The sequence below is a fragment of the Ricinus communis genome, chromosome 9 (assembly GCF_019578655.1).
Source record: "Ricinus communis isolate WT05 ecotype wild-type chromosome 9, ASM1957865v1, whole genome shotgun sequence".
Taxonomy (NCBI): domain Eukaryota; kingdom Viridiplantae; phylum Streptophyta; class Magnoliopsida; order Malpighiales; family Euphorbiaceae; genus Ricinus; species Ricinus communis.
The window spans coordinates 17,825,475-17,892,512 of record NC_063264.1 but is presented as its reverse complement, the minus strand read 5'-3'; the positions used below and the strand labels follow the sequence as shown (position 1 = coordinate 17,892,512).

At 32.2% G+C, this 67,038-nt stretch overlaps 4 protein-coding genes and 1 non-coding gene across 11 annotated transcripts; 3 read left to right on the top strand and 2 right to left on the bottom strand.

Annotated features, from left to right (window-relative positions):
• Positions 1-16,900: 16,900 nt before the first annotated feature.
• On the bottom strand, positions 16,901-18,668 carry LOC112536737 (protein EPIDERMAL PATTERNING FACTOR 1). The gene is made up of 2 exons (XM_025159593.2): positions 18,367-18,668; positions 16,901-17,435 (listed from the first exon to the last, which is right to left on the bottom strand). The coding sequence occupies exons 1-2, from the start codon at positions 18,464-18,466 to the stop codon at positions 17,128-17,130; spliced, it is 408 nt and encodes a 135-aa protein (XP_025015361.1). The 5' UTR covers positions 18,467-18,668; the 3' UTR covers positions 16,901-17,127.
• Positions 18,669-29,509: 10,841 nt separating this feature from the next.
• LOC8275967 (COP1-interacting protein 7) lies at positions 29,510-36,825 on the top strand. Of its 6 annotated transcripts, none has more exons than XM_048379061.1 (10): positions 29,510-29,731; positions 29,847-29,906; positions 30,028-30,207; positions 30,513-30,631; positions 30,925-30,959; positions 31,064-31,116; positions 31,222-31,374; positions 31,907-32,148; positions 33,407-35,127; positions 35,455-36,825. In XM_048379061.1, coding segments are annotated over exons 1-10 (3,513 nt in total). In that variant the 5' UTR covers positions 29,510-29,729; the 3' UTR covers positions 36,403-36,825. The 6 variants fall into 6 exon arrangements, with proteins under 6 accessions (XP_048235018.1, XP_048235021.1, XP_048235020.1 ...); XM_048379064.1 differs by having other exon boundaries at positions 29,825-29,906; XM_048379063.1 differs by having other exon boundaries at positions 29,821-29,906.
• A 5,999-nt stretch (positions 36,826-42,824) lies between these two features.
• On the bottom strand, positions 42,825-42,932 carry LOC112536740. Its single transcript, XR_003080700.2, has one exon. It is a non-coding gene; the product is annotated as a small nucleolar RNA R71 (small nucleolar RNA).
• Positions 42,933-50,449: 7,517 nt separating this feature from the next.
• LOC8275968 lies at positions 50,450-52,786 on the top strand. 2 transcript variants are annotated; one of them, XM_048379674.1, is made up of 4 exons: positions 50,609-50,707; positions 50,837-51,041; positions 51,914-52,119; positions 52,291-52,786. In XM_048379674.1, exons 2-4 carry the CDS (start codon positions 50,952-50,954, stop codon positions 52,547-52,549), a joined length of 555 nt encoding a protein of 184 aa, XP_048235631.1. In that variant the 5' UTR covers positions 50,609-50,707; positions 50,837-50,951; the 3' UTR covers positions 52,550-52,786. The 2 variants fall into 2 exon arrangements, with proteins under 2 accessions (XP_002532022.1, XP_048235631.1); XM_002531976.4 differs by having other exon boundaries at positions 50,450-51,041.
• Positions 52,787-52,919: 133 nt separating this feature from the next.
• On the top strand, positions 52,920-54,094 carry LOC112536738. The gene is made up of 2 exons (XM_025159594.2): positions 52,920-53,526; positions 53,867-54,094. Exons 1-2 carry the CDS (start codon positions 53,368-53,370, stop codon positions 54,038-54,040), a joined length of 333 nt encoding a protein of 110 aa, XP_025015362.2. The 5' UTR covers positions 52,920-53,367; the 3' UTR covers positions 54,041-54,094.
• Positions 54,095-67,038: the final 12,944 nt, after the last annotated feature.

The window sequence follows — 67,038 nt, the reverse complement described above, 5'->3', positions numbered from 1 at the left end:
AGCATACAAGCGTCGTAGAATATATACTACAGGTAGATAGGTCAATATGTAGGTTGTTAAGAATCCAGACACAAGGTTATTAACATATAAACATATGATTATACTTAAATATCATTTAACAAGTATTACAAACATCTTCTTATGCCTTATAAGGCATACTTCCATATATATCACATAACTGCATACAAAAATGCATCAGGAGGAGACTTCACAAACCGGCCCAACTTGACAGAATCGCTAAAAGCTAGACTTCGCATACAACCAACGGATGCACTACTATTTACAAACCTGAAAAGAAAAATTTTGGAGAGGGTGAGCCTCCATTTCGGTAAATAAATAATCAACATAATCTATATCACATACACTTAATACAATTTCCACCCAATCACATAACTTTCCATGATATTCATAGTTTAGGTATAAAGTCATACCATTCTACTCAATTCATTACAACCATCATAGAAGAAATACAATTCAACAATTATGGTTAGTTCTCACGGCTTGTGGATCCCCTTTAATGTGCTGCTCCGCCTCATCCTCACATATCACACACGTAAGCTGCTCCGCCTCATCTCACATTATACACTTTTATAGCCTCTCTAGCCTTTAGCCTCCCAAGGCTTTATATATATATCCTTTTTTTTCATAGGGGAATCCACCATTCACATGCACATATGCACTTAACATCACAATTCAATCATTTCACTTATATCATATTTCAGCAATAACAATTGTTCCACTCAACACCAATCATTTCCATCTCAGTCATTCAAACATAAACAATATTAAGCAAACGCAATCATTTGCGGAACATTTGATTAAATATATGAATATAGCAAATATTAACTATTTACTTACTCAAAATATACTTATTCCTTTAGCATATAAGAACCTCCTTTCTCCACAACTTTCTTTCCAGGCCTTTGAGTACCTGTCAACACATTCATCAATTCACATTTCATGCATATTACAAATATTCATGTAAATGCGAGTTCTAATGCATTACAAGATCATCCCCTCTCTAATTCATAGGTCTAACTCTTCCTCTAAGACTCTCAATTACTGTTTTAATATCCTATAAACATTTCCCATCTAGTTAAATACCAATTTAACTCAAATTAACATCAATAAATTGCATAAAACTAATCTCCAACATTTCATTTTCTAGATGAATTTAGTACCAAGGTATATTTATTGCTGGGCAAAATTGGCTTAATACAAAAATCTCATATTAAATAAAAATATCCATTTATGCGTCTAGTTTCATCTCCAAGAAGAATTACTCAATTCCGACTTCTATAGATTTAATTATTTTCAAATTCGAGCAAGGGTCATACATTTAGTTGTGCAGAAACTGTTGCTCAATTTAAGCAACCAAAGCAAAAATAGCAAAATCACAAAACTACAAAGTTATAGAGGACTTTTTAAAATTTCCATAGACACCAATTAAGCTTAATTTGGACTTATATAACCCATGTTATGCCTAAAATACAGAACATCAAGGTTGCTAGAATTTTGACAGTTTTCTATCTTAACATACTTAAACTTAAATCAAGCTTAATCTTTATGCAATCATTCAATACTCTACTAATTCATGATAATCAGACCTTTAATTAATCAATGAGAGCATCAAATGAAGTTTTTCCAATTTGTAATCAAGAACCCTAATGACAAATTAATAACACTCAAGTAACAACTTACCAATTTCAGCTTTTGGGTTGCTAATATGCTTAAATCCTTTAGCTTTAGCTTGGCTCCTTCAATAGTTGGCAAAATCCTATCTTAATCTTAAGTTTTTCTAGGTATTCCACTCCTCTCTCTTATTCCAAATTTTGTGTTTTGGCCATGTACGAATTTTAGAGAAATGAAGAGGTAAAATGAGCTTGCTCATGGTTCCAATTTCCAATATTCCTCTCTTAATGCCACCACCTACTAAACTATTTTTATCACCCTAAATTAATTCTTACTAACCATATATAGATACTAACTTTTAATTGTATCTTTTAAGTCCAATCTATTTATCCAACCTTCAACTATTGGTTCAATTAAGTCTTAAGGCTTAATACACATAACCCAAGTACTTAATCAACTTATCTAAATTAATAATCTAATATCATGCTTCTTATTCTCTACTTATAATTAATATATATCTGTTCTCATAAAATAAAAATATCATTGATATACCATCATATGCCCAATGATTAAATGTAAATGTACATAACATGGATGATGAGAAAATGCAGGCGTTACAAAAGGACCAATTTCTTTCAATTGTTTTCCAAACATTACAATTTCATTAAATGATAAAAATATTTTAAAGAGCATTGTTCTTCAAATAAAGACACATAATTACAAAATGCTTGAAGGATCTATTCCGATAGCATTGATTTTCAAAATACATTACAAAGCCATGATTTCTGCCTTTGGTTCAAAACACAAGCTCCATTCACCAAAAGGAGAAACCTTATTTCTACAAACAGATCTCTCCAAATCCAACGCAACTATTCCAAAAACCATTCAATGGAAAGACATTACTCTTCCAGAAGAATGGATCCTCGAAGGTGCAACCCAACCTGAATCCCCAAAGCAAACAGAACCAAATACAAATCTCAAAAATATAACCCAATTCCCAGATGGAAAAGTAAAGCTTACATTCAACAGAAAATCAACCTCTTCTAGATTTTCTGATGATGATTCTTCATCGTCAACCATAGATATTGGAAGAGTATCAAAAATACCTTCTATTATTTATGCTCCTTACAAAGAACCAACTCCATCTCAAACACAACCCCGATTTTCAACATATGATTTACCAAATACAAACAATATACTTCAGAATGTTGATTATCAAAGCAATATCCCCAGACCAGTCTACAATGAACCAAAGAAAGATGATGAGGATATAGAAATCGTCTCTACCCCCTCTTCACCATCACCATCTGCCATAACACAAAATCTAGAAACAGAAATCAACATGATTTCAAAAGATTTTCAAATATGCTCACTAGGCAACAAGAAGCTCTTCTTGAAGCCGTGAAACATATTAATGATCCTCAAATCCAAAAACAGGTTTTGAAAGAGATTTTAAAAACTAAATCCCTTGTCCCTTCTTCTAGTAAGAATACTTATGATCTTACTATGATTTTAAATAAAGGAAAAAAGCTGAAAAACCCTCTCCCTACCGTTCAAGAACTTCAAAAAGAAATCAAAGCCATCAAAACAGAGCTCAAAGATTTGAAAGAAAAACAACAAAATGATTTTGTTTTGCTTCAAAGTCTAATCCTCAAACAGAATAGTGATTCTGATTCTGAAGAGCAAAATGATTTTCAAAATCTTGAAGTTTCTGAAAATGTTCCAGAAAACTTCATTAATGTTTTAAAAGAAATTACTTTAAGAAAATATTTGATCCAAATAAAGCTTGTTTTCCCTAGTGATTTCCAGATAGAAACCATCGCTTTGTTTGATACAGGAGCAGACCTCAACTGTATCAACTGTGAGCTGGTTCCTAAAAGGTATCATCAAGATACTAAAGAAAGGCTAACTTCAACCAATAGTTCAAAGATTAAGATTGTGGGTAAAACTGAAGCCGTAATTCTTAATAATAATATTGCTTTAAAAAATGTTTTCATTCTTACAAAAGATCTTCAGCAAACGGTTATTTTGGAAACTCTCTTTATCAATCTTATTACTCCTTTCAAAGTAACTACTGCTGGTATTATTTTTAAAGCCAAAGATTCCAAGATTGTTTTTCCTTTTATAGAAAAACTCAAAAAGAGAAATCTCAATCTCATTAAAGCCCATTCGATTTACAATTTTGAGATAAATGCTTTGATCAAAGGAAAACAAAGCCAGCTTTCCCATTTGAAATAAGATATGGGTTTAAAAAGAATCCAAGATCAAATGCAAAATGATTTTGTCCAAAGAAAAATCTCTGATTTGCAAAAGAAGATTGAAAATGAAGTTTGTTCTGATCTACCCAATGCTTTTTGGAATCGAAAACATCATATGGTAGATTTACCATATGAAAACAATTTTTCTGATAAGCAAATTCCTAACAAAGCAAGACCCATCCAAATGAATGAGTCTTTAGAAAGCCATTGTAGATTAGAAATAAAAGACCTAGAGCAGAAAGGTTTGATTTCCAAGTCTAGATCCCCCTGGTCATGTGCAGCTTTCTATGTCAACAAGAATAGTGAGATAGAAAGAGGAACACCTAGGTTGGTGATCAATTACAAGCCTTTGAATAAAGCCCTAAAGTGGATTAGGTATCCAATTCCAAACAAAAAAGATCTTATTCAAAAGCTTCATTCTGCATTCATTTTTTCAAAGTTTGATATGAAATCAGGATTTTGGCAAATCCAGATTCATCCAAAAGACAGATACAAAACTGCTTTTACAGTTCCATTTGGCCAGTACGAATGGAATGTGATGCCATTCGGATTGAAAAATGCTCCTTCTGAATTTCAAAAAATCATGAATGACATTTTTAATCCTTATTCAAAGTTTTGCATTGTCTACATTGATGATGTGTTAATCTTTTCAAATTCCATTAAACAACATTTCAAACACTTAGAAACATTTTTCTATGTTGTTAAAAAGAGTGGTTTAGTGGTTTCAAAATCCAAGATATCTCTATTTCAAACAAAAATTAGATTTCTTGGACACTATATCTCCCGGGGAACTATCACCCCAATTGAAAGATCTTTAGCATTCACTTCAAAGTTTCCAGACAAAATTTTGGAAAAAATACAATTACAAAGATTTCTTGGAAGTTTAAATTATGTCATGGATTTCTATCCAAATTTAAACTGTCTTGCAAAACCCCTTCATGATAGGTTAAGGAAAAATCCCCCTACATAGACCGATGAGCATACAAAAGTTGTCCAAAGCATAAAAAAGCAAGTTTTAGAAATTCCATGTTTACACCTAGCTGATCCATCTGCATTCGAAATTGTTGAAACTGATGCATCAAATTTAGGTTATGGTGGGATTCTTAAACAAGTCCAAAATAACAAAGAATGTATTGTCCAGTTTACTTCTGCACACTGGAATGATACACAAAAGAATTACTCAACTATCAAAAAAGAAATTCTTTCGATAGTTTTGTGTATTTCAAAATTTCAAAGTGATCTTTTAAATCAAAAATTTCTTTTAAGGATTGATTGCAAATCTGCAAAAGAAGTTTTACAAAAAGATGTTCAAAACATAGCTTGCAAACAAATTTTTGCCAGATAGCAAGCTATTCTTTCTGTTTTTGACTTTGAAATCGAATACATAAGAGGAGATTCGAATTCAATTCCAGACTTTCTAACCAGAGAGTTTCTTCAAAAACAGGAGTGAAAAATGCCGAAAAAATAAAAAACAAAAGAAGAAAAATCGACAGCAAGTTCAAAGCCTGTCCAAAGCCCAAAGAAGGAAATTTTGCCTTCTTCTTCAAAGCCCATCAGAACCTGGACCGAAATCATCCAAGAAGAAATTGATCAAAGCAAAGCTGATCCGGCCCAACAACAAATCCAAATCTAGGAATGGCTTGCACAGTAAGACCCTGAATTCCTTAAAAGGGTTGGAGAATATTTAAAGTAAATGGTACAATTTCAACCAGAAGCATCTCCAAAGTCATCCTCCTCCTCCAACAAGGGTAAAGGTATACTCTCTATCCCTTTTTCAAAAACTAAAATAGAAATTTTTCCTCAAAACCTATCTCAGAATTCTAAAAGTATTTCAAAGCCCAACTCTCAAGAAATAGTTTTGTCACAAACAAAATGTTTTAAATCCAACGAATATATAGAAAAATAAAATTTTCAAAATATTTTAACTGTTGAGGAAGGATTCTGTACAGAAAGCCCCTCAAAACTGATTTCAAATATTTTCCCCCCAGGATGGTATTTCAAGCCCTGGAATATTTCAAAGCCTCAATCCTATTACCAGTCTATCCTTGAGATAACTGGTTCTACAAAATTCAAACATTTGAAAAAATACAAAGACCATAAATACCCTGCATATTCTACATGCACCATACAAAGAATCCTTCACCCTACAGATTGGGGAATGGATTTACACTCTTCAAGATCTTTCCCAACTTCCCTTCAAAGAACCTACCCTTCAAACCTCAATACTTCCTTCAACTATTGGGATTACCAACAAGCTTGGTTCAATACCTTTCTTCTCCAAAATGAAGGACAAAGCCATTCTTGGCTTTTCTACTTCGATACAAGCTCTATTCAAACTTCAAAGATCCCCTACTGGTTCAAACAATGGTGGAATTATTATGGCAATGTCCCTGAAACTATAATTCTAGAAGTCCTACCTTTGTTTAACCTTTTAAAAGCCCACTACAAGCTAAACAAAATAGAACGACGTTTTTCCCCGTTACTTCTATTTTGTTCAAATTTCTTTCTCCCCTGGGTATATGTTTGGTATTTCCATTTGAATCAAGCACAAGATGGAGAAATCATTCTTACCCGTAGATTCAAAGTTAAATGGTGGGATAAATTTAACCACCAAGATAAATTATCCCTCAAATCTGTCCAAAGCTTCCTTTCAAAACATAGCTTCTTGCCACCCCCAAAAGAACAAACCACTTTTCTGGCACAAAAGTCCTTTATAATTCCAAAGCTAGCAGCAGCTCAAACAGAAGAGGATTTCTTACAGTTGATCAAACAATTGTCAGAAACCGCTTCTTCCAAAGGAAAATCAAAAGCCTCATCTTCCTCTTCCAGCACCAGCTCGGCGGCAATTGACCTGGATGGTGACTCAAACGAGGATGATTGTTTTGGGATTTTCAAGCCCACTAATTGACATCCTTGTAAGCCCATATGTTGAAAACCAGAAATGGCAGCCCAAGATATTTTTATAATGGGCCAAAAGCCCAATAATAAAAAAAAAAAAGAGAAAAAGAAAAAGAAAAGAAAAGAAAAAGAAAAAGAAAAAGAAAAGAAAAAGACAAATGAAAAGCAAAAGATTCTTTTCAAAGAATGGCCAACAACTTTCTAAAAAGGCGTGAAGCATCATTACAAAACTCCAAAACAAGTGGAATCATCTTTATTCCACTAAGAAGAGTATCTAAAGCTCGAAAGTTAGCATCCAAAGCTTGAAGACCTTTATATAAAGAGGAGTTCTCCTTAGAAGAAGGCAGACTGAAAAATACGAAGAAGAACCTCTTGTATTCTTCAAGTCGCACAAAGAAGAAGAAATATAGTGAGAAAAGAGAGAAAATAGAGTGAGAGAGATAGTGAGAAGAAACACTTTCCCTCTTGTATTCTTTTCTTCCTCTTGTAAGTTATATTTCTCTAGTTTAAAGCTTTCAAAGTTACATTCAAAGTTTGTATATTTGTTTCAAAGTTTATGTTCAAAGTTTGTGATTATCAATAAAGTTTATCTTCTTTATCCCCCTTTTAAGATTTAACAAGCGTATGCTCTGTGCTTGCCTCGTCTGAGGATCCTGCACACCAGAAACTTGTTGATCTGTTGAGCATACAAAAATTGTCCAAAGCATAAAAAAGCAAGTTTTATAAATTCCATGTTTACACCTAGCTGATCCATCTGCATTCAAAATTGTTGAAACTGATGCATCAAATTTAGGTTATAGTGGGATTCTTAAACAAGTCCAAAATAACAAAGAATGTATTGTCCAGTTTACTTCTGCACACTGAAATGATACACAAAAGAATTACTCAACTATCAAAAAAGAAATTCTTTCGATAGTTTTGTGTATTTCAAAATTTCAAAGCGATCTTTTAAATCAAAAATTTCTTTTAAGGATTGATTGCAAATCTGCAAAAGAAGTTTTACAAAAAGATGTTTAAAACATAGCTTCCAAACAAATTTTTGCCAGATATATATATATATATATATATATTGGAATTATTTTTCTATTTATTATATTGGACTAATAAATTCTTCAACATGTCACAAGTCTCTTTTAATTTTATGATAAAAATTAAAATTCTTATTCTTTACCATTTTATTATTATTTTTATCTTTATGTATATGAATATAAATATATATTTTATTAGAAAGACAATAAAATTTATTATTAATATATAGTAGCTATAATAATTATCATACTTATTATAATTATTTTAAGAATATAAATAGTCTTATACTTAAGTAAGTCATAAATATCATATTCATTGATATTATTTAAATCACTGATCGCCTAAATCTTAACCTACAAGTGCACATGGCAATTGTAGTATAAGATTGTTAATCAAGATCGATCCCACGAGGATAAAGATAATATTTAAGTTTAAGAAATGTGTAGATAAAATTGTAGATTTATAATGAAAGATAAAAAAAGATTACGAAAGCAATTAAAATGAGTAGATTAATCAGATTTTAGAGTACTAGAGATCTGAATTTTATCTATTGGGATTAAGTATAGATATCAACTCTATAATTTATTCTTGAATGCAATTATTCTAAAAATATATCAATTCTCTGTCAAACTATTAACCTGTGTCTAATCAAGCAATTATTGATTCTCAAAAATACTAATTTTTTTCTTTTTTATACATGTGCCACCAAAATAAAAATTTATATTTTGTATCAATAGAAAGCTCAGTAATTATAAAATTATTTTAGAGCATAACTTTTATGACAATCGCTTATTGAATTTTAGATTTAAATAACTTTGAATGCATTAGTTTTATACTAGTCTCATAATTTTTATTTACTATAAATTTAATAAATTAATATTTTTATTATATAATAATTGCTTAATCCACTAAATATATTAATCATAAGAGTTTACTGTATTTTAATATTAGCAAAAATTTCCTTTTTTTTCCTGATTCATCTTGTGATATATTTGATTTAATAAAAAATGATAGAAATCATATTTTAGATTTCTTAATTATTATTAAATCTATTAAATTGTAAGAAGAAGATAAAGTTAGAAGACAGTTAAAAGAGTGGGTTAATTATGGATAAGGATCAATTTATTCCCAAAAACTTATGTGCAACATCTAATTTAAATTTTTCAGTAAATAGCATCCTGAATTTATTTCTAAAGATCAAATACATCTAATTAAAAATTTTTTTTCAATTAAATTATAAAAATTAAGAATAATATTCATTTTATTAATTTACTTATACAAAATCTAGTGATGCGCTATACAATAACATATTTAAAAAATTTATATTTTAGATTTAATTGACCCAAAAATGACAAGTACTAAAATAAGTTAAAATTTCAACTTTCTAAAAATTAGATAAGTAAAATTTTTACTTTTTAAGAATTAAATAAGTTAAATTTTAATTTTCTTAGTAAATGGGTCAATAATTTATCATTTTTTAGCAAAATAAATTCAAAATTTAAATTTTATCAAATACGCTTTTGTATAGTGCACCACTATATATTGTATCAGTAAATTAATGAAATAATTATTATTTTTAATTTTTATAATTAAATTAAAATCTAAAAATATAATATTATTTTACTTTTAAAAAAGATTAAATTGGGTATATGTGACAATTAAACACAAGTTCAGAGGCTATTTAGTAAAAAAAATTTAATTTGGATGTATTTGATCCTTAACATAAATTCAGGAGCTATTTGCCAAAAAATTTAAATTAAGTGTATTTGACCTTAGGCGTAAATTCAGCAGGAAAATTCACCTTTTGTCTGTTTAATTAGTATATCAACTTAGAAAAAAAGGTGCACTTTTGCCTCTTATGTTTAGCATGAAGTGCACATTTGTCCTTGATTTATTTTTAGGAGCAGTTATGCACAAATTTAGCTAAAAGGTTCAATTCATGCCCCTCTTTCAACTGAAAATGCTGATGTGGCAACAAAGATGGCCGTGACAATAAAAAGAAAACACTCTTTTCTTTTTTCTTTTTCTTTCGAGAGAGCTTTGTTCTTTCTCTTTCTCACCGCTGGTTTTTCTTATCGCTCCTTCCATTACCACCACCAACTCTTCCCTATACTCAATTCACACACCTAAAATCATTCATCTTGTAAGTTTATCCCCATTCTTACTCATTATTTCTTGTGTTTCTCTTATTTATTTTCTCCTTTTTTCTTTTAATCAAATCTGTAATTTTCTGCAAATAAGATCCTTGCTATCTTGAACTGCTATTATAAAATAACTTATTCAGATATTTGTGTAATGGAATCATCTTGTACATATATCTGTGTAAATAAATAGAGAATCATTATTCATAAAAAAAACTTCTATCAAAAGCAACGTGGGTTTAAATCAAAATCAAGAAACTGCAGCTACAAACCCATTTAATTTGAAGGTTGTAACTGTTGATATTCAGGAATTTGTATCTCCCATATTGCTAAGTTATTAATTTGAGGAGTATTTCTCCCACATTACTAAGTTAATAATTTTAAGGTACCTTCCAAGCCTATATAATAGAGGCTCCACTTTGTTATTTTTTTTATTCCAAAAATAAGAGAAAAATATTAGAGAGTTAAACAATTATTTTTCTCCTATTATAAAAAGAGAATTTTAATATTTTGTCCTTTATAAATAGAGAGATTGTAACTCCTATTATTTTCTTATAGTGAAATTCTTCTATCCTTGCTCGTGGTTTTTACCATAATTTGTTTAGGGATTTTTCACATAAATCTGTGTGTTCTATTGTGTATTTTTTTTTTCTTTATTTTCTCAAATTATTAGCTGTGATTTTGCTCTATCAGGTTCATATTTTTCTACAATTAGTATAAGAGCTTGGTTGGCAAGAAATTCCTTAAAATTCTGTGGTTACAGCTCAGTCTGATCTTTCACATTAGAAAAGGGTTTTGAGGTTTCTTTGGTGCAAAAGAACTTGTGTGGAGTAGTAAGAACACTTACAATTTAGAGAAGGTTCTGTCTAAGGAGATTGGTACTTAAGAGGTCCGCTTGTGACCCTCCAGCCTTTCTTGGAAACTTACCTAGTGAGTTGTGTTCATTACTACGGTTTATTTTACAAGCTAAAAAGCACCGTTTGTGATAGAAGTAATGGCGGCAAAATTTGAGATTGAAAAGTTCAACGGGAGTAATTTCTCACTGTGGAAATTAAAGATAAAGACTGTATTGAGAAAAGACAATTTTCTTGCGGCTATCAATGAACGACCGACAACACTCACAGATGATAATAAGTGGAACGAGATGGATGGGAATGCTAACCTTCATCTAGCACTTGCAAATGGGATCTTATCCAGTATAGAAGAAAAGAAAACGACAAAGGAGATTTGAGACCACCTCACTAGACTGTACGAGGCCAAGTCATTACACAACAAAATTTTTCTTAAGAGAAAACTTTACACCTTAAGAATATCAGAATTTACTTCAGTAACAAAGCACCTTAATGTCTTGAATACTCTATTTTCTCAACTCACATCTTTGGGCTATAAAATAGAGTCACAAGAATGTGCAGAACTTCTACTCCAAAGTCTACCTGATTTGTATGATCAACTCATCATCAGTTTGATAAATAATGTTGTTACCGAAATTCTAGTCTTGATGATATAGCAGCCGCTATTCTTGAAGAAGAGAATCGGCGAAGGAATAAGGAAGACAAGCAGGCAAGTTCACAACAAGTGGAAGCCTTGATGGTAATGAGAGGGAGATCAACAGAACGTGGCCCAAATAGGAGTCACAATCATGGTAGATCAAAATCAAAAAGTAAGAAGAATTATAAATGCTACCATTGTGGTAAGAAAAGTCACCTAAAGAAGGATTATTGGAGTCTGAAGAATTCTGATCCTCAAGGAAATGTGGCATGCACTTCGGATGATTGAAATGTATTATACTGTGAAGCAGCAATATCAACTGAAAGCAGGAAGAGATTTGCTGATGTATGGCTTCTTGACTCAGGAGCAACTTATTACATGACCTCTCGAAGAGAATGGTTCCATCATTATGAACCTATCTTAGGAGGATCTGTGTATAATTTTGAAAATAATGCCTTAAAGATCATAGACATTGGAACCATCAGGTTGAAGATGCATGACGGTACAGTCCGCACTATTCAAAGAGTGCGACATGTGGAAGGTCTGAAGAAGAATTTGTTATCTCTGGAACAGCTGGATGATCTTAATTGCAGCATCAAAGTTCAGAAAGAAATCATGAAGATTAGCCGAGGAGCGCTTGTAATTATGAAAGGAGAAAAAATTGATGCTAATTTGTATATGTTTTTAGAAGAGACTGTGCATGAAACAGAAGCATCTGTTGCTTCAAGTAGTTCGAGCGAGAGATCTGCAATGGTGTGGCATCAGAAGCTTGGACATATGTCTGAACAAGGCATGAAGGTTCTTGTTGAGAAAAATCTACTTCCTGGTCTCACAAATGTGTCATTACCCTTTTGTGAGCATTGCATAACAAGCAAGCATCATCGACTACAGTTCAATATATCCAATTCTAGAAGCAAGGATGTTATAGAATTAGTTCACTCTGATGTATAGCAAGCACCAGTTTCATCACTAGGAGGAGTTAAGTACTTTGTGTCCTTCATCGATGATTACTCTAAGAGATGTTGGGTGTATCCTATCAAGAGCAAGGGAGATGTATTTACAGTTTTCAAAACTTATAAAGCGCCGGTTGAACTTGATTCAAGTAATAAGATCAAGTGTTTGAGGATAGATAATGGAAGAGAATACATAGGTAATGAATTTGATAGCTTTTGCAAGTAATAAGGCATCAAAAGGCAGTTCACTACGGCATACACTCCTTAACAAAATAGAGTGGCAGAGCGGATGAACAAAACTCTGTTAGAAAGAACTAAAGCAATGTTGGGAGCTGCAGGCCTGAATAAGCATTCTGGGCTGAGGCAATTAACATCGCTTGTTATGTAATTAATCGGTCTCCATCTACAACAATTGATCAAAAGACACCGATGGGGATATGGACTGGGAAGCCAGTTGATTATTCAAACCTCCATATATTTGGAAGTCCTGTGTATGTGATGTATAATACCCAAGAAACTACAAAGCTGGATCCAAAATTTAAGAAGTGTTTGTTCTTGGGATATGCTGATGTTGTGAAGGGGTATCGCCTGTGGTATCCCACTGCCCACAAGGTTATAATCAGCAGGGATGTAATCTTCCTAGAAGATAAATTAAAGGGAGAAGATGATAACACTTCAAAAAAAAATTCAGAGACTACAACTATACAGGTGGAAAGAAAGTCTACAGAAGAAGATTCTTCTAAAGCAGCACCAGAGCGTGAAGAAGAAGAACCAGTCGAGTTTGAAGAGCCAGCCGAATCTAAAGAGTCAAAACTTGGAAAGGAAAAACATACAAAATTTACACCAACTTGGCAGAAAGATTATGATATAAGCAGCAATATCGCATACTGTCTTCTAACTAACGAAGGGGAGCCATCAACTCTCCAAGAAGCAATAAGCAGTTCAGATGCATCTCAGTGGATGGCAGCAATGCAAGAAGAGATGGAAGCTCTGCATAAGAATAAGACCTAGGAGCTTGTGCCACTACCACAAGGAAGAAAGGCCATTGGCAATAAATGGGTCTTTAAGATCAAAAGAAATAGTGATGATCAAGTGGAGCAGTTTTGTGCAAGAATGGTGGTGAAAGGATATGCTCAGAAGGAGGGGATTGACTTCAACAAAATATTTTCCCCTGTGGTTCGATTAACAACTGTTCGAGTAGTCTTGGCAATGTGTGCTACATTTGACTTACATCTAGAGCAGCTAGATGTAAAAACAGCTTTTCTTCATGGAGATCTTGAGGAAGAAATTTATATGCTCCAGCCAGAAGGTTTTGAAGAAAAAGGAAAGCGGAACTTGGTTTGTAGGTTGAACAAATCTCTATACGGTCTAAAGCAGGCGCTGAGGTGTTGGTATAAGAGATTTGATTCCTTCATCATGAGCCTTGGATACAACTGACTTAATGCAGACCCTTGTGCATATTTCAAGAGGTTTGGTAAAAGTGATTTTATTATCTTACTATTGTATGTAGATGACATGTTGGTAGCAGGCCCCAACAAATATCATATTGAAGAACTAAAGGCACAGTTGGCTAGAAAATTTGAAGTGAAGGACTTAGGACTAGCAAACAAGATTCTAGGAATGCAAATTTACCGAGACAGAAACAATAAGAAGATTTGGCTTTCTCAAAAAAATTATTTGAAGAAGGTCTTGCGACGCTTCAATATGCAAGATTATAAGTCAATTTCTATCCCACTTCCTGTTAGTTTCAAATTATCCTCCAGTATGAGTCCTAGCAGTGAAGAAGGAAGGATGGAAATGTCTCGAGTACCGTATGCATCAGTAGTGGAGAGTTTAATGTTCGCGATGATTTGTACACGACCAGACATTGCACATGCAGTGGGAGTAGTAAGTCGGTACATGGCGAATCCTAGCAAAGAGCATTGGAATGCTGTAAAGAGGATCCTAAGATATGTTAGGGGAACCTCAAATGTTGTATTGTGTTATGGAGGATCAGACTTTATTATCAGAGGATATGTTGACTCAGATTATGTAGGTGATCTTGATAAAAGCAAATCTACTACAGGGTATGTGTTCACACTTGGTCGATTGTGGCGACATTAATAACATAAGCAGAATATGTAGCAGCTACACAAGCTAGTAAGGAAGCAGTATGATTGAAAATGATGATGGAAGGACTCGGGCATGAACAAGAGCATATTCCTCTGTTCTGTGATAGTCAGAGTGCCTTGCATCTCGTAAGGAATCCAGCTTTTCATTTAAAGTCAAAGCACATACGAGTCTAGTATCACTTTGTTCGTGAAAAAGTGGAAGAGGGCACTGTGGATATGCACAAAATTCATACTAAAGACAACCTAGCAGATTTTTTGACGAAGGCAGTTAACACTGATAAATTTATATGTTGTCAATCCTCTAGTGGCCTGACAAAAGCATAAGCAGCATGCAAAGGCAAGGAAGAAAGAACGGTGTGAAGATCTGACTGATCCTCAATCAAATCTTCAAGTGGGAGATTGTTGATATTTAGGGATTTGTATCTCTCCCACATAGGGATGGCAATGGATCCTGGACCCGACCTGGATCCATGGATCCAAATCCGTTTTTAAGGATATGGATCTTAAAATTCTGGACCCGACGGATCCGGGTCGGATCCGGATCCTGCTTTGAAAAAACGAATCTGGATCCGGATCCAAATATTGGACCCGGATCCGGATTCGTTTACCCGTTTAATTTATAATTTCAATATTTTTTTATATTGAATCTGATTGTCTGAGGCTCTAATAACAACTCTAACTTAAGCCCAACATCTCAAAGGCCCCAAACCCTAAATTCCCTAATTCTAACTTCCCTCTCTAGTACTCTGTAGAGTGTAGTGTAGACTCTGGAATTCTGTATTGCTTCATGAGAATCTACCGCTTATGCCTTCTCCTCCATTGAAGCCAACAGTTCAGTCTCTCTCCTCTATTGAAGCCAACAATTCAGTCTCTCTCCTCCATTCTCTCCTCCATTGAAGTCAGTTCATGAGTTCTGTTCGTGAGTTCAGTTCGTGAAACAATTTACGGTTTTTTTATGTGAATTCTTTAACTTTTGAAAAAAAAATAGGTAAAACCAGCAAGATCCGTTTAGGATCCGTTTTGGACCCGGATCCGTAGGATCCAACGGATCTGGATCTGGATCCCAACCTTTCAGACCCGACGGATCCGGATCGGATCTGGATCCAAGGTCCAAAAACGGATATGGATCTGGATCCAGTCGGATCCGGTCCAGATCCGACCCGTTGCCATCTCTACTCCCACATTGCTAAGTTATTAATTTTAAGGAGTATTTCTCCCACATTGCTAAGTTAACAATCTTGAGATACCTTCCAAACCTATATAATAGAGGCCTCATTTTATTATTTTTTTATTCTAAAAATAAGAGAAAAATATTAGAGAGTTAAGCAATTATTTTTTTTCTATTATAAAAAGAGAATTTTAATGTTTTCTCCTTTATAAATAGAGAGATTGTAACTCCTATTATTTTCTTATAGTGAGATTCTTCTATACTTGCCCGTGGTTTTTATCCTAATATGTTTAGGGATTTTCTACGTAAATCTGTGTGTTCTATTGTATATTTTATTTTTTTCTTTATCTTTATTTTCTCAAATTATTAGCTGTGATTTTGCTCTACCAGATTCATATTTTTGTAGAGTGACTTTTTTCTTCTAATTTAAAACTTGTGACCGAAGCTTGGCGACCACTTTTTTTTTTTATTTGAATCTCGTGATGGTGGTGGAGACTGTCGATGGAGATGCTGGGATTGGTAGAGATGGCGATGGTGGTGGTGCTTTGGTTGCAAAAAGAGGGTGCCTTCGATGGTTATGTTGAAGCTTGAGATGAAGAAACGGATAAGAATGGTGGTGGAGACATCGTGAATGGCAGAAGAGATGGCGGTAGTGGTGGTGCTTTACTGTGCCACTTCCTCTTCTCACAGAAAATAGTCGCGGTGCTTTGTTTAAAGCTAAAATTAATAAAGGAATAAAGAAGCTAATCTAAAGATTTGGAAAAGAAGGAAAAAAAAAAAGTAAAATTAAAGAAGAAATATATATTGCTAGTTACAGATAAAGAGTTCATTTAAAGAAGAAAGGTATTTGATTTGAATGACAATTGCCTTGCTGTTTCCGTTTTTCATCTTGAAAAGCTAAAAGTTTTACTTTTTTTATTTTTTATACTTGCAAATTACAATTTTTAGATAAAAAAATATAAATTCTTAAAATTTATTTTATTCAACTCATGGACCTACAAATAATAGAGGGGCCTAAATTTAAGTTTTTAATTAAATCTATGTTTAATTGCATTCAAAAATAGTTTAAGGGTAAATGTGCATCTTGCACTAAACATTAGGGGGCAAAAATGCACCTTCTCCCTTTCACGTATAAAAAGATTTTGAGATACTGAGTTTGAATGTCTTCGACTATCATTCACCAGTGTTAATACCTTATAGCGAGATATAAGAAGAAAAGAAGTGATTTTCTTGTTATATATTCAGTCCATTAAACCTCCAGTAAAACACAAACAAAAATGAGAGAGCACTCCTAACAAGATTTACAAGTTAATTAGAAGTTCGTAAAGACAGTAAGCCAAGATCGCCTAAATAACAACACTAAGCATCTAAAAATATATAATGCATTCTCTTATATATATATAAGAAAAAAAGAAAGAAGGAAAAAGGGTAAAAGCTAGTGTATATTGTTCAAGGAACGGGATAAGACTTGTTATTGCACATGCACCTATATGAGACAGGGCATGTTTCTGCTGCCTGAGAAAGTGCAGCACATAATGAGCTGACGATCACTAATTTACAAGGCGAACACGATCCACAAGCGTGCGAGCAGTCAGGCAATCTCGACCCAGCTATTTGAAGTGGATGTGCATTTCTTTCCTCCATCATTTCTCCCTCAGAATCACTTGGTTCTGCTATGTTGCTGCTGCTAGGGTTGTTTGTTCTTGGCCGTGCAGGTTTTAATTCCCGCTGCCCATGATTATTATGGCCGTGCTGATCTGCAAAACATGACACTATCTATTACATGCCATTAATTTGGGAAAGTGATTCCACTGCATCAAAGGATACATGCACTTTTACTCGTATGTTTTAAACACATGAACCAAAAAAAACCAAAAGAAAAAGTTTGTTAGGGCGGCATATTTTACAGTGTTCTTCTCCCATGATTCAGAGAAGTTTGTTAGGGCCAGTGAACGGATACAGATGGAATATAAGAGAAGCTAAATCGAAATTTTCGTAGTCATATTGAACATAAAAGAAAAAAGAAACTAGGAAGATAAAACTAAATTATGAAATATTAGACGGTCCATATTGCCCCACCAGCCATGGCACCTATTTTCGGTAAATGTTGTCCCTTGTTGAGCTAGAATATGATTCTTGAAAGGGCTAAATAAGTATTTCTTTTTTTTTTACATAAAATAATAAATGTATAACGTGGGAGCCATTGAGACTTAAAAGGTTATGGCCGCCCTAGTCCCAACTTGGCTCCATCATTCTCTTTTATGAGAGATACGATCAATATATTAGTTATTAGCGTTGGCACTAGTTTAATTTTTTTGCATCATATGATAAATATATATTTATAGTTAGTGTTAGTATTGAGGAATTTACTTTCCTAATTTTAGATTGTAACAATTTAATTTATAAAAAATGGAAAGAGATTTTAAAATTGAGATCATCAGTTTCAAAAGTAAATAGTCTTTATCAATCGTAAAAAGTAAAAATTCTTTATCAATCCAGTTAGATCTGAATTGACAACTCCGTTACTGGATGTAGGCTTAAAATTCTAGAGCGGCAACTAGTAAATTTTTTTTTGCGGCAATACCTCATTTTTTTTCTAAAAAGAAAAACAGTTAAATGACAATGACATGGAAAATATATTTAAAAAATTATATAAAAAAAAAAAAGAAATTAATATGAGAAGCATACGTGAGTGAGGCCATTGGCTTTCTCTAGCAATTGTGGGGGATGGAATGAGAAGAGCAACAGCAACCATGAGTGATGCAAAAATGTAGACTGAATTTCTCATCGCAACGAGGCTTATTTCCCAAAGAGATGCAACAAGAAGATAAGGAAATTGAAAACAAGAAAGAAAAAATTATGCAGATACAATAAATAGGTATTTATTTATATAAGGTTTTGGGCGGCCAAAGAGAGTATTGAAGAAAATCACAGGCCGTATATGAGAAGAAAGAAAAGAATAGTGAACTTGTCACATGAAAAGGTGTGAGCCCAAAACCAAGTCATCTTCACAATCACATGGATTTCTCTTCTACACTGAATTGCCTGCAGTGATTATATATTTGTTGGTTAATTCATACGCCATGTGTTCAGCAAGAACCTCCTCTATTGTCTGTGTGGGTTCTACCATGCATTGAATGAACCTCAGTTCATTTGGTGCTTGAATCTTTAAACAGCACCACCATACATAAAGAAACAAGACCCTGAAACTTGGTGCTTCCATAATTAAGAGTGATAGGGATGGGCTAACTCCTTGGCTGCAGAACTGGGATTTGACATGTCTATATCATGGCTTATTTTTGTGAAAACCTTAGTTCATATGTAAATGGTTATTTTTAGATGGACCAGGTTTGAATTCTGGTACTGGTCTCACCTTGTCATTTATGTTAATAGTATTTACTTCTCTCTGTTTTTAAGCAAATTCTTGATATCTTTTTTTACTTCTTCTTTAAAGTTATTTCTTAATATAAGGAATTATTTTAAAATATGAACTAAGGTTTAATAATTATTATTTAATTAGAATAATATTAGCAAAAGCTCCTATTTTCTAAATAAAATTTACTCTCTTTTAAAATGCAAAAAGAGAGTTTGACATAGCTATAGTAGAGCAATTGATAGTTGTTTCAAATTCTAACCGTTATGTCAAAGTGTTTGATTAATATTTTTGGACACAATTGATAACTGTTAGACTATTGAAGAGTTACAGTTTACAACACATCCAATTTTGAACTTTTTGCTAACAATTTTTAGTTTTAAAATGAATAAAGGCTATCAAGGGCACGTCTGCTAATTTCAATGGATACAACCCGCTCATAAACAATATAAAACAGGTTTTGCATCGTCCTTGACGGGTGATTATCACGCATGTCTACGGAGAAGCTAACTGGGCTGCTGATTGCATGGCTTCGTTGCAGGTTCCTTCCCTCTGGGTGTTTACAAGTTTGATACTGCACCAGTTGGGATTGAAAGGATTCTCCAGTAAGATGTCTTAGGTGTGGCTTTCCCTAGACATACTATTAGTTTTTTAGGCTGATGCATGTGTCTTCTTCTGACAAACAAATGAATAAAGGCTCAGATACCTTCTTGAACTTGTAACTCAGAGCCAAATAAGTTTAATTTTAACTATTTTAACAAATAGATCCAGAATTTCTATTTAAGAGCTAATGAATTCATATTTTAAGAAAATTATGAAGGTGTCTATCCTACTCAAACAGCCTCAAAATCAGTCCAAATCCCCTTTAGATTAGGAAATCCGAGTCTTAACCTAATTTGCCAACTAATAACCCCTTAAAAATAGGAGTTTTCTTGATTTTAGCCTAGAAACACTCCACTTTACTTGCAGAAATAAAAATCAGCAATCAAACACACAAATTCGGATTCAACAACAAGAACTTTAAGAAAACGAATAAGATTTCAGAATTTGTTCAAGATTTCATATTTCTCTTTTTCTTTTTTTTTTTTCCTTTTTTTTTGTAGAAATCGAAATTTGAAATTCAATGAATAAGAACAACAAACTAATGAAAGAACATAAAAATAAATATAAGCAATCTGATTTAAAGAGCCCACATATGATACCAAATATTATGAACTTATATGATAGATTATACGAACCATTTTTCCATTACGAACCTGTATAACACTAACATACAAATCCTATAGCAAATTGAATTCAAACCCTAGGATCAACTCTAAATGAGATTATGAATGATCAATTAGGAATTAGAACTTAAAAGGAAATCAAGTCTTTAAACCCTAATCCTAGCATGCCACAAAGATGGATCAAATCTTTGATAAGTGTTAAATGCATTCAACAAGAATACAAAAATTCAAGCAAGGTTGAATAAACAAACATCAATTTAATTATCATTCCAAAAATCTGAGAATGAATTGGGCTACGGTTTATTTTTGTAGACTAAAATAAAACCTTAGAAGACAACTTCAACATGAAAAGACTAAACTATCCATTAACTAAACAAAGTTCATTTTATTTTTAAGTTAATGGGTCATGGATTTCGACTTTGCCTTGTTCTCTTTGGATTTGGACCTTAATAAGATTGTATAAGGTCTAATCTTGATGCTTTTCAATGGTTGTGGGCCTTGGATCTTTAAATAGATTTTTTTTGTTGGCCCATGTTTGAAAGAAGTCATTTAAGGCTTGTTGTAGCTTCTTGGCTCTAGACCTTATTATTGGACCTTGTAGCAAGTCCAGTCCATTAAATGACAATCCTAACCTTCCTTGTTTGTTGATCCTCTTCATCAAACCTATTATTTTTATGATTTACCATAAGAAGATAGGACACAAAAATTGCCCGATAAACTTCACACCCAAACTATAAGCCTACCAGAGCAAGAAGAAAATAACGAAAACTGTAGCACCAAAAAGACATTAGTGCCACTAAAAAAAGAAAAAGAGACTTGAGAGGACCAAAACACAAAAAGCCATAGTAGTAAAAGTCAACCGCAACAAATTTGCCTATACTAAATCCATGCTAGAAAATTCTTCATTCCTTGCTTTGCTAAAGAAACAGCAAGGAAATTTTTTCCTATGAATGTGGTAAATCGACATTAGCCTTATACTTTCGAGGAACTTCTTAATCACTAGCAATTCAACTCTATAACAATTGTTGCCTCTATTTTATTATTATTATTATTGTCGACTTTATCAATTACTATTAATACTATTTCATCAGTTTTAATCAAAATTTAGATTTATTTAGCTTTTAATAAGAAATTATGTATCTATTTACAAAAAAAAAATTAAAATTAGACTCAATTAATAAAAATTTAATATATATTTAATTCTAATGTATACGATTAACATATTTTATTAAAATTATAATAATAAATATATATTAAAAAAAATTAATTTAATGTATATATCAATAATTAGATATTTTATCAATAACAACTAAATATAATTTACTAAATATTTAATATCAATTAGGTATCTGCAATAGCTACCTAATTATCAACAACAACTATCAGCTATCAACAATAACCTAACTAAACGTAACTAAATATTGCTCAAAATTATTATTTAATTAAGAATAAATTATAATATCTATGAGAATGTGTAGCAACTGTAACATAAAATATAATGCAGGAGATTCGAGCAAGCTCAGACTCTAGTCAATTCAATTATTGATTCTAGCCAATTAGAGGCGAGATTGAGGATCCTCGCGTGTTATCAACACGACCTATTCTGTTTTATAATTTTTATTATTAAATTTCAATTAAATGATTGAAATTTTATCAAAATTATTAATTTAAATTTTGTTTAGTGGTGGTTATTTATTAAATAATAAAATCTCAATCATTGAATTTGAATTTAGTAGTCAAGATTGTACTAACATGATTTATAAGTTTTTTCTTTGTTTTTTCTTCTTTTTTTTTTCCTAGAAAACAGGCAGTTAGAAGTTGATTATCAAGTTAATTGGCAAGTTTTGTAATTTAGCGTATTAGCTATGTACTGATTTCATTAATCAATATAATCACATTTTTTTCATAGTTCTCTCATTAGTATTGATATCCTATCTCTTAAATAAGAAATTATCATCTAAGCTGAAATAATTTATTTATTATTCAATTATATATTTCTAATACATTAAACATTAATTTGTTTATAATACTTTTCTTTTCAAAGAGTTTAAAATGATTATTTAGGAAAGGAATAAATGGCTAGTTTGAAAATTTATCATTTATAAAAGTAAATTTATAATTAATGAACATATATATGTTTTATGATTTAATATAGACTATATTTTTTGTCTTAGTCTAGAATATCTATAGCATTAGATTAAAAATATTTGATATATATTATAATTAGATTAAAGAACTAAAGAGTAATTTAACAACATAAAATGAATATTGTCTTGTATTGAGATTTTTTTAAAAAAAAAATTAGGATGCATTGAGATAAGGAGAAAAGAACTAAAAAAATAAAATCGAAATTTAACGAATCATCTCGCATTGAAATTTAAAAAATTATTTTTCATATTAAATAAAAAATACAACATAATGAAAATGAGACAAAATAAGTGAATATTATACAAATTTAAGATTCTTTTATATTAAATCTAATGGGATATGGCGAGTTAAAATATAAATAGCCTTTGAATGTGAAAAATATAAAAAAAAAATTATATAAATCTTTAGGGACCTAATGAACCAGAACAACAAAAGAATTGTCAAGGACCCAATGAACTAAAGTTGAAAAGTTCAATAGGTCAGTAAAAATTTATTTTGCTTTAAAATATATTTGAATTTATAATTTTTTTTTAGACCCTTATATTTATTAAATCTTGAGAGCTTCTCTCCAAGATAAGAATTTAAGAATAAATAATAAAATAAAATAATAATGCAAATGAGGTGAAAAGTGAATAATATAAAAATACTCAAGTTGAGAAAACTAAAGAGTAATTTAGCAACATAAATTGAATATTGACTCGCATTGAAATTTGAAAATAAATAAATTATAATGTATTGATATAAGGAGAAAAAATAAAAAATCTAAATAACATTAAATAAAAAATATGACATAATGCAAATGAGACAAAATAAGTGAAAATTATGTAAATTTTTTTAAAAAATTATATTATATTTAATGGCATATGGCGAATTAAGATATAAATAGTATTTGTATGTGAAAAATGTAACAAAATATTATATAAATGTTTAAGGACCTAACGAATCAAAATTAAAAAGTTTAGGCATTCTTTAAAACAACAACAAAAAATTTTAAGGACCCAATTGATTAAAGTTGAAAAGTTTCATATTTTATTGATATAATTCTCTTACTCACTCGTAGTAACGGTGTTTATACGCATGTTTCTAATGGAAAATTTTAAAAATAATAAAAATAAATTTATAAGAATTTATCAAAATGCAGTCAATTATTAGGTACTAAATAAATTATAGTTGAAAAATATAAAAACCCAAAGATGGTTTTGCCAATATAAAATAATAATGGATGGAAAAACAAATAAGATGTGTTGCAGTTATTTGAATGGATAAATAAATCTTGGCCTGCATACATTCTTAAGGGGCTGGACATGAAGCCCGTGGAGAAATAGTGGGCTGAGTTTTTTTTTTTTTTAATCTGTTTAGGGATCTTTTAAAGATACTTTAAAATTAATAAATAAATAAAATATTATTTTTACTATATAATTTTTTTAAAAGAATATTATTTTCTAACACTATAGTTATTTTTTTATTATTTTAATTATTTTACGATTATTCTTCAACTGTTTTAGATTGTTCTATTAAAAAATGATTAAAAAAATAACAAAAACTGAAACTGCAATTTTAAAAAATATTAAAAAATTTTAATATTTCGATACAGTAAAACTAAAAAAAAAATCGTAAATTTAATAAAAAAATATAGGTATTTTTTATATTTTTTTCATCTTGTTATTGGTTATCTTACTTTGTCACATCACTGGAATAATTCCAAAAATAACAAAACAAAAATTAAAAGTAAAAAGAGGAATATGAAGAAAATGCAACTAGGAAAAGAAAAACCTTCACCTACCCCTCGTTTCCTTTGTTAGCTTTGTTTAGTTACTGATTTAATTAATAAGATAATCAGTCTTGAATGAAAAGACACCGCCACGAAAATTATAATTTCATTAATATCATCTTAAATGTACTATAATATAATAATCGGTCCATCAATGTACTAGAATATATTATCATTTTTGTCCAACATAGAAAATCAATTTACCAGATTGGATATATATATATATAATTTGTAAGTACATTTTTTACTTTTTAATACATTATAAATGATTCATCAGTCTCTTTTTCACCTCTCTCAAATTTGTTTCTTCATGCACATCCTTTTTGGATTAAATGATTTCTTTTGTAAAAGAATAGTGGCAAAATGGCCAAGCGTGCCAAGTTTTGGAGGCATAGATATATTAAGCCTATCTTTCTATGAGGATGTGTATAAAACACTGGAGGCTGTATCTTTATTTGGAATGGAAGATAATGGATGTGGTTACAGTTTCATATCAATGGATAAAACTATGAAAAATGAATATGGTTATAAGGACCCAAAGTGTCATTCATCATATTGGTGTGCAGTCATTTATCATAATTATAGTGTCAATGTGCCATAATGTACCTCCAGCTCAGGTGTTTGGTGGATGGTTTTTTCTTTCTTTCTTTCTTTGATTAATTTGTTGCATATCCAATCACAAATGTATATGATCTAACATTCTCATAAGTTCATTTACTTTCTTCCTAAAGTTAGAAGAAAACTTTTCTTTCCAAATATGATATTCTTAGCTTTAAAAGTTTTGAATTTAAATTTGTGTGTTCATCATCCACCAATATTAATAGAGATTTTATTATTTTTATAATGTGTAAAGAACAATTTTATTTTATTTTAGTAGGGATAAAAAAATAATTATTTTTTATTGTGTAACTTATTGTCTGGACTCCAATAATTTATTTTTTTAAGAATTTTTTTTTATTAGTTATTGGTTAGTTAAGCTAGCTCATGATATCTAATAAGCTATACTTGCGCCTTTTACTGCATCATAGTTTTTATTTCTTTTTCCCTGAGCTGAAACTAGATAATAGACCCGATTTTTATTTTTGTCAATTATAATTTTTATTAATACTTTAACTAAGGACTTAATATAAGTAAAATTACAAATACAAAGACTAAAAAGAATAAATAAGAATCTCATGATATATGTGAAAAAAGTCTTTAGTTCAACTAAAAGTAAAAATATAATGGCTCAATAAAATAAAATAAAAATTTAAAAGTTAATAAATTAAAACTGAAAAATTCATGAATTTAATTATGTTTTTAAGAGAATTTTTGTAACGACCCGGAACCAGATCACATGAGATATTGTCCGCTTTGGCTCCCCATTGGCCTTACGGTTTTATCCTTTCGGCGGGTTTGAGAACTTCCCAGAAGATTACTTATCTTGAAATTTTTTTGAGCCAAACACGTTTAACTAGTTAAGTGAGCAAATTTGGTGGCAGGAGAAAATAAACAGTAATAGAACTTTTAATGATTCAATAAAACAAAATTAAGACATTCAACAATTTAATAATGTATATTGCCAATTGATTATGTTGACAATAAAAAAATTCATTCATTATTACTTTCACCAAATTGCAGGATGCCCAATTTAATGAGATGATTATGATGATGATGATGATATATTACACAAAGGCTACATTAAATACAATAACTTGGTAAAGCAGTTTTATATGTTAACTATAACAAACATGATCATCAACAAATTGATTGTTGAGTTATGATTGCCTTAAGTCTTACAATGAGTGGTAGTATCTGAAAATTGTTAGTTAAAGAGATGTATTCATCAACATCCAAAGTAATCTATTATTATTCCATATAGTCTAAATAATTCATGATGGTTATAAAGCACCAAGTTCACTTCCAAACCATTGGTGCTCAAGTAGATGATTTGTTAGGAAGTATTTTAATTATAAGAATTGAGAAGTTACTCTCAATCAGAATTGACTCTATTTCTCTCGATTGATTTTGAGTTTTTATCAAAGAAACACTAATTAGGTGTAATTATATATATATTGATTTGGTGGTACTAAGCCACGTATCAACTTTATAGAAATTTTTTAACGAGCTCAATTATTTGAATGCTAGATTATTATTATTTTTCTCTTCACCACTCGCATAGAGAAAGAATTTCACACTTCCATAATAGAAGACTATAAAACTCCTATAGAAGGAGAATCCAACATTTCCATGACAAAGAACTATAGAATTCTTCCAAAAATATTAATATTTACTTAATTAAAACTAATTAATTAAAGAAAAGCTCACTACCGATTTAAAGATATCAACAATAAGCTAAAATTCTGTTAATAAAAAACAATAAAAAAAAAAAGAGGCAGTTAGCGTTTTTTTATGATAACCTCTGTCTTTCTTTTCCTTTCATTTCCATTCTTTTTATATTGCTTACAGTTTATTAAACTTTTATGAGTGAAAAAGAATAATTATAGAAGGTGGCTATGACAAAGATAAATAATTTGGTCAAAATGCTTTATGAGATTACATTAAACAGAAATTTGTAACCATCTATAGTAATTGCACTCCAATTATTGCCTTATGTTGGGCTAAAGTGTCAATTTACTCCTTGAATTTGGAGTGAATAGGCAATTCACCTAGATTTTATCTTTTTGGCCAATTTGCCCTCTAAATTGCCAAAAGTGGTCAATTCATCTCAATCAAAGAATTTAATACATACAAAAGAAAAAATCAATTTGGTCCTTGAACTTTAGACTAACTATCAAATTGTATAAATTCTTATATTATTTAATTTTAAAATAAGTTAATCCTAATATCTAATGTACATAATTAAATAATATTATTAAAACCATATAATATTATGCTTTTACAAAAAATTAAAATAAAATGTTATATTTTAACAATATTTAATCTTAGTTCCTAATGAAAATAATTTAATAATTATTTCAGTCTCATACTTTGTTCAAATCTTTAAAACTTGATTCAGTAAGGACACTATATATAACTTATTATTCCTAAAATTACTATTTAATATGATAAAACTTATTTGAAATATTTTTATTACATTTTTAGTATATATTATTTATAAAATTTGAACAATTCTATTTAATTATCTTAATTGGTAATTATTATTTTTTATTACGCACCCTCAATTAAAAAATATCTTTTAGAGTTTGATACTTACTATAGTTCAAGAGTCAAATTATATTTTTATAATGAATTAAAAAATTTGATTGGAGTAAATTGGTTATTTTTAGCAAGTTGCAGGATAAGTTAATAAAAAAGTTGAAATATGGATAAACTACTCATTGCCTCCGAATTCAAGGGCAAATTGACCCTTTATCCGCCTTATGTTGGGTGAATTATTTCATGGTTGAATTGACACTACAAGTACATTATCAAGTTAACATATTTAGTCTTGATATCAAAGGCAATCATCATATATGTAGGGGCCCTTTAAGAGTTGGTACAACCTTTCAATAATTCTCATATATAAAACTAACTTTTCTTGTTCTTTCTTCTTCTTCTTCATTTTTTTTCTCTTTTCCTCCCTAAACACTTCATTAATATATTGATAGCTATGCATCAACAATCAATTAATCTTAAGGTTAAGGATTATTAATTATGATTGCAATTTTTTACCCAATAAAATTTGCATGGTGACAGATTGAACAAATTTAGCATTTCACGACTGGTCATGTGAATCTGAAGTACAAAAACAATCTAAAAATATCATTGAAAGTCTTTCTCAAATACTAATTTAAAAATACAAATTGTGGTTTAATAATGCTTAATAAAATATATAAACATTAGTATAAAAATGTAAAATGCAGTTATAATTCTTATAACATTTAAATCTTAGTTATAATCTATATATTTATGGATGAATTCACTTTATTACTTTTAAATTTAATATATAAGTTACGTGTGCTAGTAATCGAGTTTAAACGAGTTGCTCATAGGTCTGGCCGAGCGTAACCAATTTTTATTCTGATTTGGCATATTATCATACGACCTTAATATTGAATTTGAAATTATTTATTTATATATTTAAATAAATTTAAATAAATTATTATAAAGACGAATTACCAAATTATTCGGTAGCGACTTGATTCGTTCATAGGCATATTTTAGGATCAATGCAAGGAGGAGTGGGGGATCCCCCTATCAAGAGGTAGGCCACAAAAAACTCTTAAATTGAAACAATTTTGGTACTTATTATATTTATGTTTGGTTTAATTATGCAAGTAAATCATAACTGAAATAGCAGCAGCCTTGGGGATGTCAACTGAGTTTGGATTCTTGATGGAGTCATATTACAAACAAATGCAGATAAGAGTTTAGATTAAATTTAGGACACCTGAAATAGTAAAATCAGAGAGAAGTAGTAAAAGGGCACATGCAAATACAATGCAACCTCATCTTCTTGTCTATTACTCCACTAAAGAAGGGAAAAAGGAGCAGATTTATTTACACTGATATATTATGTTAAACTGTTCATTGAGCCACACTTATTTTAAACACATTTTATCCTTTCTCAATGTAGATTTGGATTTCTTGAATTGGTCTTTATCCTTTTCCAATTTCCTTGCCAGTTGAGGAACAGAACATAAGAGAAAGAGACAGTTATGAGAGATCAACACTGAATATTCTTTGCCACATTTCCACTCTACTTCTTCCCTGCTATGCACCTTAATCATAAAATCCATTTAAAGTGATAGTTATAGCATAGCCAAGCAAAGCAAGAACCATCTGACTTCTTTCTTTCTCCATTTCTCTTCAATCCCAAGCTTACAGTTTCACTATTTATTACCACCACTCTTCCATTTCTTTCTTTTATTTTCTCTTTTTAATAGTAATAAAGAAACAGACATGTCAACCACCCATCATTTTATACCACAAGACTGCACCCACTCACTCTCTCCTCTCTCTTATCTCTGCCAAAAATACATACAAAAGAAAGAAAATAAAGAATGGAAAATTCTACCCAAAAATATATACCGAAAAAGAAAATTATTATTTTTTTTTATGTATCTGAGGCGTGTATTACTATTTTTATATTAAATTTAAAAATAATTGATATATATTTATTAATTTTAAATAATAAATTATATAAATTATATAAATTATTAAAATATTAAAATATAAATCAAATATAAATCAATTATAATATTTATTGTTGTTTCATTTTTAATTGAGATAAACGTTTTAAAGAAAGAAAAAAAACCATTACATCGACCCACCACCTTAGATCCATTCATTCTTCTTCTCTTACAACGACAGAACAGTGTCAGTCAGTTCTTGTGTTGTGCAAGAAGATAAAATCTAATAAACTCCCCAACTCCTTGTCGGCATTTCACGTGGGGACCCTTTTTCATTTTGGGTCCCATTTTCAAGAAAACAAAATAGCATAAACTTCTTCTTCTTCCTTCAAACCTTACTACCTTAGTTTCTGTTTGTGTCGTTCTCTTTCTTGGTGCTTTCTCAAGGAATCCAAGAATTTCAGCAGATTTCATGTGATATGTTAGTAACTATAGCTCCACAACTGTAAAGAATGATTCTTTGATTACTGATAACTCTCTCTTATTCTTTTTTCTCTTTCTTTGTTGAAGCAAGAAATTTGAATTCTTTTCTCTAGGATGGACCCAAGAACTCTTATTGATCATGCACTTTTTCAGCTCACTCCCACCAGAACCAGGTACACAATTCTTCATTTACTACATCACATGCACACTACAATTCTCAATATATGCTATCTAATTTTCTGTAATGATTAACTCTTTCTTATATTTGCTTGTTGAATTGGTTGTTTCCTGAAGATGTGATCTGGTGATTTTTGCTGCTGGTGGTGCAAATGAGAAATTGGCATCTGGGCTTTTAGAACCATTTGTTTTACACTTAAAAACTGCTAAAGATCAGATATCTAAAGGTGGGTATTCCATTTTACTTCGTCCTTTGCCTTCAAATGCCTACTGGTTCACCAAGGCCACTCTCCAGAGGTAACCCTTTTTCTACGAATTCCTCTTTGTATATCATTGTTTCATTTCATGATATGAAAAATAAGTACTGGATTTGGATTAGGCTTGCAAGTTACTGTTAAGCATGCAACTTATTCACCATTGATTTTTTTTTTTTTTGTTTTTTAAACAGGGAAACTTATTTTACTGTTTGGTTTTGCTAGTTTTATAGTTTGTAGATCTGGGTTGGGAGATTGATTTTTGAGATAAATGTTTAGATCATTGTATTTGAAGTTGAATAAATCTAGTAGTAGAACTATCTGAGAATTGTTTTCTTGTCATTACAGATTTGTGAGATTTGTTAGCACTCCTGAAGTTCTTGAGAGATTTGTGACAATAGAGACAGAGTTAGAGCAGATTGAGAGTTCAGTTCAATCAAATGAGCTGTCAAATGCAGATGCAGAAGGTACTCTTTCAGCTAAATTTCCATAACAAATAGCATCAATAATTGACATGTATCTATGATAATCAAGCTCAACTTCATAGTTATGCAGCAGCTCATTTTACTATTTATTGCTAGTACAGGAACTTTTATCACTCAAATTTTGTTACTATTAAATGACAGGAAACGCATGTAGGATTTGGTGAAATTTATGTAACCAAAGATCAAGACCTGATTTCCATTTATTAATATATCTCTTGATGTTTCTATATTCAGAAAGACATGTTAACTTATAGTGTATTGATTGTAAATTTGAGGTGCAGGTGGAAATTACCGATCTGCCTCATCTAAGGTATTCATTAGGTTTAAATTATTATATATAAGACATTGTTTTATGATGTTTCCAGAAATCCTTATATCATAAACATTGATCCGTTTTCTGATTCTGCATTCTAGTTCAAGGGCAACCATGATGGCAGCAGTGATGCAGTACAAGAAGACAATTCCAAGTACATTACCTGATCTTGAAACTGACTTATTTGATGATTCAGTACATTTGTAGGAATACATTTAAACTATCATGCATTGACTGTTCAGCTCGGGGTGATGAACAGGGTACACCTTCAACGTGCTTTAGATTCGAGGAAAGCTATGCTCCGCAAGGAGCAAGCAATGGCATATGCTCGTGCTTTGGTTACTGGATTTGAACTGGACTGTATGAATGATCTCATTTGCTTCGCTGATGCTTTTGGAGCTTCACGTTTAAGGTATAAAAGATATCATTCATCGCTGTGATAAACTAGAATTTATAGGTAACTGAAGAGTGAAACAGGTTGACTCTCAGAAGGCAAACACATGCATTTCTGCATAGGAAATTTTCTTATGGTCATTGGCCTACATAATCTGGAATATCTGCTCTCATATTGAACTATTGCCTGGCGTCATTGCCTGAGCTCAAACGTAGGACTTGCAACAAATGCAAGTAGAAGCCACTAGAAAACTGGTCATTGGTGACTGACATAGTAAAGGAGCATTTTTATTTGTGATGTTTTCAGATATTCATATAAATTGAATTTTTTAGTTTGTGCGTGTTCATCATACTTAGTGATCCAGGCACAATATAACTGGTAGCCACATCTCTCCTCTGAAGGGAAATTGACTAGTTAACTCCATCTCTTCTTCAATATCTTTGTTTCTGAATTGTATTCAATTTCTCCTTTATTATCATAATCTTCATCATTATCATTGTTAGTACTAAGTACTAACTGTACAATAATATCTTTATCCGATTTTGCATAGGGAAGCATGCCTAAATTTCATGGATTTGTGCAAGAAAAAGAATCAAGATCGGCTCTGGATGGATGAAATTGCAGCCATGCAGGCAGCTAGGCTGGAGTTGCCTTACCTTGGAACTTCTGGAATAGTGCTTGCTGGTGAAGAAAATTATCCTAACCAAATTAGTGGTCTCTCTGTTGGGAAACAGAATGGCTCAGTTGATGCTGTTTCTGAATCAAGCCTCGGAAGTGTAGACCTAAACCAAGGTATGGAAAAATATTCATGTTTCCCTCTATCATTTGATATTCCTCTCTATCCACAGAGATCTAAATCATGATCAGCGGCGCATAGCAAACATACATTGAAAACTTGTTGCAGACTTTGCTACTCTAGAAAAGCACATGACTTTGATAGTGGATAAAGGGTCAATTTGTCCCCTCAATTAGGAGGCAATGAGCAATTTATCCATATTTTAACTTTCTGGTTAATTTTCCCGGCAATTTGCCAAAAGTAACCAATTTACCCCAATCAAAATTTTTAATTCATTATAAAAATTTAATTTGACCCTTGAACTATAATAAGTATCAAACTCTAAAGAATTTTTAATTGAGTTACTTTTAGTGCCTAATAAAAAATAATAATTACCAATTAAGATTATTAAATAGCATTGTACAAATCTTACAAATAATAAATACTAAAAATGTAATATTTCAAATAAATTTTATCATATTAAATTAAGTAATTTTAGGAATATTAAGTCATAAACAGTGTCCTCACTGAATCAAGTTTTAAAGATTTGAACCAAGTATGAGACCGAAACAATTATTATATTATTTTCATTAGGAACTAATAATAAATATTGTTAAAATATAACATTTTACTTTAATTTTTTGTAAAAGCATAATCTTATATGTCTTTAGTAATATTATTTAATTAAAAATCTTAATAAAAATATTATTTAATTATGTATGTTAGATATTAGGATTAACTTACATTAAAATTAAATAATTTTATTATAACTCAATAAAAATTTATACAGTTTGACATTTAGTGTGAAGTTCAGACCAAATTTAATTTTTTTTTTTTTTATGGATTAATTTCTTTGATTGAGGTGAATTGGCCACTTTTGGCAAGTTGCTGGGCAAATGGGCCAAAAAGATCAAATCTAGGTGAATTGCCCATTCACTCCAAATTCAGGGGCAAATCGCCACTTTAGCCCTTTGATAGTATTGAAGATGTTTGGTTTATACATTTTAATATCTTGGATCTCTCTCTTCTTCTGCCAATAGCATCTCAGAAACAAGTACCAGGCCTTTTCTACTTATTGTCAGGATCGAATGTCTTTTAGATATTAAGTGCTGATGTACTGCTGTTTCTTAATTGGAATAGCGATTTTTTGGGATCACCTGTTCTCATTGTATTTTGCTTGTTACATTTTCTCTAACGTAAATTAGCAGAAAGCTATAGATAGTTTAACTATTTACTATCAACGAATCTTTAATTGTTGATGAACATTTTGTACAGATAGTAGTTTGCATGCATCAATGCAAGTGCAATCTGTAGATGGAAAAGCTCAAGTGTCCATGCCATGGCCAAATAATCTTCCTCAATACATGCAGAATTTTCAAGGACCTATATATCAACAAATGCCCCCATTGCAAGGCTATATTTATCCTGGTATGCAAGTTGCCCCTCCATATTTTCCAGGGAATATGCAATGGCCTCCAAAAATGGATGATGCTAGCCTTGCGCGCGAATGGGAATCAGATGACCATAGAAAGCACAAATCGTCATCTCGGAAAAAGAAATCTTCACAAAGAAAGGAAGTGGAAACTTCCAAACAAGATGATTCCACTGAGCCTGGTGATTCCAGCTCAGAGACGGAATCAGATGAAGAATTCCAGATTGGAGAAAAACAGTCTTTTGTTGAGCAGGTGCGCAGGAGGAAGCATGGAAAGAAGTCCTCGAGAAAGGTTGTCATCCGCAATATTAATTACATTACTTCTAAGAGAGATGGAGAAGACAAGACATCTGATGAGGATGAATTCATTGATGGAGAAGTTCTCAAGCAGCAGGTGGAGGAAGCTGTTGGTTCATTGGAGAGACGACATAAGTCAGCTTCACGTAACCATAAGAAATCACATCACAGTACAGTAGATGTCTCAAATGATGAAGATGGCAAAGTAGCTATCAAGAATCCCGATGAACAAAAAGGAAATGACCAGTGGGGTGCCTTTCAGAGTCTCCTTATGCAGGACAAGGATGACTCTTTTGATACAGAACCACAACGTTTACCAGTTGAGGAGTATTTTACAACTAAGAGCTCTGAGGAGGGAAGGTCGTTTACATTAACCCTAGAATCTGAGAAATTAAGGAAGCAACGAGCAATTTCAAACGATTCCTTTCTTGCAACTAAGATGGAAACTATTAATGAAGATGAATATTGTCTTGAAAGCTTTGAAGATGGTGAAAATCTGAAGCCTATTACAAAGAAAAGGGACAACACATACGAAGAGATGTTATTTTCTCAGAGATCTGGGGCATCAGGAAACCGGCAAGCTACTATTTCTGATCACTCCACTGAATCTCTCATGATCAAAACTCAAAAAGAAGGAGATTGGCTCATAAGCAACAGGCTAGAAAAGCCAGCAAACAAGGATGAAAATATAAACCTTAGAACATTTGATGGTGATTATGCTTCTTCTTTGACTGATGATCACTTCCAATTTGAGAGAAGTAAGAAGGATGTTCTAGTTGATGACTCATTCATGATCCAAGCTCGACCGTTAGTAGATGATCAATCTGAATCTATCTTAAGGACAGATATAAGCATGGCTGCAGATATAATTGAAGCTACTCAATATGAGAAGAATGGCACCCTGGAGATTTCACATGAAAAGGCTGAAGTTGGTAACCATGAACCAGATGACCTTTACATGGTACTTGGGCGGGACTCCGTACCTGAAAATGCCATGTCATCTTGGTCCCCAGAAATGGATTATGAGAATGACCATTTATCTGCTGAAATCAATGGAAGACATTCTGCTATTGAAATAAATGGTGCTGATAAGCCTCTTTCTAATGATAAGGGCACTAATGGCAGAACTGGTGAACTTTCTGGTAAAGAAGCAAGGTCAAAAGTTTCAAATGGATCTCTTACAAAAAGCAAGTCTGATTTGATGTCAAGGACCAAGAAGCCAAATACTGCAACCAGAACCACTCTTCAAAAAGGCAAATCTTCCAAGGTATTTAATAAGCTTTCTGTTGTTTCCTTTATTTGATTAAATTATAAAATACAGAAGAAAATGCTTTCCAATGGTTTTCTTCTCTGACCATTTTCTCTTTGTTCATTTATTTATGCGAGCGATGCATAACAAAGTAATGGGCACGTAACTATTCCAAGGAATGTCAAATCATATTTATTGTAATTCGCATGGCGATATTAAGAACAAACAGGAAGAAAGAACTTGATTTTCTTGGGATATTTCTTGTTTTACTATCCTCCTTTTGTTTCTTTTTCTTTTTATCTATGTATGCTAATTTTTTTTACTCTTTCATTTGCTTACAAACAGGAAGAAGAGAACAGAAAGAGAATGGAGGAATATATGCTTCAACGGCAAAAGAGAATTGCTGAAAGGAGCACTGCTGGCAATAGTATAGCATCAAAGAGAATACCAGCTAAGAGGCTATCCACTGCAACTTCATTAAAGAATGAGGAGCCTAAAGTTCAATCTTTAAGCCAAGAAACTAAGAAGGCAGTCTTTAGGAGTTCTACAATTGATCGTCTTGCTATTGCTCGAACAACACCGAAGATGGAATCAGCTCTATCAAAACTTGCCCAACCCAAAAAGGCTTCCATAAAGGCAAAAAGTTTGTCACAAAAGACTGCTAGTGCAGATAATAAGAAACTAAGTCTGAACAATGTGAAAGCTGATGTCCCTCTAAAGAAGGAAGTCAAGGTGGCCGCAGCAGAGAAGCCTACAAAGGTACCTACACAAGCCTCTCAACCTACTGAGGCCCCTGATGAATTTAAAGATATTAAGGAGTTACACAGCATTGCTTCGATAGAGAAGAATAGAGGATCTATAGTTTCAGAAATAGATGCTTCAAATGATAAGGCCTATAATGGTAGTTCGCTACAAATTGACTCATCTACAGAACAGGATCACCTAAAAGGTAATAATGAGGAACTATCTGTAGCAGTTCCCATACCTCACAAAGACATAAAAGCTTCTAAAGGTACTTTTGAAATGATGACATATCCTGTCCCAGAATCTCCAAATAAGGTCTTAAACTTTTCTGCTGTGAATACCATAGAGAACAGTGCGAGAAGTGAAAATCTTCCTTCACCCAAAAAGTCTGAGATAGAAATATCAACTCCACCACCTGTTCAAATAAGCCCAGAAACAATCCACTCAAGGAAGAAGTGGAACAGCGATGAAACCTCTCCTAAAGCTGCTAAAGTGTTTAGAAAGCTTCTTTTGTTTGGAAAGAAAAGCCGAACCTCTACTGTGCATTGATCTCGCTGGACTTCCTAAAGCTTATTCCATTCGGGAGTTTGACTGAGCAAATTGAGGTTCTTGGTGGTGTAGCTAAGGCATCAAAAGAAAAAGAAGAAGAAGAAAATACAAAAAAAGAAGAAAAGGAGGCAGCTCCCACACCCAATTAGGCCTTTGTTGTTGATGCCATATGAGAAGCACATTTTGTAAGTTATCCAAGTTTGGTATTGCTTAGGGTGAGAGTGTAAAGAACTGGAGTTTGTATTTGTTATATTTTCTTGTATCTATGTTGATATAAACTGAAACTCATTTTCTGTTTCACTGAGATTTCTGCTTGTATATGTATCAGAACATCTTGTAATTGAGTTGTTGTAAGTTTGTTCGGATGCATTCAATTTTTTCCTTAACATTCAATGAAGAATGAATGGTTCACAAGTTGAGAAAGATGCTCTTTCATTCTGTTACGTTTGGCAATTTACAGGCTATTGTTTTGTTTCGACTCCATACAAGAACTATCAGATCCTTGATGGGCATTTTGTAAATCAAGAAAACCCCATTGGAGAATAGAGAAGTTTGAATTTCAGGAGGTTCAGTATGGTGGCTTCTTGACCTGATTTTCTTTGGTTAAATGGACTATCAATACTAATGGAGTTTAGTCTGAAACTTTCATGCTTGTCCGTGCTGCCGGCTGACTTGCTTGGAGTTTAGATTTGAACAAAAATGCGCATGGAATAGTTGTTTGTAACTTTGCCCAAAATCCTGAAAATGCAGATTTGTTCAGATTATTTGAGTTCTAGTTATATTCTTCTTTTAATAATTAAAAGTCTTCTTTTTTTTTAATAATTCCCAACAAGCAGTGCACCACATAATAATAGTCTTTTAAGTTTTTTATTATAAAAATAAATACAAAATAAAGGAATTTATAAAAATAAATAAAATATATAAATAAACTTCACAAACTAGTACAAATAAGATTTATTGACAAAATTATCTTACAAGCTAACATTATTGTGCTCTGATTCTCCTTATTTTCATTCTTACAAACTCTCCGCTGTTTGTTTTTATTGTTATCATTTTCTTCTTCTTTTCTCGTCACTTTCAAGAGTAGCCAACCCAATAAGTCTACTCAATAAACAAATCCAACATCACTTTCTTTCTGATGAACCAGACAAGGTTAGTTTTCTTTTTAATTTATCTTGAAAACGAAAAGGTATTCTAAAAAAAGATAAAGGGTAGTTTTCATTTTAAAATATAAAAAATGATACAAATATTAAATAAATAAACTAAAAAAAAACTATCAAAATAGAAATAATGTTTCAATTTTTTTTATTTTATAGTAATTTCCCGGTGGTTCCAAAAAAGTTTTTTGAATATAATTAGTTTGATCAATTTTTTATAAGTATTATTTTGGATTATATAATTAATTGAAAAAAGGTGATTGGTATTGTTATCTATTTATCTTTTATGTACACTTTTTAAATTCAATTGTACACGTGTAAATGTATAACAATGAAAATTTTCAAAAAAGTAAAATTAAAATGTTGTTTTTCTCTAATAGATATGTTGTATGGTTTGGTGTAAATTTTTAGGATAAATTCGAAATAGTGGTTCATGGGTGAAAATAAGCCGGGTCGATTTGAACACATCATTATTTAAGTTCAACTCTTTGAAATTATATTAGTGATTAAGATCGACTCAAGTTTAAGATATTTTGAACAAGCTCGAATAAATTAAAAAATGAGTCGAGCTTGAGTCAAATTTGAACCATTCAAAATGCTAAGTTTTTTAAATATTTTACTTATTTTTATTATGAATAAGAATAATAAAAATAAAATAAAATTTTATTAATAATGAAACTAATAGAAAAAAACCCACAAAGAATAATAAGTTCAAAGTGATAAAAAAACCCATTTAAAAACTAAATAATAATATTTTGCTTTACTAAAAATAAAATAAAAAATTTAGCTCGTAAATGTTATTCTTTTCAAGCTTTAGCTCATAAAAGAAGATTACAAATTTATATGTGAATATGAATGTAAAAGATGTATATAGTTAAGTACAAAATTTTCATTTTGATTTATAAAAGATATATTTAAATTTATCTTTATTATCTTATAGATATAATTCATTTTAAAAATGTATATATATTCTATCGTATTATTATAGATAATTTATATTATTTATAAGGAGTCTAAAAATTCACGAACATACCGAGCCAAGCTTTTATTTATTTAAATTCAACTCAAATTTTTAATGAACTTAAAAATAAGATCAAGTTCAGATTTATATTTATTGAACGAGTTAAAAAGATAAGCCGAATCCAAGTCAAACTCGAACTATTCAGATCGTTTTACATCCCTACTTGGATCACAGATACCAATAAAAATTGGGATATCAATAAAACTTTTTTTCCACTTAAGATCCAAATAAAGAATAATGTGGCAATTCTTTTAGTTTTTTTTTTTTTTCTATTTCGCGAATTTTATGTCATTCTGGCATGCCACATTTACATGACAAAAGTTAGTAATATAATTAAGAAATAGAAATATTAAACTTAATAATAATAATAATAATAATAATAATAATATCAATACAACTTATTAAGAAATTAAACATATAACAAGACTCGATGAACTCCCGACTTTCGTCTACCACCACAAATCGTAGACTTTAGCCATGTCGTTTCATAGTTAATACTCTCATAGTTAAGAAAAAAATCATCGTTTTAATCTCTATCCAGTTCCATCTGTGAACTCCTAAACTCTACCTCTACCATTGTAATACAAGCCGTCAGCATTATTGAAGAAGAAAAGAGAGGCAAAACTGGTAAGAGTGAAGACAATAATTGAGGAAGGAAAGAAGAAATCCAATGGCCAATCCAAGGAATTTGCACTATTCAAGATGGATGAAAATTTAGAATTTAATTGGATGAGTTCATTTATGCAATCGGTTGATGTGTTCTGTTTGAAGGGAGTTCTTGATCGTGAAGACTTAATTACTTCTTGTACAGTTATTGATGGTTATTATAAATTAAGTCAAATTGATAGTGTTTGATTTTTCAATTTTGATCTTTTCTAAGAAAGTGAAAAAAGAATTAAAAGGAAAGTCGATATATGATGATTTTAATTTCAATAATTTTTTAAATTTTAAAATGAGTATCAAAAAGTACCATAATTGCAGCAATCTAGAATCCACATTCTTTTTAAACAATGATATTTCCGTGCTCTATGTCTATATGATATGGAACCCACTCATTTACAACAAGCGTAGAATCTCCTTATAATACTAATTTATAAGTGAATTTTAAAGTGTTGTAGTTTACAGTGACTTTTTAATACTTTTATGTATTTATTGAATAAAAATTATAAGATTTTAGATTCACCTCAGATTATTATATTTATAATGACCTTTTAATATCTTTATGCATTCATTAAATAAAAATTATAATATTTTAAATTAATTTACATATAATATTCTTTTTTTTGAAAAATTTACGTTAAAGTATTTTAGTATGTAAAAATTATATATTAAAATATTTTATGTAAATCCGAACCAAATTCTATAAATCTTCTTTAAATAAATTTATAAAAGGTATTAAAAAATCACTCGAACTACGACACTCTAGAATTCACCTAAAAAGAATTAACTATATGGAACACCGTATTAATTCTTTTTGTTCGAAGAAAGAATATTTTTGACATCTCAATTATAATTGAAACTACTTAGTGATTCAAATAAAAAATTAAAAATTAAGATGACATGGAGGTCGAATTTGAGAAAATTTCTATTCAGTTCATCTTGATTTTAAAGTAAATAATTGTTTATCCGCGTATTGCACGCCCATTATTATTCTATGATTATAAAATTAAGTTTATAAATAAGTTTTAATAAATTTCTTAATATTTAATATTTATTCATAATATTTTAAAAATAATAGCAAATTAGATTTTTTTTAATTGTTCTTCTTAGTCTTTTTAATATTTTAATATTTAATATAAAAATTATTCTAAAAATATTAATTAATTAATTCTAATTTTATATAAATTAATACTATCAATATAATTAAAATTACTATCTTTTAAAATAAAAGAATTATTATATAATTAAAAAATCAATCTATTAGTAAATATAATATTTAAAATTTTATTTTCTAGAATTAGAATATTATCTAATTAGAAAACTAATGTATTAGTTAATATAAAATTAAAATATAAGTAATATGTTATTTTAAGATAATCATTATCTAATTAGTAAACTAATCTATGATTAATATGCTAAATATTAGGATTAAAATCAGTGTTTAATGAGGAATGTAACTTATTAATTAATAAATTAATAAAAAATACATAATTATACAAAAATTTGAATTTTATATATAAAAAATAAATACAAATGTTAAAATAAAAATAAATACATATATCAAAATAAAAATTATATACGTTAAAAAAAAAACTCATGTCAAAAGAGTGATTAGCTTTGTTAAATTTGCAGTTTAATTATATTTTTCAAATACAATTAAATAGAATTCTTATATTCCCTATTTTAGTTATATTCTTGTGAACATCAATTAATTTAAGCAATATGTGTTAAATGAATTATTTAATCAATTAAAATAATTTTAAATGAATTTTAAATATAAAAATTACTTATAAATTAATTTTTATATTCAATGTATTAAATAATAATTATAAAATTCATCTTAAATTAAATAAATAATATTATTTTCAAATAAATTACAACAAGATAATATTTATAGACAGAGAAGATATTATAAAGAATGAGGAAAAAGTAAAATCAAATAATAAAGATGAAAGTAGTTTAGTTTTATAAAATATATTAACAATTCTACTTATTTTATTTTTCACTGATGCCTAATTGACTATACAATAAGATATAGTCATTTTATCAAACCTGTCCTAAAGAGAAAACTCACCTAATACAAAAATAAGTTTTTAAACTCAAAACTACTGCGTTCATGAGTAAACGTTCTTACTACTCAAGTTAAATTTCATATTAAATATCAAATATAGAATTCAATTATTTGCTAGTACATAATTTAGTTATTGCTAATTCTATAAATTTAATAAGTAAAATTTTAAATAAATTTTCATGTCAATTGAACGCATAAAATTTTAAGTTTATAAATAAATTTTATAAAATTTATTTCAACCAATCATATATGTGATAGGATTATATTGTGTATATAGAGTTAAGGTATTTTAGTACTCTAATGATATATTTTATATACATAATATATGGACATATGTGCTTATTACCTCACTTTAGCTTTATTGTCTAATTTGATGTATTAATGGCCAAAAAATGGAGAATTTGAGCTAAATATTCATAAAATGGGCTTTCATGGAACTATTGCTGCCAAGATCTAGAGCTGAAAGCGCGTGGACTACTAACTTCACAAGCCTACCGAATATATGAAGGTCCAAGGGGAGATTAATTAAGTCTTTATGTAATTATGGACCATTGTGAGCTATTTATTTTATTTAGGATAGTCAAGAAGATAACTATTAGAGGTGTTATACCTAGAGTAAGATTGTTTATATTTAGTATTTAAATTTATTTTAAGTGTTTTTGTGTGATAGTTAGTCTTTGTAATACATGCTCGACAGTTTCTTATGAGATCTATCTCGTGGTGTACTTACCCTTACTATAATTCAGTCCGTATACTTGCAAGTACTAAATTTGAGACATCAAGTTTTTGATGCCGTTGCCGAAAAACTGTGTCAATATTATAGTGATTAATTGTCAAGTTTTGTTTCTTGTGTTTTTGTGTGTTGTTTGTTTATATATTTTTTTATCTTTAAATTTTTTTTAATTTTTTTTTTAAATCTGGAATTTTTCTTTTGATTTTGTATGCCTAGTAGGAAAACTAGATTATGCGATTCATCAACTTAAAATCCCTACAACTTGATATTAATTATTAAAAATGCAGAAGACGACCAATAAGTAGAGAGTGAGTTTGTACCTCCAAAGTTAGGAGAAGAAGAAGAGTTTGAAGAAAGTTAGAAGAAGGATTTGAAGAAGTTGAAATAATGGCTAACGAACAAAGACAAGTAGCAGTTGAAAAGCAAATGGCTATGAAGGATTGTGCTCGGCTTATAATTGGTAACACTACTTCATGCATAGTTCTAGGTGATGCATCCAAGAATTATAAACTTAAGAACATTCATTTTAATATGCTTCCTTCATTCTATAGTATGCCTACTGAAGATGCGTTGGCATTTATTAGGGAGTTCTATGCTATAGTTCATATATTTCCATTATCTGCACTAAATGAGGACCAATTAAGGATGAGATATTTTTCTTACTCATTAAAGGAAAAAATAAAGACTTGGTTAATGACCTTGCCTCCTAATTCTTTGAGAACTTAGGATGAAATTTATCAAAAATTTATAAGTAAATTTTACTCACATCAAAAAATCAAAGAGTTAAGGGCTGAAATTTCCAACTTTTATCAAAAGGATACTGAATTCTTTCATGAAGTATGGAATTGCTTCAAATCACTTTTATTGCAATGCCCACACTATGGATACCCACTCTTTATTACTGACCAATCATTCTGATGATGGTTTAATAGAACATATCAATGTATAGTTGATAATGCAGTTGGGGACGCTATATTAAAAAAAACAGTTGATGAGGTTTATGATATCTTTAAGATGTTATGAGCCAATTTACAACAAAAGAATATGAGAAAAAAAAAGAGTAGGAGTGGATGAAGTTGTATCTAATAATGAGATGGTTGTGCAAATAGCTAAATTAACTAAACAAGTTAAAATACTTGTTTCAACTAAGAATGTACTAAGCAATAAGGTTTGTAGTATATGTGGTGTTTATGGTTATGGTGCTAATATTTGCTCATTTTATGAGAATTATGCAGAAAATGATTATGAACAGGTTAACTTGATGGAATCTTATCAACTTAGAAAACTTAGAAATAATTCATATTCCAACACCTATAATTCAGGTTGGAGAAACCATCCAAATTTTTTATGGACAAATAATGACTAAAACCTACCACAGTTGTTGAGGAACTAAAATCAGCCCCAATATCAAAATTAAGAGCCTCAATGCTCAAGAGATCAAAATTCTCTATTCCAAAATCAAGGACAAGACCCTCAAAGGAAACTAAGCTTGGAGGAAACACTCAAATCTCTAATGACAGCTACCCATGATAGGATAGAGAGGAACGAAAAGTAAATTGATTCTATTGAAGCTTCAATGAAGTGATTGGAAACTCAAATTGGTCAAACAAGAAAAGATAATTGCTAAGTCAACCTGAGCAAGCCAAAACCATCACCATTCTAAAGGATGGTGAGTTATTTGATAATAATATTGAATTTAATTGAGAACATTCTTCTTATGCAAGTACATCAAAAGAAGATGGATTAGTTAATGTAAGAATAATTGAAGAAGGTGTACAAGAAGAAGGAAGAGTAGAGCCCAATCTTGTGAAAAAGAAGAAAGAGAATGAGGCATTTTCAGGCTCTGAATTCTATAAAGCAACTGAACCTTACAAGCCTCCTATTACATTCCCTAACAAGATAAAAGAAAGCAAACATGATAAGCAATTCTCTAAAATCTTTAATGTGCTTTCTAAAGTTAATCTTAATTTGCTTTTGTTGAATGTTATTAAAAGTATGTTATTTTATGCCAAGTTCTTTAAGGAGCTTAATTCCAACAAAAAAATTATATTCTTTGAAATAGCAAGTATTGTTCTCCAATAACAATTATCCCTTAAGATGAATGATCCTAGGAACTTTACTATTGAGATTACAATGGGAGATAAAAAAGTTGTAAAAGTCATGTTGAATTTGGGAGCAAGCATTAACTTGATGGCATATTCAATATATGCACAATTTGGCTTGGAAGAATTGAAACCAACTACCATGTCTCTACAACTAGCTGATACATCAATTAAGTATCCAAGAGGCATAGTGGAGGATTTGCAAGTTTAGGTAGGTAAACTGATAATCTTAATGACTTTGTGGTTCTTGCCATGGAAAATGCACCGACAAGGGATAAGAAGCAAACGATACTCCTTGGTAGACCTTTTATGAAAACTATCAAAACAGTTATTGATGGGCGCAAAGAAAAGCGGACTATGACAGTCTTGGGAGAGACTGTAGAATTTAAAGTGTTTGATTCTCTAACTCTACTCCTAGCACTTCAATTGATGAATGTTCATATGTTGATTGCTTGGATTATTTTGTGTATGAAATATACTTACAAGAGAGGAATGATAAGTTAGAGGTTGCATTAATATTGAAAAGAGTAAAAGAAAACCTAGATGAGAAAGTCTTAGACTTTCATTATAAATTGGATAAAGCTATTTCAATGTCACTAAATGAAAGTACTATTGAACCTTTAGATTCTCCCATTGGATATGAAATATAAATTATTAATGCACCATCTAAACTTGAGCTTAAAGAGTTGCCTAAAATATTTAAATATATTTTCTTAGAAGAGAGAAATACATATTCAATAATTGTAGCATCTAATCTTCCCCTTGAGAAGAAGATGCAACTATTAGAGAGTTAAGGAGACTAAATAAAGTCATTGGGTTGGAAATTTCTTATATTAAAGGTATTAGTATAATTATGTGCATGCATAAAATAATCTTGGAAGACAATGCTAAGATTTTTAGAGATACTCAAAGAAGCCTTAATCCTAATATGAAAGAAAGGTAAAAATAAAGTTCAAAAACCATTGGATGAGGGTATTATATATCCAATAACTGATAATAATTGGGTAAGTCCTGTACATGTAGCTTAACTGAATATATTTTTTAAGATTTTGAGCTACATGCTTCAGGCATTTTCAGTCCTTTGGAAACTTTCATATAAATATCATTATCAAGTAATCCATATAAATAAGTTGTAATGATATTCATAAGATGCATATGAAGTCCTTCTAAACTTGTCAGGCTAATTAGAAATCTAAATATAACTGCATCAACAACTGGGGGAATGAGTTTCTTCATATTCAATGACAGGTCTTTATGAGAACCCTTGTACTACAAGTTGTGCTTTGTACCTCACGATTTTTTTTTCATTGCGTTTGCGCACAAAAATTTATTTATAGTTTACTCGCTTAATATCTTCAGATATTAAAACAATGGGCCCAAAGACTTGGCATTTTTCTAATGAGTTTAATTCTGCATGAATTGCATATTTCCATTTAGGCCAATCATTTCTTTGTCAACATTCAATGACGGACTTAGGTTCAATGTCCTCACTTTCTTTTGCAATATCAATTGCAATTCCATATGCAAATACATTATCGATAATAGTTTCACTTTAGTTCCATCTCTTACCTAAAGTGATATAGTTGATTGATATCTCATTGTTTTCATCATCTTCATGCACTTGAACCTCTTTTGGGTTTACTTGTTCATCTTTGTCTTTTGTTATGGGCTCATTAGGAACATCAATTTTGGGATTGTCACTTGGTTTATTTTTTTCTTTTCTTTCTTGGATTTTTATCCTTAGAACCAGGTGGCTTACCATGCTTCTAGCATGTCATGGACTCATTTGGCTGGAGCATTTTCAGCTGGTATCTGAGATTTAGTAACTCTTTTTGGGTTATAAAATGCATCTGGCAATTGGTTAGCTATACCTTATAAATGAATGATGCTTTGAACTTCTAGTTCATATTGTTTTGAATAAGGATCAAGATGATTGAATGATGGCTCATTCCAAATAATTTATTTCTCTAATTGCTTGCTCTCTCTCCCAACTTAGGAAACAAAGCCTCATTAAAATGATAATCATTAAATTTCACAGTAAAGACATTTCTCGTTAATGACTTAAGATATTTAATTATAGATGGAGATTCATATCCAATATATATTCTCAATCTCCTTTGAGGTTCCATTTTTGTGCAATGTGGGGGGTCAATTGGGACATAAGCAACACATCTAAAAATTCTCAAATGGAAAATATTTGACTCCTAGCCAGAAATCAACTATAATGGTGAAAACTTATGATAACTAGTTGGCCTGATGCGAACAATAATTATTGCATGTAAAATTGCATATCCCAAGCAATTATTGGGAGGTTTGTTTTCATAAGCAGTGATATAGCTATTAATTAGAGATGTTTAATAAAAGATTCTGCTAGACCATTTTGAGTATGAACATGAACTATTGATGTTCAACAATTATTTCAATTGACATGCAATAATTGTTAAAGGCCTTAAATGTAAATTCAACAGTATTATCAAGACGAATTCTCTTAATAGCATATTCTAAAAACTGTGCTCTTAATCGAATTATTTGAGAAAGTAATCTAGCAAATGCCAGATTTTGAGTTGATAATAAACATACACATCACCATCTTGTTGATGCATCTCTTAACACCATAAAATATTTAAATGGTCCATATGATGGATGAATTATATACGTTCCAGAAATCTAGATGATTCATTTTAAATTTTATTCGGTGAAGAGCTAATAATCAGTTTTCCTTGAGAGCAAGTCGAACATGAGAATTCATTAGATTAAAGAATCTTTTGGTTATTCAGTGGATGACCATAAGAGCTTTCAATAATTTTTTGCATCATTGTTGATCTAGGATGACCTAATTGATCATGTCAAATAAGAAAACCATTTGGGTTAGTAAACTTCTCGTTTACTACCACATTTATTTCAATAGTACACATATAAATGTAATATAAGCCAGAGGAGAAAGCAGGTAATTTCTGCAATACACATTTCTTTTCCATTTTGAGGGTTATAATATAGAGATATTCAATATTTTCCACATTTGTAATTTCAATATGATATCCATTTCGGCAAATACATTTAAAGCTCGATAAATTTCTATGAGATTTTAGAGAGAATAATGTATTTTTAATAAAGAAATATGTACTTCCAGGTAGTAATATATTTACTCTTTCGTAGCCTTCAATTATTCTTTTACTACCATATATTGTATTAACATAAGTTTCTCCTATTGTTAAGTGAGAAAAATATTTCTTATCTTTTAATATGATGTGCGTGGTAGCACTATCTACAAGATATAAATCTGTATTATTTGTTCTTAATCTTACTAATGATTAAGTAGGATCCATAATATTTTACCTTTCTATATAAAAAAAATAATATATCAATTAGTATCAATCTTTTAAAGACTAATATATTTAGTTCTTCAGGAATATAAAAATATTAATTCTTTAATAAATTGGGATACTAAATTTCAAGATACTTACTTTTTCAGGAATTTATACCTTAGTTATTTATTTAATTAGTTCTTCAAAAACTAAAACTAATACTAGTTATTTAGGAACTAAAATTTATAATACAAGTTTTTCAAAAACTAAATTTTATAATACAAGTTCTTCATGAACTAAAATTTATAATATAAGTTCTTTAAAAACTAAAATTTATAATACAATTCTTCAGGAGCTAAAATTTATAATACAAGTTCTTCAGGAACTAAAATTTATAATACAAGTTCTTTAAGAACTAAAATTTATAATATAAATTCTTCAAGAACTAAAATTGATAATACAAGTTTTTGAGGAACTAAAATTGATAATACAAGTTCTTTATAAACTAAAAATTATAATATAAGTTCTTCATGAACTATATATAACACTAGTTCTTCAGGAACTAGAAATTAATTAATATTAACTAATATCAGTTAATATATCTATAATAAATAAATTAAAATAAGATATAAATAAAATAAAACTATAATCCTATAAAATATGCAGATTAAATCATAATTGCAATATAAACTAGCATTTGGCTAAACAAAAAATTTCATAGAATTTCAAAAGCCATAAAACTAAAATAAAAAAAAAAAGTAGATGTTATATATTCATAAAGACTATAAAAATGGGTCCTTGCAAATTCAATAATGAATTCAATAAAAATAGAATCTAGTTTCATGCAATTTTTTTAAAATATAAAAAGGAAAATAGTTCTACTTTGAATCTTGTTTTAAACAATCGTACTGATAACATATTGTAAAATAAAAAATAATAATAAAAATAAAGAGTGTTGCAAAATAAAGAACAAGAATAAAAAAAATAAAGAGAGAAGAGAGAATAAATTTTCTATATGTGTATATGTATGTATGTATATGTATCATCCCATTAATTGTAAAGAGTAATAAAGTTCTATTTACATAAAGAAATCTATCCATTGACATAACGATAGACATCCAATATAATCCAAATACTTTAATATTATTATAACGTAAATAAATTTTATTATGAGATCATTACAATAAAAATTATTTATTATACATATACTAGACTTCTATACATCCTAAAACTCTTGATAGCAATCTACATTTATTGATTAATATATATATCTTTTTATCTGATAAATAAAGATTAAATTCTTTTTAACTTCTAAAGTAAGATAAAAAAAATTAATGAAATACTGAGCCATAGATTCTTGAGAGAATGATGAGACCACCCCATGAGGTTCTATGACCCCTAACTTGATCCGACAACGTTTATTTACAGGTGGATTGTCATCTTTTTCTCAAGATATTGCTTTATTTTCTTTTTGAAAGGAGATATTGTATACTTGTTATTTGGCAGACCATATTTTTAAATCCTTTAATATTTTAGTTTTATTTTTATCATTTTTTAATTTTTATTTTATTTCATTGAGTTTTTATTATTTTATTTTAATAAAATAAAATAAAAAAAGTCAAAGTGTTAACAATGGATTTTGCCTTATTATTTCTTAAAGATTGTAGAATCGCTAATAGTTCAACTCGTGGATATTGATAATGAATATGGTTGTGATTTAAATTTTATATTTTATTTTTTAAATTCTTATTTAAAATCTTATTATTATCATTAGAAAATTCTGTATGCATCATTGAATATAAAGAATAGTGTTTATTTCAGCTTTTTATTATTTTTCTTTTATTATTTCTTCCTGGTTTAGCTATTTCAATTCTTTTTTTTAATTTTATTGCTTCTTCATCATTTATCTTTTATTTTCACAGGTTTTGTTTCAGGTCTCAGTTTATTAATCTTAAAGCAATCAAGGATTTCTTTAATGGTTTTTAGATGGTGATTTTATCAATTTGATTTGTTCATATATTCTTTATCTTTATGTTGTTAGGTTTTTATGGATAAATTATAACATGGACTAAAATATTTAATATATATTATTTTTAATGTTTAGGTTTTATTGCTCATTTAATGAATTTTCAGAGATATATAAAAAATATTTAACTAATAAGAAATAATGGGTATAAGAAAAAGTAATCCTGTAATGCAGGCTAGTGGAGCCCATAGATGGTAAAATGACAACCAGAAACTCTCAATGCTAAGCTTCCTTTTCATCTCCTTTCCGCATTTACACGCATTCTCTTCAAAGTTCCCTTCCCTCCTCTTCTAGATCTTAGATTTGCTTCCTCCCTTATTTCATTTTTCAAGAAAAGAGAATCCCCATTTTATTATATATTAGTTTGTTAAGTGAAAAATTGTTTACTCAATTTTTAAAAGAAATTTATAATTAGTATTAGAGGCACAATTAAATAATTATACTCTTTCACTTGGTTCGAAGGTTGTTGTTGCAGTAACGATCTTCAGACGTGATTCTATCTGTAGCATAGAAAAACTAGTAAAAATTACTATGGTAAATCCTTTTTTTTTTTCTTTCTTTTTAATTGATAATAAAAAGAAACTTTAAATATTATTAATCTGCAATTGATATAACTAATTCGAATGGTAGTTTAAATTAGTTATGATTCTATAAATGTTATAAAGTAGAAATCACCCGTAATAGAAATTGTTGCCATTAGTTGATTCGTTTCGCCTCTTTTATTGATTAAAAAAAACAGCTAAATTCCATGTTGATATAAACCAAGTAAATGTACAGTCCATGTTTAGTATTTTTCTCATAAAAAAGAAGGGGAGAGGGAAGAGAGTTTAATGTCGCTTTCATGAAGAGAAGAAAATTGGTGACATGTAACCATTTTTTTAATTTAGAAGCAGTGGCTCAGTTGTCCCCCTTTCTTGCTCCACCGACAGGCAATTGCATCATATCTCGACAGTAATTATAATTTAACTTTCATTAATTGCTTTATTTATATGATGCCATGGCAGGTATTTTATGGTGCTGTAATAACTCTTTGATATTAAATTACCAAAGCACCCTTGCAACTAACATACCTACCCCTGGAATTATCTACCTCTGCAAAAAAAAAAAAAAAGAAGAAAATAAGCACTTGGACCTTGTGTTACAATCAATAAAACCCTGTGGGTTGTCTTTAATAATGAATTAATTTTCCCCTTTTTTTTTTTAAGTGAGAAGCAATTCTTTGAATGGAAGGTAAAATACCCATTTTCAATCAACTGAAAAGAATAGGTGTAGTGTCTTAATATTTAGGTAAAACTGTTTCTTGTTTATTACACTATTTCCTTATATTTCACAGTTTTTGTGGTTCTTGTGTACTTGTAGTTGTTTAGTTATTGAGACGGCTTGAGCGTTGAGAGAGAGAGAGAGAGGGAGAGGGAGAAGGCAAGAGAGATCAGAAGAGAAAGATCTTGATTCTTGAAGCTACAATCAGCAAGCCATGGCATCAAAACTGCTACTGATTACAGTCTTTATCTTTGATCTCATTGCCTTTGGTTTGGCTGTTGCAGCTGAGCAGAGAAGAAGCACTGTAAGTATATATATTATAAATGAGTCCCCTTTGTTTCTTGCTGAATGTGTACATGTCTCTTGTTTTCTTGAATACTAAGTGATTCTGCTGATGGAGTCTGTTTGGTTTCCCAGGAAAAGAAACCAAATCTGGGATTATCTTAGCTGTTGCAATATCCAATGCAGCTGGGAAATTCATTATGATATGAGCTTTGGGTTAATCTGTTAGGTTCCTGACTAATAGAGTCTGGAGAAAGGGGAAAAGAAAAGGAAGAAAATACTCATTCTTGATTGAACTTAAATTGATAGATAATAAATCTTGGATTTCTTGACAGAACTGCATGGTCTGGCTGGAAAGTTGTGTTATATGTTTATACAGGAAAAACTGCAATTAATACTCTTTCTTTCTTTCTTTGGTCCTACAACAAAAGTAATAAAAAATAACTTTAGTGGGGGAGATTGTATTTTTTTAGAGTAGCCAATCTTCTTTCTTTTTCTGGTAATCTCAAAGCAACAAGAAATGGTGGAAAAATGGCCTGTACTTGAACCTATATGTGGATCAAATCACCTGATCTAGAAAGGTATACATGACATTGTTCAGGGACGAAAAGGAGAAAGTTCCTAAAAAATTTTGCCATTAAATTTCTTACAGATCTACTGATGCAATGGAAATATAACTAGTTCTTATTGTTTCTTGCAGTTTACTTCTATAACATTATCAAGGAGAATATGAATTCATTTTAATATTGAAAGATGTCATTATTCAATTTCATTAGCTTTACTAATTACATTAGCAATAGGCATTTCTCTATCTTTGGAAGAAAAAACGGTTGATTTGAATAATGTATTTCTAGATGAATTTAGCAAATAAATAACATCGATCTTGTTTTGCAGGCTGTAATCAAACAAGATGCTGAAGTAAATTATAATTACTGTGTCTACGACTCAGACATTGCAACCGGGTATGGTGTTGGTGCATTTTTGTTTCTCATGCTTAGCCAAGTGATTATAATGGTGGCAAGTCAATGCTTCTGCTGTGGCAAGGCTTTGAATCCTGGAGGTTCAAGGGCTTGGGCAGTTATCCTCTTCATTACCTGCTGGTATGTGACCATACATTATCACCAACCTCAATTTCCATGTTTCAGTGTTCTTTTACAGTGTTTATTGTTAGAGATTTCACATCACTAAAGAATAAGAAATTCTCAAAGAAGGGGCCTAATTCTTGCAATGTATTGTATGTTTGATTTCTACTTTGCCATCGTCTCTTTCAGGGTGTTTTTCTTCATTGCTGAGGTATGTCTGTTGGCGGGTTCAGTCAGAAATGCTTATCACACTAAATATAGGACTGTTTTCAGTGACAATCCTCCCGACTGCCAAATGTTGAGGAAGGGTGTTTTTGGGGCAGGAGCAGCTTTCAGTCTTTTCACTCTCATTGTCTCCCAATTCTATTATGTTTGCTATTCAAAGGCCAGAGACGGCTTCCAGCCATATGGTAGAGAAACTGGTGTGCCAATGGGAACCTACAAATGAGCCTGTTTCTGCTGCTATAAACATGTATAGTAGTGACTCCTTGCCGGACTCGAGTTGCATTTCACATATTAAAGATTCAATTTAGTTTGTTGTAGCTTGCCCATATGTCGAATCATCTTCATTATTTGTTTTCTCCTTCCTTTTTCTTTCTTTTCCATCATGATGTGAAATTTTGTGTAATTTCTATACTATCAATAATAGATTGTTGCTTGTGTATCAGCACAAACATTTTGTTAATGTAACCTTATTGAACTAGCAGACAGACAAGTTATAATGACGTTTCATTGTAATTTAGAATTGCAAGAGAAATTTGATTAATCTCAAGTTTCTTTCTCTTCTCCTGATGAAAACTGAAGAATATAAGAAGAGGGTGAATGCATTGATCACTTACTCATCTATCCTCTTAATTGAAAATGTGAAGGGACAAAAGCACTCCTCAAAAGCACTTTGCACTGGATTCATTCGTAAGCAATGAGTTGAGTTTTACCTCCCATTGCTATTGCAGGATGGTAATGTGTTATAATTGTGGGAGTCTGGATTTAACAGTCTGATACTAAGAAACATAATTGTTTAGGTCACTGATATAGCAGCAGATATGGAAGCAATGCTTGAGGCCAAGGCACTGTGTCCATTGACCCCATTTGTTCTTTTGGATTTTTTGCAAACCATTATTCATGTGTTCAATGCTAAAAAGATATGCAAGTATCTTAATAAATCTTGCTTGCGAGGGTTCTGCTAGGCTGTGATGCCAAAGTCAACTTAGCAACTTGCTTTTCTTTTTATTTTATATTATATTATACCTTACTAAATGCCACTATATGCTGTCATGTTCCTTAATTTGCGCTTCTTCTAAGTGCAGAGACAGAAAGAGAGAGAGAGAACTGGCAATGGCATCAATGCTGTTACTTATTGTGGTCATTGGTCTTCACTTCATTGCTTTTTCACTAGCAATTGCAGCTAAGCAGAGGAGAAGTACTGTAAGTATTACTGTAACTCATTCCTGTTCAAAACCATTTATCTATTCTTTTTTTATTAGTGAGAGGTCCAATGGACCTGAAGCCACACAACACGAGGTAGCTATGGTCTTACATTCGTTACGAAGGTGATAACTCATCTAATATAGAGAAGAATTTGAATTTCGGACTTTTACCACTTGATTTAGATCTCCGGTGTAAAACTTTTATCTATTTCACAATCATGACGAGACTTGGATATTAGCAATGAATTCTCTGCTCTGTTTCATACAATATCATTAAATTTACAACCTAGAAAGATTGGCATGATAATTTCATTTTCTTTTTATTGATTTCTTTGCAGGTCAAGGTTGCCACTTTTCACGAGGAATTGGCCTACGATTTTGAATTATTTTATCAGTACTGCCACTACAATTCAGACATTGCAACTCTTTTGGGACTTCGTGCATTTGCTTTACATCTGATAACTCAAGTACTTACAATGGGTGTGGAAATGCAGTTGAATATTAATCAGTGATGATTTATTGATATGAATTCTGAAATTATTGAATATGAGTGATCTTGTTATATACATGTATATTTGCAATGGTTCTTTTGCTATCTATGATCCTATTCTAACGTTCCTTTCTAGCTTGGGAAGGGTGGAAGTGACCTTTCTTCCTTAGGGAAGAAAGGTTGCTCATTTTCCCTGTTTTGATGCCTGTGATGATCTGGTTTCCTGTGATGATCCGGTCTGAGGCCATGACCAACAGCCTTTGTCTGTTGGTTCTTCCTGGAGGTCCTGGACTGTTGGTCCTTGCTGGTTGTGCTTTGGTCTTGTTCCTCAACACTCCCCCTCAAGGTGGGTTCAATTAAATTAATGGAACCCATCTTGGTGAGAAGCCTATGATGATGAGATTTGTCTAGGGCCTTAGTAAAGATGTCTGCCAATTGTTCATTGCTCCTGATGAATGGAGTTTCAATTTCTCCAGATTGAACCTTTTTCCTTATAAAGTGACAATCTACTTCGATGTGTTTAGTGCGCTCGTGAAAAACGGGGTTTGAGGCAATATGTTTTGCTGCTTGATTATCACAGTACATCTTTATTGGTTCTTTGATCTTAATCCTCATATATGTAAGAACTTGCTTTATCCATATTAATTCGCTGGCTGTTGATGCTATTGCTCTATATTCTGCCTTTGCACTGGATCTGGCAATTACAGTTTGTTTCTTGCTTTTCCAAGTTACTAGATTGCCACCCACAAATGTACAGAAGCCAGAGGTTGATTTCCTGTCACAGCTTCCGGCCCAATCTGCATCAGAAAAGCCAACAATATCATTTGAACTGTTATTTTTCATCCAAATCCCTTGACCAGGAGTCCCCTTGAGATACCTAAGAATCCTATTGATGGCATCTAAATGACTAGTGCGAGGTGCATGCATGAACTGACTTACCACACCTACAGCATAGGTGATGTCAGGTCTGGTTACCGTGAGATAGATTAGTTTTCCTACTAGTCGTTGATAGTGCCCTATATTGTCTAAGGGATTGTCGTCTTCAAGGTTAAGTTTAACTTTAGTCTCCATTGGTGAATCTACAGGTTTTACTCCTAGTTTCCCTGTTTCTTTTAATATATCAAGGACGTACTTTCTTTGGGATAGAAATAGACCTTTATGAGATTTGGCTATTTCTATTCCAAGAAAGTAGGATAGTTGTCCGAGATCTTTGATGTCAAATTCCTCTTTTAATTTCCGTTTTACTTCCTCAATTTCTTCATTATTGGTGCCTATTATGATAATATCGTCAACATAAATGAGAATAATGATGGTGCAGAAATGAGTATGTTTAACAAACATAGAAGAATCGGATGCACTTTTAATGAAATTGAGTTTTAAAAGGAAAAGGCTTAGCTTGGCATACCTCTTGGAGATTGTTTCAATCCATAGATGGCCTTTTTTAGTTTACATACCATGGATTGGTTGGTGGTGGCCTCATAACCTGGGGGAGGAGTCATATATACCTCTTCTTCGAGAGTCCCTTGGAGGAAAGCATTTTCTACGTCCATTTGATATAGGCTCCATCCTGAGTTAGTAGCGACAGACAATAAAATGCGAACGATGCTCATTTTTGCTATTGGCGCAAAGGTTTCCTGATAGTCTACCCCATATGTTTGAGTAAACCCCTTTGCTACCAATCTAGCCTTATATCGCTCAATTGTTCCATAATGTTTATATTTAATTTTATATACCCATTTGCACCCAATAGGTTTTTTATCTTGTGGTAGAGGAACTAATTGTCACGACCCCACCCGTGGGCCCGTGACTGGCACTAGGGAATGGGTAAGCGTAAGGCTACTGAAACCCGTAGTAAGCCTGACATTCACTGACTTAAACAAATCTCATCTCAAATTAATATTATTAAAGCCATAAATTATCTTAATAGTTACATTATACATAAATACTTCGGTCTGCCAGAAAAATTAGGCGAGACCCGAAACTCATAAAATTTACAACTGATACATCTACTATTACTACTGTGGAGAATCTAAGATTTTTACAATTTGACATACAAAATCAAACACCACCCGATGATGGAGAAGTCGGGTTACTGAGTAAGAGTCGCGGGAAGACTAACAGTCACGAATCTGAAAAACAGTAAATGGAGACTGTCAGTCTCGAGAGTGAGCTAAAATCATATATCTAAAACAGTTTCAAACATCTCAATATCATATTCATTTAATTTTAAAATAATTAATAAATCACGTGAACCATACATGTCATGTTAAAACATATGTGTCATGCCATGCTTAAACAAAATTTATTCCACATGCAATGGGACGGAGTACTTCAGTAGAACCCTAATCCCAACTCTAACATCTCGATTTATTTCAACACTTATGTCTCAACTAACCTCAACTCTAACATCTCAAAACTCTCATTCCAACAGGACTGGCGCCCAGAGAGCATAGCTCGACCAGGGACCTTACCTCCAGTCCGGTCACTTAACTCTCAGCCTTAGCCTTTCGGCTCTCTTATCCAATAAGACTGGCGCCTAGAGAGCAAAGCTCGACCAGGGACCTTACCTCCAGTCTGGTCACTTAAATTTTCAAATAAGCCGGCGCCTAGAGAGCAATGCTCGACCAGGGACCTTTACTCCGATAACCACACTCTACTAAGCCCAGAGAGCGATGCTCGACCAGGGCAGGTCCTAATTTTTCTTTCTTAAAATTTTTACCTTTTACCCTTTTCCTATCTCTCTCAGATTATATTGGAACACTCATCCAACTCCTATGTTCTACTGCCGTCCCATCCTGAGTCATCATGCAATATTAAAATTGGTGATAAAGGAAAAACATATTTAAATAGTAATTAAAAGCATCATGCAAATAATAATAATAATACTTAAATGAAAAATTAAAATTTGTAAATGAATAATCATAGTAGCAAATCAAATTTTATGCATGACATGTGCATAAGCGATATATGACTTTAACTCACAGGTTTGGCGACCTCCTAACTCTGCTCTGGTGCCTCGGTTGGAGCGAGCCAAACAAACACACTATCTAGTCACGGAAAACAATTTATCAAAACGCTGAAACAATCGATCATTAATCCTAGGTCTAGACTCCTAGGACTGACTGTCTAAGAATCTCGACTCGGGAGAATTCTACCGAAAATCCGGCAAAACTTCCCCTACAACACGGACATTACCTCCCGTAAAAACGGGTCCACGACCTGCCAGAAAAACACTTCAAATATTCAACAATTCAAACAACGGGAGTCGGATCCCCAAACTTCACTATTTCCCGACTCCGCCACACAGCACAAAATACGAGGCAAGCATATTGACCGACAATCATTTATGACTCCCAAATATCATCAAATAATCAATATAAACTTTTTGACACACAATTAAACCAAGAATTTCTAAAATTACAGGTCAGAGAAAAAATTACCGAGACGCTCGATCGCTCGGTCGACTCGCCTCCGGCCGCCGGAGTCTGAACGAAGATCCGAACACACCATCGAACTCACAACGACGCGCTGATGACGATCCCTGCTTTCGATTTTCCGATCTGACACCCGATCATCCGGAGAGATTTTTGGACGATCACGGTCGTCGATTCGCAAACGAAGCCCGATCGCCACGAAACCGGTACCATCGCGAAGCTTGAGCTGAGGAGAGTCGGGATACATCCTCTGATCGGCCATAGCTCTCCCGGAGCTCGCCGGAAAAATCCAAAAACCTCGGCTGCCTCCATTTTCTCTCTCCACCGTGAGTCTCTGTTTCCGGCCACCATTGTCGACACCGCCGCTGCCAAAACAAAGCTAAGGCTGAGAGGAGTCGATCGGCACCAAGATCAACGGCCACCGACTCTGGAAGTGCCCGCACGGCGGCAAGGAAGCTTCGGCCATCTTCCTCCTCGCCTTGCCGTGCCACTGCCTGACGCCCGCCCCGCGCCCGGACGGACGACCCCGTGACACCTTCCTCCGCTCCTCTCTCTCTCCCGACATCTCTCTCTCTTTTTCTTCTTCTTCCCCGATTCCATTCCTTCTTTCTATATCAACATTAGGCCCCTAAACTTTTCCTTATTACAATTTAATCCCTGAACTTTCTTAATTACTTACAATCTCATCCTGCAGAATTTCAATTTAACCCCTAAACTTCTTTTTAGCCTTTCAATTTAGCCCCTAACTATTCAATTTGGGCCAAATTAGAATTATTGAAAATATAAAATTACAAAAATATCCATGACCGACATAGATATTTACCAAAATACCAAACTCACAAATTTCCATTAAAGCCCCATAAAAATAAAATTATACTTTCAATCCTCATCCAAAAATAAATTTTCAATTTTGTCCTAACACAAAATTATTTTAAATAAGAAATTTCCAACTTAAAATTTAATACTACTAATCAATTATAATACCAATTTTCCCCAAAATTCTTTTGTAAACATCATTTACAATTTCTACCATAATTTTTCTAATATATAATTTTATTTATATATATATATACATTTAGGAAAATTTTGAATAACCAAATAAAAATATAATTTATTCCTCAAATAATTTATTTAATTAACTCCTTAAAAATCAAACTAATTGGATATGGAAAATAACTCATTTATTTGATTAATATTAAAATTTTCATTAAATCATTTCAAATTAAACCCAATAAAAATGAAGCTAAAATTAACTTAAATAAAAACTCATTATTAAATATATAAAAATTCCGGGTGTTACGCTAATGTCCAGGTGTCATTTTTTTCAAGGGCCTGAAGCTCCTCCTTCATGACCTGACACCATTTAGGATCGGTGTTAGCCTCGTAGAAGGAAGATGGCTCAGTATGGGAGATGAGTTTATCTAGGTAGTTCCTATATGAGTTGGATATGTTATGGTAGCTAGTGAAGCTTTGAATAGGATACATCACCTTGTGGGACACATAGTCCCTAAGTCTGACTGGTGGTCTAGAGGGTCTGGATGATCTGCGTGGGGCGACTTCTTCAACTAGTGATCTATCTCCCCCTGAAGAAGTGTCCTCGGGAATTGTACTGACTCCCCCTGAAGGTTGGGCCTCGGGATTTGCTGCGGAAGCTGTCTCCTCGCATGGCGGAAGTGGAAAGGCTGAGTTGTCAAAAGACAAAGAATTATCTGGAAATAACAAGGAGGACCCATGAAAGGGGTACGGGTTAGTAAAATAAGGTGTACATTCATCAAAGGACACATCCCTAGAGATTTAGGTCTTGTGGGTGCACGGGTCATAGCACTTATATCCCTTTTTTGTTGAAGAATACCCTAAGAATACTGTTTTGACAGAACTAGGTTCCAGTTTATGAGAACGTTTGACATGAACAAAGGCGGTGCACCCAAAAACTCTAATGTGCCCTAGTTCAATTTTTCTACCCTTTAGAATTTCAAGAGGACTCAGATTGTTGAGTTTTGGACTAGGGAGGCGGTTAATGAGGTAGGCAGCAGTTTGGAGAGTATCAGACCAAAAACTTGTAGGAACGTTATTTTGAAAAAGTAAGGATCTAGTAACTTCAAGAAGATGACAATTTTTCCTTTCATAGACTCCATTTTGCTCAGGAGTGTAAATGCAGGTAGTTTGGTGCAAGATGCCTGTAGTGGAGAAAAAATCAAAAAATTATTTATTGATATATTCAGTACCGTTATCAGATCTGAAGATTTTAATGTTGGTATTATATTGGTTTTGAATGAAGTTGTAGAAATTTTGAAAACACGCAAAAACTTCATTTTTTCCTTTTAGCAAATAAACCCATGTAAGGCGAGATAAATCATCAATAAAGGTGACAAAATAACGAAAATGATTGTAGGAGATACAGGGGGCAGGTCCCCAAACATCGGAGTGAATTAAGTCAAACATTTTGGTCGAAGTGGTAGAGGATACAGGAAAGGGCAATCTAGTATGCTTTGAAAATTTGCAAGTGTCATAACAACCAGAATTAATTTTTAGACAAAATAATTGATTTAAAACTTTATCAGCCAGATGCCCAAACCGCCTATGAAGTAATATGCTATGGTCGAGAGATTTGAAGAGAAGACATTGATTGACAGGGTCAGTAAGGTAATATAATCCATTTTCAAGGTATCCCTCACTAATCGTCTTCCCGGTGGTGCGATCCTGAAATATTACAGAAGATGGTGAGAAAATTACATTACAATTTAAAGAACGAGTTATTTTACCAACAGATAATAAATTGGAGGTAAAATTAGGTAATAAAAGAATGTCATGAATTGAATTAGTATTATGTAATAATTTTGAGGAGCCAAAACCAGAGATTTCAGCTCGGCCTCCGTTTGCAACGATCACATGTTGAGAGTCGGTAGGAACAAAATTGTGTAATTTTGTTGAGTCCCAAGTCATGTGATCGGTTGCACCGGAGTCAATAATCCATTTAGAAGATTTTTTATAATTTTGGGATACTAAACCTGTCCCACGGGATTGTTGAAGCTGTAAAATAGACTGGAGTTGAGACAAAATTTGAGAAACTTGGTGATTCTCTATTGGGCCAGAAGTTGGTTGGGCTAGCCGGTTGGGCATGGAGTCAGAATTGGCCTAGAAGTTCTTTGGTTGTCTGGGCCGGATGAGAGCTCGGTGTGAAGTGGCCCAAGCAAGTGGGGTGGCAGGATGGGCCCAGGTGGAGTGGCCCAAGCAGGGCAGTTGGGCTGGCCCAACAGTTCGGACCCAATGTGGATCGCGGAGTCGGGTCGGGTGGAATTAAATGACCCGTTTCCGACACCCGACCCACTGAATGCATCATAACCCTTAGGGTTAGACGCGTTCAACATACCCACGCCGCCAAAGAATTAGCCCTCTCGTCCCTCGTGTTTGTCTCTCCTTTCTCTCCCTCGTTCTCCTCAGCTAGACGTCGAACGGAGATGCGGATGAAGATGCCAGCAGCGCTCGGAAGTGTGACCTTGCTTTTTGCAATGGTCGCATCTCTCGACGCTGCTTGGTGTCCCTCGCACCCGAGCCGGCTCTTATGAGTGAGAAGCGAAGGCCCTATTTTATGTGTTGCCTTGGCTCGTTATTGTTCCCATAATGGCTCACCTTGTCTCCTCTTGTTGAACAAGGGCAATGACTGCGTCGAGGCTGGGGAGCTTGCTGGATAATAGCACTTGCGACCGAACTGCTTCGTAGCTCGAATCGAGCCTGCCGAGGTACGTGAACACAAGGTCCTGCTCCGCCCTCTGTCTTGTTTCTTCGGGGTCTGTAGTGGGTGGAAGGTAGCTCTGTAGCTTCTCAGAATCTCAGTTGCGTAATGTGCGCAGGACCGAGTCCCCTGTTTTACTTGCGATAATTCTTGTTTTAGATTGAATATGTGCGCATAGTTTTGTTCTTGACCATATAATTTTTTTTAACTTTTCCCATATGGCCTGTGATGATGCCAGCAGCATGCATAGCCTGGCAATCTGAGGCTCAATCGTGTTGGTCAGAAGGGACATGACCATATGGTCAGTCGTCTGCCAATCTTCGATTGCCTCAATCTCCTCTTTTGAGGGTTGATTGGGATCGATTGGCTGTGGCTTCTTTCGGGTCCCTGTAATAAACCTTAATTTTTTTCTACCACTGAGGCCGATGTATACTGCTCTCGACCATTGAAAGTAATTTTGATTGCCTGTTAGTGTGATGTTGGTGAGTTTGGTAAGATCGTTTTGAAACATGATAAGAAATTTGATTGGTTGGATTTGAGATTGCGTGGGTAGGTGATGACAGGATCACTCCTGCTCTGATACCATGTGGAAATACAGTTGAATATTAATCTGTGATGATTTATTGATATGAATTCTCAGATTATTGAGTATGAGTGATCTTGTTATATACATGTATATTTGCAACGGTTCTTTTGCTATCTATGATCTTATTCTAACGTTCCTTTCTAGCTTGGGAAGGGTGCAAGTGAGGGAAGAAAGGTTGCTCATTTTCCCTGTTTTGATGCCTATGATGATCTGGTTTCCTGTGATGATCCAGTCTGAGGCCATGACCAACAGTCTTTGTCTGTTGGTTCTTCCTGGAGGTCCTGGACTATTATTCTTTGCTGGTTGTGCTTTGGTCTTGTTCCTCAACTGCCAATCCTTCTTATGTTTCAAGAAGGCTCTTAAGCATGAATTTTGGAGGACTTGTGCACTTTTTCCTTTCCATATTCTGCTGGTAAGATATCCATATGAAAAATAAACAGCATATTTATGTTGGTGGATGTATTTCAAAACATTTCGACATATGCCAAGAAAAGAATAATGTGATCATTGTTGAGGCATACTTACTAATGGGTTCTGCGAAGAATGCTCAAAAAAGGAAAACAGGGACAATATTCAGCCCTCCCGAGTGTCAGGTATATTTAAGAAAATGTGTTTTTGGGGCAGGGGCAGGTTTCATAATGATCACTGGCATATTGTCCAACATGAATTATCTCCTCTTTCAACTCTGAGTCCGAGTCTCAGTTTCAATTACAGGCTTATAGTCGTAAGAAGTGCGGATTTTAGTGAAAGAAAACTTGGGTGTTATTTGAAAGATGAAATCACAAGAGAACAAAGATAATGAAACTGTTGAGGTTTAGGATTAGAGATAAAAAAAAGTCAGCAACGGAAGTTTGAGAAACTACAACACCTTGTGAATCTCAACTATAATTCAGATTATGACTCATATAACCAAAGAAGATATTGGTTACTAAAGCCTAACACAAATTAGATTAAATAGGAAAATGCTAAATGTCAGGAACCAGATCTGAGAATAGGAGCCCAGCCACATTATTAGAAGCCACGGATGAGGTTAAAATAAAAGAAATGTCAGTTGTTAGAGTTAGAGTTAGACTTTCTACTTTTCTCATACTTTGTCTCTTTTCTTCTTCTCTATTTCTTCTAATTCTTAAACCTCAATCTTTTCGCTACAATTCAATTGATTTATAAGTTAGGTACCTGACAGATGGTATCAGAGCAGTAGATTCTAAGGATTATTCTTCTCTCTCCCTTCTCTTTTTCTTCTCTACCTATTTTACTCTTCCCTTAAATTAAAACTGTGTTCTGGGTCTATATCTAATGGAGGAAAGCATACCTATGAAAACCTTTCAACCATTTAGGATAATGACTCTACAAGAATTTAAAGAAAAGAATCAAATATGTTTCCCACAAAGAGAGACTCCATAGAAGATCGAGCATAATCAAGTGAAATTGGAGCAGAAATTTGAGCAAAAGAGGGACTATAGCCTGAAATTCATGAAGCCTACAATGGTGGAATTGGAGGCACCCTCTCTTACTAAAAAGTCAAGTTCTATAGTTCAAACTTCTGAATTTTATGTGAGATTAGGGATGTATCCATTAGTTGAATTAGATCAAAAAACAGATGTCAAAAAATGAAGATGGTGATGGCAAGGTTATTATAAGAAATATAATTGATATGGGCAAATCAAGCAAAGTGTTGTGCATTTGAGGTGTTTGTGAAAATGACAGTGTGAGTCTTGAAACATTGAAAAATCTAAATAGGTGAAACTATAATTTTAATGATTATTTTTTTTGGTTAAAATGTAAAACAAGGGAAAATCCATGTCAATCTTGATTTGGAATGTAACGGGATTCATATTTCTAAATGGACATGTATGGTTGATGTGATCCTCAAACAATATGCATTTAAGAAGTGGAAAAAGTATGTGAATGTTGATGAGTTTTGGTATCTTGCAAGTGTTTGTGAAAATGCAAATGAGAAATTTGGAGCGCTTGGAGGTAATGGAAGTTACAGCCCTAAACAAGGCTCAATTGATATCAGAAAGAGTGTCAAATTGGCTGCTACATACTATGGTCCTTTTAGGGTGATAGAAAAGGTGGGAATGGTGGCCTACAAGTTGGAGTTGCCCCCGACAGCTCAAATGCACCATGTGTTTCATGTATCATTGACTAAATGCAAATAGCAATTGCCTGAAGTTCATATAAATTGTTAAAATGAAGAGAAATGGAATGAAAAGAAGTTGTCATTTTAGTTTGCTGTGCAAATACTACATATTTATACAGAGATAAAAGAGCTAATTTAGAAAATAAGCTAAGAACTAGGCTAAATCTATTGGTACCTAAAACCTTCCTATACAAGATATACAACTCATGTAGTGCCAAATATTCCTATATAGAAAATATACAGCTCATGTCAACACTCTCTCTCAAGTTGGTGAGAAGATATCTTTAATGCCTAACTTGTCTAATGAGTTGTGGAAACTTTTGCTTGAAACAGCTTTTGTCAACATATCTGCAAGCTAGTCTTCTGATCGAACAAACGAAAACTTAATGATTCTTGCCTCAAGGTTTTGTTTAATGAAATGCATATCCACCTCAACATGCTTCGTACGGTCATGTTGGACTAGATTTTGAGCAATTGCAATTACTGCTTTATTATCACAAAACAATCTCATCTCAGAGGTAGGACCAAACCCGACTTCACTTAACAGCCTTTTGAGCTAAAGCAACTCACACAATCCCTTAGATATCCCTCTAAACTCTGCTTCAGCACTAGACAATGCCACCACTTTCTACTTTTTGCTTCTCCAAGTAACTAGATTTCCACCCATGAACGTGAAATATCCAAAAGTCGATCTCATGTTTGACACATCTACTGCCCAGTCTGCATCAGTGTACCCATCAACATTAAGGTGGTTATTCTTAGAAAACAACAACCCTCTTCCTGGGGCAGATTTCAAGTAGCGAAGAATTTGAACTACCACCCCCATATGAACTTCACTAGGATTGTGCATGAATTGGCTCACTCACTGACTGCGTATGTGATATCTGGTCGAGTATGAGATAAATAAATAAGCTTTCCCACCAGACGTTGGTATCTCTCTTTATTAGTCGGTACTTCATCTGGATATTCTCTAGCTTGAGGTTCTGAACAATCAGTGTCTCCGCTGGTCTACAATCCATCATCCCTAATACATATTTTCTCTGGGAGAAAAATATTCCTTGTCTTGACCTGGCTACTTTTATTCCCAAAATATATTTCAACCCTCCTAGATTCTTCATTTCAAACTCAGTGCTCAATTACTTTTGAAGCTTAGAGATTTCTTCTTCGTCATCTCCTATGATTATCATGTCATCCACGTAGATTATGAGAGCTGTTACTTTCCCTTGCCGTTGCTTTAAGAAGAGAGTATGATCAAAGTTGATTTGATAAAACCCATATTTTCTCATTGCTAGGCTAAAGCGACCAAACCATGCACGAGGTGATTGCTTTAGTCCATACAAAGCTCATTTTAACTTACTCACAACCTTATTATGAGGAGTCGTGGTGTAACCCGGTGGAACATCCGTATAAAATTCCTCTTCAAGATGTGTAGGAAAGCATTTTTTACATTAAATTGATGTAAAGGCCAATCAAGATTTGCTGCTAGAGATATTAATACTCTAATAGTATTGAGCTTTGCTACTAGAGAGAAGGTCTCTTGATAGTCAACACCATATGTCTGAGTGTATCCCTTTGCTACCAATCTTGCCTTATATCTTTCAATGTTCCCATCAGCCTTATACTTGATATAAAATACCCATTTGCATCCAACCGTTTTCTTCCCATTTGGTAACCGTACAAGGTCCCATGTCTGGTTCTTATGTAGTGCTTCCATCTCATCTTCAATTTCTTGAAGCCATTTCGGGTTTGTTAATGCCTCTTGAACTCTACAAGGTATATGTGGTGAGCTGATAAATTGTGTACAAAACCTTTAAGAGAATTAGACAGCTTTTCTGTTGTCACATGATTAGCAATAGGGTATCTTGATTGCCTCCCTTCAATGTTTGGAGAATAACGATCTGGGGTTTTTCCTCTATTATGCCTCAAAGGTAAGTGATAACCAGCAGGAGTATTTAAAACAACACTAGAGTGTGATATATGTGGACTTACCTCATGGATATTCTCAGGAAGATTCTCATTATCGGGTACATGAATATAAGAAAGAGGGGTATGTTCACTACTTGATTCAGATTTGTACTTCATAATTTCTTGAATATCAGCTCTTTGTTTTATACTTGCAACTGATACAATTTCTTGGATGACTTCATCCTCAACAACCACATCTCCACTCTTACTCTTTTCTTCATTTCCCATTTCTTCATATCTTGAACATTCCTACCAATTTTATTCCTCCCATATCTCCCCCTGAATATGAGAATTTGATACTGGCAAGGAGTAAAAAATTTCAGATTCCAAGAAAGTGACATCCATGGTGATATAGGTACGCCTGGTGGTAGGGTCATAACAGCGGTAGCCCTTCTTTGTTGTACCATAACCCAAGAAAACACATCGAATAGCACAGGGATCAATTTTAGATCTTTGATCTTTGTGTAGATGAACAAATGCAACATATCCAAATACACATGGAGGTAGAAGCAATACAGACGGTAAGGTTACATGACTAGCCAAAGTTTGCAATGGGGTTTTAAACTCTAGAACTTTTGAAGGCATCCAATTTAGTAAGTAGACCGCAATTGCAACAGCGTCATCCCAATGTCGACTTAGTACCCTTGACCCAATTAAAAGTGCACGTCCAGTTTCAAGTATGTGTCTATTTTTTCGCTCTGCCACTCCATTTTATTAAGGCGTACGCGTACAAGAGGTTTCATGAAGCAGTCCATGTGATTGAAAGTAAGTCTGAAATTCTTGATTTATATATTCTCTTCCATTATCATATCGAAGAATCTGAATTTTGGTGGAGAATCGATTCTTAACCATTGCATGAAAAGAGCGAAACACACCAAAGACCTTAGTCTTATGCTGTAACAAATACAACTATGTCATACGAGTGCAATCATCCACAAAAGTTACAAACCAACGCATGCCCAAGCTAGATGTGATAGGAGAGGGTCCCCATACATCTGAGTAAATTAAAGCAAAAGGAACATCACTTTTATTTGAACTAACAGGAAAAGGTACACGATGACTTTTGGCCAAAATGCAAGTATCACATTTAAAGTCTGCATAATTCAAATCTGCAAAAAATTGAGGAAACAAGTGTTTCATATAACCAAATGACTGGTGA

Excerpts from the sequence above, each read along its gene's own strand:
- LOC112536737 (XM_025159593.2), bottom strand. The coding sequence starts at position 18,466 with ATGAGAAATTCAGTCTACATTTTTGCATCACTCATGGTTGCTGTTGCT. Across the intron at positions 17,436-18,366 it reads AAGCCAATGGCCTCACTCAC|ATCAGCACGGCCATAATAAT; the intron begins GTATGCTTCTCA and ends CATGTTTTGCAG.
- LOC8275967 (XM_048379061.1), top strand. Across the intron at positions 30,208-30,512 it reads ACCAAGGCCACTCTCCAGAG|ATTTGTGAGATTTGTTAGCA; the intron begins GTAACCCTTTTT and ends TTGTCATTACAG. Across the intron at positions 31,375-31,906 it reads TTTGGAGCTTCACGTTTAAG|GGAAGCATGCCTAAATTTCA; the intron begins GTATAAAAGATA and ends GATTTTGCATAG.
- LOC8275968 (XM_002531976.4), top strand. The coding sequence starts at position 50,952 with ATGGCATCAAAACTGCTACTGATTACAGTCTTTATCTTTGATCTCATT. Across the intron at positions 51,042-51,913 it reads CTGAGCAGAGAAGAAGCACT|GCTGTAATCAAACAAGATGC; the intron begins GTAAGTATATAT and ends CTTGTTTTGCAG. Across the intron at positions 52,120-52,290 it reads ATCCTCTTCATTACCTGCTG|GGTGTTTTTCTTCATTGCTG; the intron begins GTATGTGACCAT and ends CGTCTCTTTCAG.
- LOC112536738 (XM_025159594.2), top strand. The coding sequence starts at position 53,368 with ATGCTGTCATGTTCCTTAATTTGCGCTTCTTCTAAGTGCAGAGACAGA. Across the intron at positions 53,527-53,866 it reads CTAAGCAGAGGAGAAGTACT|GTCAAGGTTGCCACTTTTCA; the intron begins GTAAGTATTACT and ends ATTTCTTTGCAG.